At 31.5% G+C, this 72,089-nt stretch overlaps 6 protein-coding genes and 1 long non-coding RNA gene across 11 annotated transcripts in view; 5 read left to right on the forward strand and 2 right to left on the reverse strand.

The window, feature by feature from the left end:
* The window catches only part of LOC114737590 (isoliquiritigenin 2'-O-methyltransferase-like), a 968-nt gene extending 509 nt beyond the window's left edge, over positions 1 to 459 (reverse strand). The window contains exon 1 of the mRNA XM_028925536.1: positions 71 to 459. Coding sequence (XP_028781369.1) covers positions 71 to 459 — 389 coding nt within the window. The remainder of the gene's footprint in view (positions 1 to 70) is intronic.
* Positions 460 to 24,335: 23,876 nt separating this feature from the next.
* On the reverse strand, positions 24,336 to 24,957 carry LOC114737591 (isoliquiritigenin 2'-O-methyltransferase-like). The gene is made up of 2 exons (XM_028925537.1): positions 24,740 to 24,957; positions 24,336 to 24,501 (listed from the first exon to the last, which is right to left on the reverse strand). The coding sequence occupies exons 1-2, from the start codon at positions 24,955 to 24,957 to the stop codon at positions 24,336 to 24,338; spliced, it is 384 nt and encodes a 127-aa protein (XP_028781370.1).
* A 12,704-nt stretch (positions 24,958 to 37,661) lies between these two features.
* LOC114737593 (isoliquiritigenin 2'-O-methyltransferase-like) lies at positions 37,662 to 39,725 on the forward strand. The gene is made up of 4 exons (XM_028925538.1): positions 37,662 to 38,068; positions 38,188 to 38,501; positions 39,254 to 39,318; positions 39,426 to 39,725. Exons 1-4 carry the CDS (start codon positions 37,662 to 37,664, stop codon positions 39,723 to 39,725), a joined length of 1,086 nt encoding a protein of 361 aa, XP_028781371.1.
* Positions 39,726 to 49,455: 9,730 nt separating this feature from the next.
* On the forward strand, positions 49,456 to 50,412 carry LOC114737589 (uncharacterized). The gene is made up of 3 exons (XR_003739448.1): positions 49,456 to 49,574; positions 49,981 to 50,015; positions 50,229 to 50,412. It is a non-coding gene; the product is annotated as an uncharacterized LOC114737589 (long non-coding RNA).
* An 827-nt stretch (positions 50,413 to 51,239) lies between these two features.
* Positions 51,240 to 52,299, forward strand: LOC114737594 (pentatricopeptide repeat-containing protein At1g43980, mitochondrial-like). The gene is made up of 2 exons (XM_028925539.1): positions 51,240 to 51,477; positions 51,575 to 52,299. Exons 1-2 carry the CDS (start codon positions 51,240 to 51,242, stop codon positions 52,297 to 52,299), a joined length of 963 nt encoding a protein of 320 aa, XP_028781372.1.
* Positions 52,300 to 65,317: 13,018 nt separating this feature from the next.
* Positions 65,318 to 66,426, forward strand: LOC114737597 (calmodulin-like protein 7). The gene has a single exon (XM_028925545.1). It carries the CDS (start codon positions 65,432 to 65,434, stop codon positions 66,101 to 66,103), a length of 672 nt encoding a protein of 223 aa, XP_028781378.1. The 5' UTR covers positions 65,318 to 65,431; the 3' UTR covers positions 66,104 to 66,426.
* A 2,649-nt stretch (positions 66,427 to 69,075) lies between these two features.
* LOC114737595 (pentatricopeptide repeat-containing protein At1g22830-like) overlaps positions 69,076 to 72,089 on the forward strand; it is a 4,890-nt gene continuing 1,876 nt past the window's right edge. For 2 of the 5 annotated variants that reach the window (XR_003739449.1, XM_028925542.1), the window contains exons 1-2: positions 70,186 to 70,737; positions 72,012 to 72,089. The exon at positions 72,012 to 72,089 is cut by the window's right edge. Coding sequence is in view for 3 of the 5 variants with exons in the window: in XM_028925542.1 (XP_028781375.1) it covers positions 70,230 to 70,737; positions 72,012 to 72,022 (519 nt within the window). In the remaining 2 variants the exon portion in view is untranslated. Of the gene's footprint in view, positions 69,384 to 70,185; positions 71,221 to 71,317; positions 71,570 to 72,011 lie in introns of those variants that run through there. The other 3 variants (XM_028925543.1, XM_028925540.1, XR_003739450.1) reach the window with 3 other exon arrangements.

Below are 72,089 nucleotides of genomic sequence, written 5' to 3' on the forward strand. Positions count from 1 at the left end.
ATCATATATACAAAACATGAAACGGATAAACACAAATTGGTGATTATGAATCAAAACATGAAATGCTTACCAAATTTTTACGTAGGCGGGATGATTACATAATTTGAAGAATACAATGCTGGAGGTTTCATCTTCATCGGGGATTAAGTATTTACCGCTAGGAGATAGAGCATAAAACCTCTCATTAAGTTTGTTGGAAGAACAAGTCAAGAGAGAATAATTAGAAAGCAAAAACAACATTCGGTCAAGCCGACGAGCCATGCCCGCATATGGATTTTCGAGCTTGGAAGCAATTTCAGAGGGGGACATGCCTTTGGGGTTTCCCTTACCAATTATCTCAAACAAGTTCAACTCAATAGCAGCATTTAACACTGCAAGGTAAATGGGATCAGATGCCAACAACAAAGAATTTAAAGAGGAACTAGAATCATATTCATGATTCTCAATCTTGGTACTCATAATTGCTATAGCTTCTTTTTGTTGTAGATAGTCTCTCCAGTAGCAACTATGGAGGATGAAAGGGCAAACTTTTAATCTAAAAGTTCCCACTGCCTGATTTTCTAGGTCTAGTTAAGGTGGTATTTATATGGCGTAATTAAATGGTGAGACCCTGCATTATTGCATTGAATCCTAATACAAGCTATACTCATGTGATGTCAACGGTACAACTTCTTATAAATTTTTTAAAAATATAGTATAAATCTGACCGTTGACCATTGACATATTTTGTGATATTAAATATAAGCAACGGATTTATCGTTGAAATTTATATTTAGAACAAAAAACAAGCTGCTAAACGTGGGGTTTGAAAAATTGTACAATTTATGATTCTCTTACAAGCAAAGTTTTATGAGTTCAATAAAATTGTATAATTTATAATTCTTCTATTGGGCATGAAGCAGATAATTTAATTGGCAGAAGTATCAACCTATATGTCGATCATTCTTGATAATTGATTAGTGGTAAGTCAAACTTCAAATTTTATAAAAGATTAATTTTAAGGATAGACACACATTCATGCTCAGGACGAAAAAATATTAACATATTTTTGCATGCATATTTTGTGACTTTCATTTTTTTTTTTTGATGTAGTTTGCCAGTTAATTGGAAGAGATTCTTTTTTGTTTTTTTTTGTTTTGGTGTGGATAAAGTGGAAGCTATTCTAATTTATAATTTTTTTTACTAGTGTTCAATTCAATTACTAAGAACTTTACTGAGTGTGTATAACTATTTACACTCTTAACACTTTTGAAACATCATCAATTCATCATCATACAAAACACACACTCACACAGACATGACATGAAAATCTTTTTTATTATTTTATTTTTTTTAAAGTGAAATATTCTTTATTTGCTAAAAAGCTTAAGCGATAATATCAAAATCTTCAACTATTATATAAAAAAAATCTAAATATTTAGTAAGGATAGAAATAAAAAATATGATGAGAATAATATCCACCAATATTATTAAATTGTCTTTTATCTTTTTTCAGCTCATATATACATATATATATATATATATGCACACACACACACAATTATTATTACTACTACTTAAGTAATAGTATTTGGGTGGGAAGAAATGGAAAATAGTATTACCTTCGATCTTTAATATAAAAGTTATATAACTAATTTAAGGATATCAAGAAGATTAATTAAATCTGTTATTTGTAACAAATATATATGGACTTTCCTAAGCTATTATATTTAATCATGCGTATTAAAATTATCATAGCACAATTTGGGGGTGGAGGAATTATAAATTTAAGAGACAAATTAGATTAAGATCTTATATTTAAGACTAAATCAAACTCCTAGCTAATTTTTACATCAAAAACTTGAGGTAGTAATAAGCTAGATCTTACAAAACGAGAGGGAATATTTGCCACTTTATCAATCTGCTGGCGATTTCAAAAGGGATTGCTAGATCTGTTTTTGGCTTTCATGATATATATCATGGGTAGTTATGTTATTTACACAAGAGTTAATACAATTTTTGGTTCCTTAGTTTTCATAAGTTTGGTCACTCAAATTTCTTTTGGTTTGAAATATTGATCCCTATAATTTAATAAATATCTGAATCATTTTGCTCTTTGAAGGACCAAAACCAAAATGAGGGTTAATTTGAAGGATCAAATATTATATTAATCCTTTACACAAACTAGAAGTTCTTCAGGCATGGAAATATTTTAATTTTTTGAAACACATATAATTCGGAGAAAGATATTCAAAATTTATCAATCTGAAAAGTCAGTTAATTATTAATAACTAATAAAAATAATTCATTTATTGACCAACAAAATAATTTATTTTATGCGGCGTCATATCATAGATAAATAGATAATCAATGAATCGTAATGGATTATTTTAATTTTAAAACATACATTATTGAGTCTATATTTAATAAATATTATGTCATTACAGGGTTATATTCCAAATATGTCCCATATTTTATTAAAACATGATATTCTCGTGTTCTTTGTTTCGGAGTTCATTGGTATTCTCGTGTTCGTAGTCACACCATTATTGGTAATTTTTTTGACTAAGTATTCAAAGAGAAATAAAATATAATATAGTGGTGGGAAGAGAGAGAATGAGTGGAAGAAAATTAAATTTAAAATAATTCAAAATTCTCTATCAAATGAACGCTTGTCATCTGGAATTTAATCATGCATGAAACATAATTTAAAATATCAAGCCACATGAAAATTAGAAAATTTAAAATATTCATTAGTTGGCCCAAAAATTTCTAATATTTATACCTTTTTTCAAAAATAACCAATAATCCAATAATATCTAATAAACCCAATTAATTCAAAGTATACAACTAAAGATATGAGGTTTTGAAGTTAAGGAAAAAAAAGTTGTATTTAGAGATCACAATGTTAGTCAGAAGATATCATAATATCATGTTATAGTGAAAAGCTAGGAAAAAAATCAGACCAAACCGGTTCATTCAACCAAAAAAATCAGTGAATCAGCCAATGGCCCAATTTAGTTTGGCTGTTGAATCAGATAGGAGTCGAACTCGTAGTGAACTAGTCAAACCGGAGTGAACAGGTAAAAACCAATGTGAATCGGTGATGAACCGGTTCCATTGGTCTTATTTTGTTCATTCAATTCTTAATATCTTAGTCACTGTAAATTTGAGTGAATTTTAATGATAATTTTGGTATTAATAATTATTAATTTTAGTTAGTGATGAATTATAAAGATCAAAATTCTCAATGTTATTCTACTTTGTTATTTTGATATTTAAACTATTATTATATTTTCTTATATTTTGTCATTACTTATTAGTGATTATTAACGTTCTTAAATTTTGTTATTTTCAGTTAAATTGTATTATTCTAATATGGCCGGTTTGATCTCGAGTTGATTCTGTTCTGATCAATTAATCCTTGAACGACTATCTCAACCAATTTAATTTCCTGTCCTTTTTTTTTTTTTGGTTCCTTAGTGAAAAAAAGCACTTTTTTCGCTAAAAATATTTCTGTGGGGATTTTTTTTTTACCCTGCCATAATATCACGTTAGCAAGCAATGTGCCGGTAAGTTTATTATCAATTCGAAAAATACGTTGTGATCCAAAAATTTAAAACAGACTAGCTCTACCCAGATAAAGGTATTAATATTTTCCCATCATAACATAAATAATTTAGCTGAGGGTCTATTGATTTGTTTCTAAACATAGGTATGCTCCTATTGGAAGTAATTCTATTTAAAATATTATTGGGTACTAAATATAAACACCTCTTCCAATTAAAATTTGAACTTTAATTCGTCTTATCATGAGAGACTAACCTTTTTAACTAAACCCAAGGCATTTTTGTTGAGGTTTTATTGATGACCATGTTGGAAGTCAGATTTCTTTCGGCTTGGCGATATAACTGAGAACTGGAACCGGCCCACTTTGGGCCTAGGGAAAAATGGGGCAAGTTGAGTTAATTAAGATTTTATCAACTGTGGTGGGTCATGGCAGCTAGCTCACTTTCTTTAGTAACTGATACTACCTCTAATTTCGGAAAACTGATAGTACCTCTAATTTCGGAAAACTTCAAAAGGATTAGATTTGAAAAATAAATACGTTTATGAACAAGTTCAGTTTCATTTTCAATATAATTTTATTTTCAGATTTTACAAAAAGTATTAAAAAAATTATCTTTACACATCAATCTTTTTGGGGGTAGCAATACATGATGGAACTGCAATATGACATATAAAAATACCAGCAATGCTATTTTTTTTTTAACAGTCAGTGAGCAAATAAGTTTCATATTTATAATTTTATACCTACCCATTCCATACAAAAAGGCTTCCCTTAGGCTGAGAATAAATACACACACACACACATCCTCAGGAATCGGGGTATGTAATTTATCATTGTACTGATAAACTACATTAAAAATCAATTTTTTGTTTTGATATTATTTTTGCATCAAATATGAAATAGAATATCCGTAAGACTAAGACAATTACTCAAGCACGAATTAAAAAATAATAATTGTTAAGAAATAAAAACCATTTAAAAATGTGTTGAGAAGATGACTCACTTTTTCTTGCAGCATGCATCATCCGCTTTGTTGGCACTTGATGTGTTTGTAGTTAGTCAAGTTACGTTTGGATGCAAAATTTGTGCATTGGTCACACATGACGTCATAATTAAGTTCATCAGGCACTGTTCTGATCATGCATGCTTGCCTTTACATATCGTACGTAACCCGCTGTGGTAAGTTGTTTGATTTTATAGACACCAGGATTGTAGAAATGTCAATGATAGACTTTTTTTAGTAAGACTTGATGGATAGATGTACATTATATGCCCACACGCTTTTTCTAGAAGGGAAGTCGTTGACGCCTTCCATGGTGAATACGTTACTTTGGAAGGGGATGGGTCAGTTCTAAATGGCGGGGAGTAATCAGGAGTACCAGTGATTGTAAACTCACCTCAATTCCTTCAGCTATCCCAGAATTGAATGGATTTTTTCAAGGGCTCCATCCGTGCTCATCCAAAGGATACAAGAACGTAATCCTTCATACAAAAACCATCCCTTTAGGGATATTGTTGAGTATGTTAGATTACCTGTTCATAGAAATTGGAAAGCATTATTTATATAGGCACAAACATGTGGCTATGGGGGTTACGTTGTAATGCTTATTCTTTAGTGAAATTCTCCTATTCTATGCTATGGAGAATCCATTTTCTATCCTTAATCAATCACCATATTCTTTAGCAAAAGGTGGAGGCTGATGAGGGAATATTGGCTTGTATTCTTTTGTTATGACTTAATGTGATTCAGTTCCGACTCATTGTAGCAATTTCTGTGAAATTTACTCCTCAACACGAACATATGCTTTTCTGGTCCTTTTTATAAAGCAAATAGAAAAACTTTTTTGATCCTATTTATATGTCATCTCATAAATTTTTTAACATGAATGTACTATTTTACCCTTTATTGATTATTCTACAAATTGTTATTTTCACGAAAAGTATATATATTAAGTAGGAGTAAAGCTAAAAAGTTGTTAAATCTTAAGGCAAAGTTAATGTGGTTTATTATTTTTCTTGACTCCGACGAAACATGTAAAACATTTGTTATGTATTCAACAAGGAAAAAAATCAGACAAGATTGACTGGTTTACCTGAAAAACCGGTGGGAGAGATATAATTGTTAGGGGGATTAAAGAGAAGCTAAAATATAGAAAGGAAAACTCACTATTTTGATACTTCTCCATGCTAAGTAATTATCTTAGCTAAATAAATTCCTTTTTTGGTTGCAAATTATCTCTTTCATGCATGTTGCTAACTTCTTAATTAAATATATAATTATAGTCTCTCTGTTGTTAACTTGTTATCATTCTCACGTTGTCTGAATTTTTGTTTGTTCTTTAGTAGCCATGATGGATATTCTAAATAACCAAAGTTCTACAAATGACAATGTCATTCCTAATACCAAATCTTTCACTCCCAATATTGAAACCTTCACTTTCGTATTGACTTCTTCATTATGTGCCAAAATTGATCCTGCATAGGCACATGTTGCCTACAAAAAAAAAGGGACACAAAATATATATGCATGCCTTTTTGTGGTAATAGTTATAGAGTAGGTGGGATAAATAGGATGAAGCAACATCTTCTGGTGTCACTAGTCAACTGTCTTCTTATTAAACCAACTAGTTGAGTGATTGGAGAAAAGAATGTCAATTACTCATTGATAGCTATCGAGGTAAATGGAAAAACAATGGTTCTACACTCATGGCTGATGGATGGACTGATGTTAGATAACATACTTTGATAAACTTTTTAGTGTATTTTACACACGGTATGGTATTTGTGAAGTCTGTTTATGCATCAAATCTAGTCAAAGATACCAAAACTCTATTCACACTATTCTATGAAATCATTAAGTGGATTGGTCCTAAGAATATTGTTCATGTGGTGACTAACAATACAGCCAACTATGTGGCATGTGGTAAGTTGATTAAGGAGAAGTATAAAAATATTTATTGGTCACCGTGACCTTGTGCTACTACTTATTGTTTGAATCTTGTATTAAAAGACTTTTCAAGCATGCCTCATGTATTAGACCTTAAATCAAAGGCATAGAAGATAACCATCCTTGCATACAATATATGGTTTTCTTATCATGTGGTTGAGGAGAAGACTGAGTTGGAAAGAAGTTGTGCATCTTAGTGCAATAAGGTTCGCTGCTACATTTATTACATTGTACAACATAAATATGCACAAAAATGACTTGCAAACTCTAGTTGTTGATAAGCACTTTGTGGACCATAAATTATCAATGAGCGAAGCAGGAAAAAATTCTATTGCAATCATATTATATAATCCATTTTGGAATGACTGTTATCAAGTTCTGAAAATTGTATCTCCTCTATAAAATTGTTAAGAATTGTGGACTCAAATGAGAAGTCTTCATTGCCTTATGTTTATGAAGGCATGCGAAGGGGAAAATGAGATGTTTAAGAAGAATAAGGACCTATATAAGGCCTATACAAGAATCATTCAAGCTCGATGGGACATGCATTTAGAGACCAATCTTCATCTAGTACCATATTTGTTGAACCCTACAATCACATCTAGTCCAGACTGCCTTAGCAAGTCAATAATTAATGATTTTAATTGATGTGCTAGAGTCCTACTCAAATGAAGATATTGATGGCTTCCTGATAATGAAACAAGCAACTACTTATCATGAAGGCAATAAATCTTTTGGTGGGCACTCTTGTCAAAAAGTAGCAAAAAATCTATATTTAATAGTATATTCATGGTCGTTCACCAATTCTATATAATATTGTATACTAAATGCATTTTATTATGTAGATGAATGGTAGGCATGTTATAGTTGTTCAATTCCAAATTTCCAATGTGCTATAATGCATATGTAAGGAATTGAAAGACACGCAGCGGAAATTAACTTTAAAATTTTTCAATTCCTTGCCCGGATCTACCGATTGTGTTTAAGTCAAGTGGTAAGAGGTGTTGCCTACGGTATTCGAATCGATGGTGGCTCGTGGATTCCGACGTTGGGGATGCCTATGCTCTTCTTTTGATCGTGAGAAGTCGACGACTCAGATCGGCTTCCTCTACCGGTATCCACACGAACAGCGTTCTAATCACAAACGACGTGCTAGCGCCTCTTGTCCTTTTAGGGTTTTTGATAATCCGTCCTCACCGTCTCTCTATTGGCCGTTTCTTATCTGCAAATGTTTTGCACTCTCACACGCCCAAAACCCTAGCTCCTAATATCAAATATATATAGGATGCTAAGGATATTGAATTTCAAAATTAATCCTAAATTAATACAATATCACATATTGCGTAATCTGATAAAAAATTAATTAAATAAATACGGTTTTTTTATATTAAATCCGTCCCACAGATTTAATTCACCTATTCATTTAATTCAAAATAAAGATATGACGGAATTATATTTGATTTATTCTAATAAATCAAATTTGAGATATTATAAGATATCATATCAATCTAAATTTCAAATTTAAAAGTGATAGAGATTTAATTTATCCTTATAAATCAAATCTTATAAATATCTCTTATATCATATTATATATATACGTGAATTTATATATATATATATATACACACATTCATTGAATCAAGACATATCTTATATTCACTGAATCTGGACATCATAACTCGTGTTGGGCTATTTTGTGTGCGACCCTGTAGGCCCATATGAAGTTGGCAGTGGGCCATTTACTATAATGACTCACAAGTCGTAAGCGGTTTCTAGCAAGACATCACGACTACCCGAATCATATGAGGATCGATGAATGATGTAACCTTTCATACAACCATATCACGTCCCTTTTGTCACACGACATTTTGGTCATGGATGAGGCATGGAGAACATCATCCTCCTATTCCTGACCGTTACTTTCTCGATCCCTGAGTAGTTTGAGTATAGAAATGGAACTGCCTTTCCATTACAGTGTGACCATACATTTCTCAGACTCACTCATCGAGGGGCCTAGTAATATCTCTCTACGAATGTGAGGGACAAATTCCATCTTGACCATTCACATTTCTCTATATGAAAAACCACTAAGCTTGAACATAGTCTTTATGATCTCTCTGTCAAAAGTGACTTTTGACTAGGTCAAAGCTGAGCGTTTCTCATGTAGGAATCCATGATGATCTCAGGTCAAAGGGCATAGTGACATGGTTTGTATATGAGAGAAGCTTATGACTTAACCCATGCAGCTCTCTCATAGCGGGTCGGTCCAACACCTTGTACTCTTACATGTGCCTATGACTTTGATTATATCTCTATACATCTTCAAAGTCATACTGGTCTTATTTCATCTCTGCTCCCACATAGATGACCGACCAGGGACATTTAGGATAAAATCATGAGTTATCCAAAGATAGTCATCACAGTAAACATGCAAATAACATGATAACATAATTAAGAAATTCATAAATCAACAATGTTCATTACACAATGATTGGTCCCTAGGGCACAATTTCCAACAGCATATTCTTATTCAAATTTTATTTGTCATTAAAGGAGTATATTGAAGAAGAAGAAAAGTTGTGATCTAATTGACTGCGAAAACATTGACATGGCAGACCCTTCGATGGCCGAAGAAGATTCTATTCCAAAGTTTGATAATAGAGATGTGACAACACTTGAAAGTGTCCTTAACAATGAAGGTGTTGCAAATTCAACTCCTGAGAGGGATAATCAAGATTTATATATATAACTAAGACTCTATTCATTTTTTTTTGGATAAAATTAAGACTCTATTCTTGTACAAATATATAATTATTTGCATAATCATTACTATTGATTATTGTCTTATGTAGGTGATGAAGATATAGATATTGTTGAAGCTCCACTTTTGCACAGTGGTGTTGCTACTCTTTATACTTTTCATCTTCTAACTGTTGATACCTCTGTCTGTATTAATGAACTTAATGATAATTTTGATTTTGCATAGTGGAGAAATGTATTTTATTAATGTTAGTCTGGTACAATTAAACATTTAAACTACTTTGTAGTTTCTTATATTTTGTTGAGTGATTATTACTTATAAATGTTGTTGTATTTTAATATTGTAAATTAAATTGTACTATTTTAATATAGGCAGTCCGAACTCGGCTAACCAGTGACAATTGACCCACTATCTTGACTAGTTCAATTTCTAGTCTATTTTTTTGGTCTTAGGTATTGAAATGAGTATCTAACGTGTCTTGCGATGACGGACAAAAATTTAAAAATAGTTCCAAAAAACTCTTTTAAGAATATGGAAATTTTTTATAAGGTGTTGTTGGCTATACAAACTGCTAAATGGTGCTTAATGATGGAGAGGTCATTTGCGGATTTCCCATAAATTTGCTTAGTTGCCCACAAATGTTAGGTCTAGTTAATAAGAAGTTAATCCATAGTTAATTATGACTTAAAATCTCATTAATATCACAATTGTGTTGGTGCCAACAAGAGTGTCGGCTCTTGATCTACAAAATCCCATTGCCAATGTGAAAATCTTATTAGTGGATGATCTGTAAATACCTCTAAAGTATTCTCCAAATCTAAAAGTATGCTCTGGCCTTGGTGAGTCATCAGACCTTCTCTGCATGAAAAAAGAAATCACGATTGGTGGATAATATATGTTAATATTTGAACGAGCTCTTTGAGTTGTGAGACTCGTTTGAATTAAAATTATCTCAACTTACTGCAACTTTTGATGAGTCCATTTTCTCCAAAATATTTAATTAAAACTTGTAATCCCTGTCACTTTCTTTGTTTTCTTGGCCTTGTAAAGCGTAGGGGAGAATTGAATTGCAATCGTCTAGCCAGCTTTTCATCGAGGCGTCCTCCTAAAGATAGTTCCTTTTTTTATTTTATAAATAATTGTTTAAAAGCTGATATTTTTATATGATTATATTATTGACAAACTCAATTATTTTTATATATTTTGATATCTTTTATATGGGTTTTGTCAACTTTATTAGTCTTTTTGGCTTTAATTGATTTAATATATTTTATTTTGAATTATTATTTTATAGGGGCAAAATTGACATATTTTGGTTTAATTGTGACTAATTGATTTTGAGGACAATTAATGCTACCTTATTCTTGAATTTTGTTTGCAGATTTTTGGAAGATTTAAAAATTAAAATTAAAATTAAAAAAAGAAAAAAAATATAATAAAAGAATAATTATAAAAAAAAAAAAAAGGAGCAAAACGCCACCCACCTAATAACCTATTATCCATTATCATCATTTGGGATTTGGGGGGACGCTAGAGGCGAGAGAGAGCAGCGTGAACAGGGAGTGACGGCGGGAAGAAAGAAGGGGAGGTCCAGTGTGCGCGAGAGGGACTTTTGAATCATTCTTCGCTCCATATTCTTGAGTTTCGGCCAATTCTACCATCTTCCATCAATCCAATTCCACACCATCGCCACCGTCCTCCTCAATTACTTCCATCCTCAGTGCCACGCCGCGAGACAGGAAGCCCATTCATCATCATCATCGTCTCTTTTATCTTCGTTTGTGCTGTCTATTATGGCTTTAATCGCTGAAGCATACAGTGGAGCTTCAGTGATGCAGGGGCTTGACTAAATCCTTCTATTCTCTAGAGCAATGGTTATGGCTTGAACTTAGAGCTTCAAAGGGAAGTTTCAACTCTTCTAATCTTTACTTCTTCATTATAATTGTGATTTCTAGGTCTTAGAATGAATTTTACAATGTTTGAATGTGCTGTGATGATTTATATTTGTATTAAGATTGGTTGTAGTTGCTGAAATCTTTGATTAGCATTTAACATTATGCTATGATTAGCTTTAATTTCTTTACATTGTATTGGGTCAGACTATGTTTTGAAATTATTGTGAATATTCAGTGGTAATTCAAGGTGACTTGGTTATTGGACTAAAAATATTAATTACTTTTCTTTGATTTTCTTTTTGGCTAATTGTGCTGAAACAGTTTAATTGTGAATAATTAATATGCAAGATGGATTGGTGTTGATTATTCTAATTAAACCGAGTCTAAGGAGTGGCCCTTAGAGTCTTTTGAATTTAGCTAATTCCTAAATTAATTGAAGTAATTATAGCCTTAATCATTGTGCTAGAGGATTGCTTTTTCATTTGCTATCACTTGTTAGTTCACTTTGCTTATTTCATTCATATCCATTTTATAAACTAAAAATCTAAAAAATTATTTACCCATTTTGCATCCTTTTAAATTTTGCCAATTAGTTAGATAAAAAGAAGATCAATTCCTTTTCAAGTCAATTCTTTATTTTTGATACTTAGTTTGCTTAGGATTTCAAATAAAGGCTCCTCAAAGTGAAACGACCTAAGTTTTGCACTATATTGTATTGCTTGGATTTATTTTTGATTGGGAACCCCAAGGTGAACAACAAAGGCTCTCATCAATTATTCACGCTGTTTTTACTCTCTTTGGGATTCCTAATATAAGAGCTAGTTTGAGATCAAATTTGATCCTAAATATAAGATTTTAATCTATTTTTTCTTTCATATTTATCTTTTTTTCCCCAAATAATTTTACCTAACTTATAAACTGATATATAATTTGATTTTATACATGTGTATTTTAAGAAAATCATATTATATTTCTTATAATTAATTATTTTATTTTATTTTCTTAATTTATCCAAATTAATTAAATAGCTAGTTCTCCTGTTAAAGACTAGAGGGAGTATCATTTGAAGAGAAACAATCTTCTCTCGTAGTTAAGAAAGAAATTATTCACCTTCCCTTTCCTGCTCTCTTGGCTAGCAACTAATGCAACCGAACTTATCTTTTAATGGTATGAAAAAATCGAACCTATAGGGAAAATATTTGCTCCTAAATATTGTTGTGAATATTATAAATATTGTGTGTGGGTGTTTCAAATTAAAGAGTAAGCCATTTTAATATTGTTAAAATATTTTTAATGTGAAGAAATGTGTTTCTCGAGAAGTCATGTCCTTATAAATTAAGAAATTTATGTTGGTTTATGAATCAATATATGGGGATGATAATGCATCTATCGTTAAAGCACTCAATTAAACCGGTCCTAATTAATTTGTGGTTTGGGATCGACCTAGGTCATTATTTCCAAAGAGCAAGTTGTGGGTTTCTTTAGACAAAAGTTTAGGTGATAAAAAAAATACAATAAATTGGACCTAAACTAAAATGTAAAATTCTAATTCTAAATGCAAGATGCAAATGTCCTAAAATCTATATGAAAATTAAATTAAACTAAATAATGCAATGCAGTTTTTGGGGGGATTCTTTTTTAAAAAATTAAAATAATAAATAAGGAAAATTGACTAAAGAGCAAAGAAAATTAACAAATAAAAATTGAGAAGTTTCTCTTCAGTAAGGTAGAGGGGGCAACTCAAGATTTGCATAGATTTAACCTTCATAACCTTAATTAGTTAATTAAACTAAAAGAAAGTGATGAAAGAGTGGAATTAATAAATTTAATCACCTACTTGAAGCAAAAAGAACCCTCAATTTCAAAAACCCTTAAACCATTAGAGAACTCATAACAGTATAAGGTTGGTTAATTAAACTTATTAAAACTAATGACAATAACTCAAATTAATTCTGGAAATTATGTTTGAAATTATTCAATTAAACAATTAGACAATTAACCAACTTAATCAAACAATTAAGAGGCAAAAGAACCTTAATTTTGCAATTCAAACCACATTGATAATTAAATTCATAATGAAAACTCAATTATAAATTCAATTAATAATGCAAAGATTCATAAATATAAATTCCAGCAAGTGTTTCAACACAAATAAAATCTAAATATCAATCAAATCTAAGAATATAAATGACAATCTAGAACTAAATTGTCTTACAAAATTACAACTTAAGATTATTTACAACTAAATAATCTCAAGTCCTTGAATTAAAAAGATAAATGGAATATCACTTCCTTATGGTCTTCAAGTGTTAGCCCAAGGCTCAAGCCTCTTCCATGCTCCTCCCAAATTGCCTCCCTAACAAGCTTAAGCTTCCATCAACATGTCTCCTCCTCCAAAATTGTTAGATGCGATAGCCATGAATAATGAGGTGTAGATGGGAATTTGGCCAGGGAAAAGACGTGAATTGATGATAATGAGAGGTGATGTTTTTGTATACGTGGAGTGAAGTGATAACGGTGAGGGATAGTATATGGTGAATATGGGATGAGGGAAGATATGGTGCAAGGCGTAGGCTCGAGGCATTATTTTAATGGGAGAAAAAGAAATTTTCTTGGATCCAAAACTTAAGCCTATTGGTAATTAATTGATCCATTTGATATTAGCTATTGGATTGTGCTTAAATTCCAAGAAACAATCTTGCACCATTAGATTCCCTATATGCTCTTTCTTAACCTACAAGAATTCAAGTGCACCCATTAATGTAGATTATATTAAATATAATAAAATTTATATCAAAATTAAATATTAGATATGCACAAAAATTAGGCAAGAAATTGTAAAACTTTCTAAAAATAATCTTTCTAAAAATATGAGACTTGTTTCCAAAGAAATAAAAAAAAATTAATTCCAAGTCAAAAATAGGAAATCACAAAATATTTATATTTTAGTACAAAATCTCAATTTAATTTTATGAAAAATCCAAAAATCAATTAGTTAATCCAATAATGCATAAAAATCCATTTCAACTCAAAATTATCATTTAATTCTTGAATTAATGTGGGATAAAATATATAAAAATTGAGTTTTATCAAGGGGTCATGAATCTAACATATGGTTATGACTTTTAGTTGAAAAGTTGCATCCTTTCAAGAGACACCACTTGAAGGCATCACTTCCATGTCTATAAATATATACCCTCACCATCTCTCCGTTTGGAGGAGGAAAAGAAACTTTTTTTCTCTTGCTGAGTTTTTTTTTCATCTTTCATTGTTTTGTCATCTTGTAATTATATAGGAAGGGTTCATTTGATTTTGGAGAGTACTGCTTCCTAAATCATTGAAGGGTTATAGAATATCTTTTAAGGACAGTGTCTTTGCGACGCGACTCAAACCAAATATTTTGTTGTTTTGCAAATTTTCCCAACAAATATAAATCACTTGTAGGATATTTAATAATTGTTTTTCAATCTTACACTTGTTTAATTGATGTTGGAATGATAGAAAGATGAGAGAAATGTGAGAATGATTTGTAAATACATAAAAAGAGGAAAAACTTTAATAAAAATACATTTGAAAAAATTATCAATTTAATATTATTTTTGGGTATGTGAGAATAAGGACCGGACTAGTATTGTTTAACATCATATATCAACACTTGACACTACAAAAAGAAGCCATGCGTTTTTCATAAACCACTTCATATGTATTACACACGTATTTCATTCCTTAGTCATACATTATTATATTGAGGTATTCCATAAGATTTAACATTTGTACTCTGGTCACATACTTTATTCATAAACCATGTCTATAGTGTGACTCGCTTTAGACTCCATACAGAGCAAAGTGCATGAAGATAATCTAGCTTATTTATAAAACTCAATGACTCCAAAAGCAGCGGAGACAACATGAGCTGCAATACGGTAGCTAGAAAAGAGCTTCGAATTCTTTCTCTGTTCTTTCCTTGCCGCCAGATTACATGAACATGAGATTTTCAAGAACTGATGCATACTTTTGCTCGTCGCTTCCATTTGGTATTTCTGGCATTAGGAGGTCAATGATAATAAGCTTGCCTTCGATTTTGAGGGATCTATGGCAGTTTCTTAAAATCTGTATGCAGTTTTCATCTCGCCCGTTATGAGTTATAAACTGCAAGAAATTAAACACATGGCTTGTCATTAGCAATAAAACCTAGGAATAATGATTAATTACTATGTGAAATTAATTATATAGTGTTAACCTGACCTTCATCATTATAGCATCGCCTGGTGGAACGCTTTTGAACATGTCTTCTCCTGCATGCTCCATTCCTTTAATTACCCAAATAAGATCTTATAATGATCTCAAAGAAAAAAAGTCGCAAGCATGAGTTTTGAAAATTGTAAAATTTAATTAATTAATTAGTAGCATCAAAGCTTTAAAGGTAAAAATTCGAATTCAACATTGTATAGCAAAAACTATATGAAATTATTAAAATTCTTAGTTCTATAAGATTATACACTACCAGTACAAAAAGACGTTTTTACAGTGGTTTAAAAAAAGAATTTTTTTGGCGGCTCTGTGACTGATGTAGATATTGCCAACGTATGCAGTTGTAGAAAATGACTTTTTTCCACCGAAGTAATTTAGAAAAGACTAACTAGGGGTGTTTGGACTAATAAAAAAGTGTTTTTCAAAAATATTTTTTCACAAATCGAGATAAATTTCTCTACATATTTACTTCGTATACTGTAAAAGCATCTTTAAGACTATGGGTTTTTTTTTTAATCCAAACAGCCCTAAAAAACAAAAGAAAAAGTCCTTTTCACTTTCTTCAAAGGTTGTGATGTATAGAAATTAGAAAGTGTGTCTATATCAACCATGTGAGCGCTTAGGTCAAAGTTAATGCCGGATTTTCTGAAATTGTTTTTGCTTGATTTTCCTAAAATTTGAAAATAGTAAATCTTTAGTAGATGACAGAAAATTACAATACAGTCCTTGATCATTAACATAACAGTGTAGATCACTAATAGATTTTAATTTCAAACGGGTTTAATTTCTACTCAATTTTAATACTGATCCATCATCCATATACTTACACACACACAACTTTTTTTTTATTAAACATGTACTCCTTCGGTCTTTATTATAAGACCCAATTTGACTTTTTATTTGGTCCTAATTATAAGACCCAATCCATTTTGTCTCTTATATTTATGCATTTTTTTTCCAAGATAATCCTTCTAATAATGATAGTTTTAGCCAATATACTTAATTAGCAAGGATATTTTAGGAATGACAACACTTATTTATTATAAATAACCAACTTAACTTACTTCCTTAATTTCCTCAAATAAGTCAATTGGGTCTTATAATTAGGACCGGAGGAGTACATTTTTTTAATAGAATACACGTACATTTTAAGAGTGAAAAACTTATTCAAACAACAAATTTTTTTACAAATTTTGAATTGAGGACAGTATTATAATTTATTATTTTCATATTTCAGGAAAAACATTTGCAAGGGGGAAAAATATAAAAGTATCCGCTTATATTTTAATTATAGAAGGTATTTTGGTCTGTTAACAATATATATAGATCTCTAATTAAGTCTCTTGTCGCAATTAGGAATTTATTCAAAATGAAGGGCTAACTCTAAATTTCAGTTTAAATACGATTTTTTATGATTTCATATGAATATTTCTGTATATTTTAATTAAATTTTATCATTAATAATAACTGGTTTGATTCCGAACTAATCTGATTTAAATGACTAACTTTTTACCTACTATCTTTTCCGGTTCGGTGACCAGCTTTTTGTTATTTGCAAAAAAAAAAAAATTGCACTGAATTAGCCAGTTCAGACTATTGGGAAAATGCCCCTTATCTAACCCCGAGAGAATCGTTCCGTACAGCTGCAACTAGATGACAACCCAGTTAACCTACCGAGTTGGATGGGTTAGCTGAGTTAGGGTTTATTTGGATTAGTGATGGTAGAAGTAATTTTTTTCAATCTGATTTTTACAGAAGTCAGATAGTATAATGTGATTTGTGTTTGGATTATGTTTTGTAAAAAAATCAGTTTGAAAATTTTGAGAAGTTGAAACTTGTTTGGATAATTAATTGAAAAGTAAGTTTAGATGCAAAATGACTTAAAAGGACAAAAATTTTATTAAGTAATACATATCTAATATTATATATATAATGTGACTATTTTAAAAGAAGTATTAAAAATAAAGAAATTTAATTTATTGTTAGGAAGAAATCAAAAAAATACTAAAATACTTAATTACATATATTTAATGGATAAATATATATATACACAAAATAGTGGCAAACGCTGCGCCTCTTCTTCTCATTTTTTGACTTCCCAACCAAAAAAAAAAAAAACCATACAGACATTTAAGATGAATATACTCTAAAAGATTTTCTTAGACTTACCAATAAAAGCAACAACAACAACAAAAGGAGCTTCTCCCAAAAAATTCATTTGCACAAATAAGTTAAATTGTAAAAATGTGATTCCAAACACATCCTAAATCATAAAAGCTCTTTTTGGCGGCAGAGAAGTCAGTTTGGGGCTCCAAATGTGATCTCAAAAACACCCTTAGTTTTTTGAAACATTGAAATGTGCAACCAGAGATGTAGTTCTAGAAGGAGGATGAAGAAAAAAAGTAGGGAATAAATAAAAAGGGGACTGGTAGTGAAAGGGTAAGGAAACCTGTGACCCAGATAAGAATAAAGAAAGCTTTTCTGGCCATGGAGAGAAGAATGAAGACTCACGATTTAGGAGGAGCTACTCTGGAAATGGAGACGCCAAAATAAGAGGGAGCTCTTAAGAACGCCGAAACCGTAGAATGTGATCTAAACCGTAGAATGTGACCTAAGTTAGACAATCTCAGCGTTCTCTTTCCTCAGCGTCCCTCAGCGTCTAAATCACAGCCATTAAATTTTTTTTTTTGGACCAAGAATCACAGCCATTAAAATAAATCTGACACAGATGATACTGTGCCACGTCATGGTGCTATTAAAAATTAAAAATTAGAAATAAATCTCAATTATAGTGTAAAATTTTTTACTAGATTTCAACTAGGATATTTTTAGCATGGAATATCCAATTTTTTCACCAGGCTTATTTTAGTTAAAGACTTTATGAAATGTTTAGACTCTAGATTTATCCAGATAATCATAAAGAATAGAAAAACTTGACCATGAAATATTTATATATAATTTTTTGGATTTATCCATCTTAAACTAGAAGATTTATCTAAATTCAATCTCATGTAGATTGAGTCAGACAAAATCACAAAGAGTAGCAAAACTCTATCAAGTATTTTATTTTTTAAAATTTTTAATTAAAATACTTGATGGCAGAACTGTACTTTTTTTTGTGGTCATATCTAACTCAATTTATATTAATTTAGACTCTTAATAAACTCTTCTATTAAAACAAATAGATCCAAGAAATTAGGCGATGCACTCAAATTTTTTTCTTCAAAAAAAAAGTTCATTTTTTTTTTAAAAAGTAATTTTATAGAGTTAATTAGATTTATTTTTAAGCTTGATGACGTGGCACATTGTGAGCTCTTAAATTAGTCTGATGGTAGATATTGGGACACGGAGAGATGCTGAGTGACACGGCAACTGAGAGAATCCAGACCCTGAGAAGATAGAGAAAACAAAATGTTAGAGACTTAGGTTTAAATATTACTCATCCGGTCCTTAATATAAAACTTATTTAACTAATTTAATTAGATTAAAGAAGTTAGGTAAGTTAATTAATTATAAGAATTATGGCATATTTTTCCTAAAACACCATAATCATCTTCTTTAATATCCTCTCTCCCTCTTCTACTTGATTGTGGTTGAGAAAGTATCCATAGGGATAATTTAAGAAAAATTGATAAATATGATAAATAGGTCTTATATTTAGAAGCAAAATCAATTTAACAATTAGGTCCTATATTAAGAATTAGATGAGTATATTTTTATTTTTCAAATGGCCTCCTTTTTAGTTTCGATTTTCTAGGCATGAGAAACGCCCATCTCCCATCATCCATTGAAACAATCAATTATTAATAGCTTTTAATTTTACTTTTTTAAGGCCACAAAAAAAAAGCCAGTAAAATATCCTAAAAATTGTTAAATAACAAATCAGTAAAGGTAGATTTTAAAACCCTAAATTAGACTCTTTGTACTATTTTAAAATTTTAAAATTTTGAAAATGACACAAATGACCCAAACTCCGGTGTCCAATCACAGGAGTTCCAATGACTACTTTTTCTTATGTATTGACTACTTTTTTTTAGCTATTAATTAGATTTATTTTTAGAATTCAAATTACTACTTTTATTTATCTATTGACTACTCTATTATCATGAGTGACTATTTTTGTTTTTAAAAATTTAGTGATTATTCTTATTCAGCTATTGACTACTCTAGCATCGCTATCTGGTGACTACTTTTGTTTAATTATTTACTACTGTTGTTTAGTTAACAGCTATACAAAAATAGTTATTGAAACTTTGAAAACAAAAGTAGTCAATAGTAAAATTAGAGTAATCAATAGCTATACAAAAATAGTCTCTGAGGATAAAAACAATATTGTCATTTCACAATATTTTAAAATTTCAAAATATTATGATGAGTCTAATTTAAGATTTTGAAATTCACTCACCCCTAATTTGCCTTCTAGTTTTTTGTTTCAAAATATCCCGTGATCCTGATCACTTTTCTCTCCGCTTGTCAGAGTAACCTGTTTTTTTTTTTCTGGTTGGTGATGTGTAAATTTATAAACAATCGTTTAAAACTAATATTCTTTTTGTCATTATATATACATATACATGTATATAATATTTTTTATCATTTGAAGGGGGAAAAAAAACTTTTACTTGCCTTGAGTAACTGGCGGTACTTAATTGAGCGAAAGATTTATGCAATTGAATCTCAATGTGATTTTAATACAACTTTCCTTTTCTTTTCTTTAGAGAGTTAAGACTGAATCTAATTTCTTTTTATGATGTATAAATCAATAAACAATCGTTTAAAATTAATAATCTTGTGTGTGTGTTTATATATATATATGTATATGTATATGTATATGTATATGTATTGGTTTTATCATTTAAAGAAAAATAATTTTTCCTTACATCTTTGGCTAAGAGAAAAGTTACTTGCAATGTGTAACCGGCAACACTTCGGCGAAGGATTCATGCAACTAAACTCCCTCTTTTGATGGTATATAGAAAGGAAATTAAATGTTAGTATTGATGATTTTAAATTCTTAATTAAGAAGTTTTACAAACTTAGGTTGGCGTGAATAATAGACTCTCAATCCTCAAACAAGTGGATAGAAGTTTGGTTTAATAATTTTCAATCTTCATATATGGGGCAAGTTTAGCAAAAGAAAAAAAAAAGAAAAAAATCTGCCTTATCTTTTGTACCCCATGAGATTTGTCTCTGGCGTTGGCAAATGGCAAATGACTCTTCAACATCACTAAAAAGATAGTTACAAGTTTTAAATTTTTATTAAAATGTTTATCACAATGAGATATTAATGAGGATGTTAAAACTAGTAATCGAAATTAATTAAAACCACTAAATGCAATCTACGGTCTTGTTATGTTACAGCCCATCCTCTAGGTTATCAACAAGGGCATGTAGTGTCCATTATAATCAATAAAATGCTGGTTGTTTTTATTTATAATATTATGGCTAAAATATACAAAATTCCCATGAGTTTCGGCTCAATTGAGCATAATCTCCCTAACATCTAAAAGTTTAAATTAAAAACCCTAATATTTCATGTTCTGATTAACCCCTGCCATTAATATTTTAGCCTTATATTATTTATGATAATATCAAGTTTGGGTTAAGCATTGTTAGACTTAAAGGTAACTCTCTCAATATGATTTTTTTTCCCATACACAAAAAGTTAAATTCCTCGACCTTAAAAGAAATTGGGTCTCTTCTATCATATCTAAACATTTACTATATTACAAGAATATTTCCACCCTTTATCCATAATTGTAATATCACATGACATTTTAGTTGATATTATATATATATATATAATAAAGTACAACTTATAGATAGCTGCAATATTTGTAAAACACTATGAGTAATATGACAATTCAATGACAGCCAAAGCTGTTGAGGCAACACGAGCAGCAATAGAAAAACTAGGAAACCCAGAAACTTTGTATAATGTTTCAAATTCTTTCTCCGTTCTTTCCTTCCCACCAAACAAAAACATGATGTTGTCAGGCATCGAAGCAAATTTATGGCCATCACTTTCATTTGGCACTTTCGGAATTATCAAGTCAATTATTATGAGCTTACCATGTTTTATTAGAGATTTATGACAGTTCTTTGAAATCTGTATGCATTCTTCGTCACCCCAGTAATGAGTTGTATTCTGTGATCCAGAAGAAAGAAAACATATAGGAATATATATATATATATATATATATATATGTTTAAGATAATTTTAATGTTAAACTAACCTTGATCATTATAGCATGGCCTTGTGGGACACTTTTGAACATATCTCCTCCAACATGCGTCATTCCTATAATTATATATGTGAGAATTTGGCGTACCTGGAATGTAGATCAATATTTCCAGTATTCACACGCAATTCAATCACGTAGACGAAGTCAGATTTTTGTTATATAACAAGTACACTTGTGAAGAGAGAATGAGAGAATAGGAAGAGAGGAGAGTTGCAGAGGGAAAAAACTCCCAAGTCTGTGAAGTGTGTTTTACTCCCACGTATACGTCATGCTTTATTCAATCTTCCTCTTGAAAACTGAGTATAAATTTGTTCCCTTCAAAAGGCAAAAGGGTTTTTTAACAAGTAGTAACCCTTAATCTTTAGTTTATTACATTTTATACCCCAAACCTTATGGGCTTGTGCATCATCCACCAAGAGTGGATCAGGCTAAGTCCAACACCTTTTACTTACACTTGGTGAATTAGTCGTTATAGATCAGTCTCTCTCTTTCTGTTTTTTTTTTTACACACTAAGTACTTGTCGTAACCACATGGGCAAGACATCAATGTTTTTTATTTTAGGTGATCATACTAGAAATCTCACTTTATGAGACTAGCACGAGACAACTTTCTTTGTGTAGATTGTTTTCAATCATGCTCCATCTCTACCATTCAATCATGCCTCGGGTGTTCTAGAATTACTTATATATACTTTCTTACAGCTGATCTAATCTCTCTGAAGTCAGTATAAGACTCAGATTGCCTTCTTTGTATGCATATTATCCACACTTGTGAAATATATAGAAATCACAAGAGACATGTCTCAGACACTAGCATAGGTGTGTATATTTCAAGAAATCATTCCTTTGCCCATATATCATTTCAGTATACACCAGTTGCTTTCCTAGCATAATACATTAGATTACATCTACCATGATTATGGATTGTATGCTAAAGTAGCAGATACTGAAATATATTTTCATGATAATGTCAAAGTCAAAATACATCAGTGGAAGTATTGCACCTTCTAAGGACTCACACAGTAATGAAGCAGACATCTTTTCATTTGATTCCCATTTGTGGATTTGTTAAGCACATGAAGTATGAATCACATGCTACAGTGTTACTCTTATGCCATAAGAGCATATCTCAATTTGAAATTTGTTATGAACACTGTACAGGCTTAAGTCTAGATACTCCTACCATCCAAATTGAAAATTTTCATTTCACTTATCACATGTAACATTAATTTGTGAAGAATTTAATATTTAGTTACAGGAATCATGAATAACATGGGCATTTATGATTTGATCCACATTTATGTTCATTTATTGGATCTCATCTCGACCAGTTACATTGACTTTTTAGTCGAGGCGATTATAGTTTATGTTTCTTCTGTACCAAATCAGCATTTGTGATTATTTTACTGGTGAACACATAAGTCTCATCCTTGCACACTTTCCTTAAATGTCAAAAGCAATTGGTTGTGTGTGAGAGTCAACCTTGTCAACCTCTACACGATATACTAGACATTGTGTACTTTTATATAAACACATAATGATGATAAAATAATAATTTCTTTTAAAAAAATATAATCACATAAGTTTTGTAATTTTACAACCTTCACATGCCAAGTGCTTTTACATGATTTGCATACAATTCTCTCGATATTGGCTTGGTCAAGGGATTAGCAACCATACACTTTGTTAATATATATTATATAGTGATAACTTTTTGTGCTACATAATCTCTCCGAAAGTTGTATTTAATATCAATATGCTTTGTCTTGCCATGATACTCAGGGCCTTTTATGTAGGCTATGGCTACAGTATTATCACAATACACTAAAACTGAATTTGTACTTTTGTTTCCAAATACAAGGTGTTCTATAAACTGTTTCAGTCATATTGCCTCTTGAACTGCTGCAATACATGCCACGAACTAAGCTTCCATTAGATGTAGGGTAATGCACATCTGCTTCTTACTACTCCAACATATGGTGCCATTGTTCAGCAAGAAAGTGTAACCAGAAGTTGATCTTCGCTCATCACCATCTCCACCAAAATCAGCATCAGAGTGTCTAACTAGGCGTAGATTGCTTCCCTGGTAGCTGTTCGCCATTTAGCTTAACTGCAAGCGCAAGGGTCACAAGTGGTATAAAAGTTATCATTCCCTCAAAGACTAAGGCCAAACGAGTTAAAAATCATAATTATGCTCATGACTAGGTTAAGTAAAATTAATGTATAAATGAAGTTCTTTAATGTACTTTGAAAATAAAGATAAAAATTGAAACAAAATAAACTTGACTTTGAGACATATAAGGATCTATAATTATTTCTCACTATTGTACTTCATAAAACTTGATCAACAACTTCTCATTTAGTGTTTAATGATAAATTAAGTTAGCCCAATGTTCATAAATATTGATTAAGCTTTCTCAAGTTAAAACTAAGTTTTGTAATCTTACTAAAACTTCACAATCTCTTGTTTTTATTTAAAAAGATTACACTTTGAAAACCAAAACCCTTTTTGGACAATGCTAGGTCAATAGATATATCTCTATTCTATCAACAAACTATCCATAGCTAGTTAGGTTAAACATATAAAACTGGCTACATATAGGTATTTTCTTATTAGAAGCAATCTTATTTGACGCATAATCAATGCCTCTCATGAAATAGTTCAAAAGCAAAAGTGCTTTTTAAAACGTTATATCACAAAATCGTCCATTTGCATATTTGATATTTTAGCCATTGCCTTGTGGAAAATAGTTTTGAATGTTTGATCTATTTCCATATATTCAAACATAGACATCCCATGAATTTTCTTGAACACCTCCCCTTTCTCATCAAGAATCACTTGCTTGAAGTTCTGCCTAGCATCATTAATAAAAAGTCATTATTGTAAAATAAAGAGTATATATATACACACACTATGAAATTTTTAAATAAGTGAGATGGCCTGTTAATTTCAAGATCGAAACACAAGAGACTCCATCTTCTAATAACAAGTATATGAGAAGAGGAGATAGACCATAAAGTCTTTCAATCCTCCCATGTTGATCAAGTTTTATGGAAGAACAGGTTAACAAGGAGTGATTAGCAAGCAAAAACAGCATCCGATCAAGGTGATGATCGGCACCGGTGTATTTATTTGGAAGCTTGGAAGCGATTTCAAAGGGTGACATGCCCTTTGATGAACTTCCATTATTACCAGTGATCTCAAATAGGTTGAGCTCAATGGCAGCTTTTAATACTGCAAGGTAGATGTGACCACATGGTAGCATCATAGCATTTAAATAAGAATCAATATCATATTCATGATTCTCCATGGTGGTGCTCATAATTGATTATTGCTAGCTTAACTATCACTCAATTAATGGTGGGAGAGGAAAAATTTGAACCTAAAGAGTTTTTCACCCAACGCCTTGTTCTAGTTGTGGGGGCATTTATGGTGTACTTTGATCGTTAGGAACTTCCCAAATGAGTTATTTTAATTGAAGCTACACACACACACATATGTATATATTAAATAAAACATGAAGAGAAAATATGGGAATTCTCGTGAGAGTTATTAAAAGAAGCACAAGTATTTTTGTACCCAAAAAATGGTATAATTATTTTACGGCGCACATGAATTGAGTAATCGATAAAAACATCAATCAACAAGTTGTCAAATTTACGAAAAGTCATACTAGAACTTATGAATAGCTTATTATATATAAAATTGCACCCAAAAAAATAATATCATAGGTAAAATTGTACTATTAAAAAAAAATAGGATGCTGGGCATACCTAAAAAATAAGACCAGAGGTAAATTTGCATCATTACCTCTATATATATATATATATATATATATAGCATGTAAGGTACATGTCCAAATGTCTTAAATTTTTCATCGAAGAGATTGCAGAAAAATAAATATGTCATAAAGGTGAAAAAGTCTAACCTTTTTTGTTTTTAATTTCACTCCCAATTAAAAAGCTCCCTGTTGTCATTGGGTTTTTCCAATTGTCATCCCCGCGCATTTTTTAATTAAAATATATAGCATTATTACTAGGTACTCAAATAATTCGATAAATCTGAACTAATCGCCAATTAACATTACCGTCATAAGTTATATACGTATTTTAACATTATTACAACATGTGTTTATATTCTTAACAAATTATATAGGTATTTCAGTTTAAAAAAAAGTTTGATGGTCACATAGCTAGCTAAACATATACAAGTTGCTACGCATATATATCTTTCTATTGAAGGCAATTTTATTTAAAACATAACCAATGCCTCTCACAAAATAGTTCAAAAATGCTTTTTGAAACGCTATATCATGACTTATTTTACAATTTTTTATATTTTATGTTATGAAAATATTTTCTTTAGCTAACTTGACATAAAAGTTCATCTTTATAATTGAAAGGCTCCACATTTTTTTTTGGCCTTTAATATACTTCATATATTGTGGAAATAAACATCCAGATAAGAAACACGAAGGAAGTTAAACAATATTATTTCTGTACACATCTAAAGTATATATTTGTATTATAGCCATTCGGTTATTGCCTCTAGAATAATCTGTATAGGACAGGTGTTGCAATGCAATTGCACCCCTTGGTTTATAAATAGAAAAGGATAGGCTCGGACAATATTCAATTGAGAGCCTTGGTTAATTCATTCATCTTGACTTGGTACTAGAGCAGGAAAAACCGTCAGCAATGGCATCACATTTTGAAAATACCACCAACCCCACCCTAGCCGCCGCCTCTAAAAACCCTAACCTCCAAAATATCCCAAGCCAAACGACCCCACATGTCTCCTCTACAGTGATGCCTTCCATCTCCGTTACTCCTTCGTTAGCCTCACCGTCCATCTCCGTTTCATCCTCACTTTCTTTTCCCTATTTCACCTTCGCACCAACAAATCCTAACCTTCTTGCTTACCCGTCATCTTCGACTCTCATTCCTCACACTTTCCCGAACTCATCTCCTCAAATCCCAGAGATTCCAACCCAGCCACCCTCAATCTCTGTTACACCGTCAGTTTTGACCCCAAACCTCACCAGCTTCACTCCATCGAACTTCTACCCAAACCAATATCTCTCTGCTCCTTTTCAGTATCCGTACCCGTCGCCAAACATCCAAGCACGACCGATTCCTCTACTGAGCTCTTTGAATCAGGCCAGCTCCGTCAAGCTGGATGGAGACAACTTTATCACATGGGAATCCATGATATTGCCAATAGTTCGAGGTCACAGACTCAACGGTTTTCTCTACGGCACTACGGCCATACCATCGGAGTATATTCTAGATGCTACAGAACAAGTCCACCCTAACCCAGCCTTTGAAGATTGGCAAGCAATAGATCAAATATTGCTGGGATGGCTTCTGAGCACAATGACAGTAGAGATCGCCTCCCAAATGACCCATTGCAAATCGGCAGCATAGCTTTGGACAGCAATCAATGAATTTGTTGGGGCAAATACCAGGTCCCAAGTGACTTTCCTTAAATGAGAGTTTTAGCGTATGAAAAAGGGATCGTTAAAGATGAAAGAATATCTGGCGAAGATGAAATCCATCTCCGATAATCTAACACTAGCTGGAGCAGCTATTCCAATTTAGGATCTGGTCACCCAAACACTAGCTGGCTTAGATGCTGAATACACCCCCATTGTGGTGTTGCTATCAGAAAAGGAGAATATGACATGGACTGAACTTCAGTCAAAGCTGCTAACATATGAGGCAAGGGTGGAGCACTTCCAATCATCATCTGGCACCAGCCTCTCAAATGCCTTTGCCAATCTCTCTATTCAGACAAACTATCAGCATGACAGGGGAGGACGCAACAACAATTGGCGAAGCAGGGGAGGAAGAAGAGGACATGGACAAGTAAACATAGGAGGCTCACGTTACAATAACAACAAATCTAGGAAGCCATACTGCCATCTCTATGAAAAACCAGGCCATGAGGTTGCAAACTGTTTCCATCGATATGACAGGAACTATAAAGGTCCTAACAAGAGTGAAAATGCCTCTGCCTATATTGCCACTCCTGAAGTGACCCAGCATGGTACCTGGATATAGGAGCCACCCATCACGTAACTCATGATCCGGAAAATGTGAGCTCCAATAGAAACAATACAGGTATAGACTCTCTTATGGTTAGTGATGGTACTTCTTTAAAGGTTCTGAAAACTGGATCATCTAAACTATTGTGTGAAAACTCTGACAAGCATCTTCAGATGAATAATGTACTGGTTGTGCCTAAAATCGCTAAGAACCTGATCAGTGGATATAAATTGACCAATGATAACTCTGATATTTTTGTTGAGATACACTCACACAATTGCTTTGTGAAGGACAAGAAGCAACATAAGACATTATTGCAAGGAGCTACTACATAAGGGATAAATGAAGGATTGTATCGCATCAACAGCAAAGTGGTTCCTGCTAAAGAATTTGCCAAAGTTTATTTTGTGTCTGCTAGTGGCAAAAAGAGTCAGTCAATATTGTTAAGCCCTATTATAGAGTCATGGCATAGATGCCTCAGTCATTCTAGTAGTAGAGTCCTGAAAGAAGTTTTAAAGATTTGTAATGTTCCTATGAGTTCTAATGAAGAGTTTAAATTCTGTGAATCTTGCCAACTTGGAAAATCACATCGGTTGCCCTTTCCTGACTCTCAATCTCATGCTTCACATCATCTGGACTTAATTCATACTGACCTATGGGGACCCTCACCAATTAAATCCGCTGCTGGTTATAAATTTTATATAAGTTTCTTAGATGATTACAGCAGATTCCTTTGGGTCTATCCCTTGAAGGCTAAATCAGATGCCTTATCAGCATTTAAACACTTCAAGAACATGGCAGAAACTTAGCTAGACCGAAAAATCAAAGTCCTTCAAAGTGATTGGGGTGGTGAATTTAGATCTTTTCACACTGTTTTGGATGATTCTGGCATTATATTTCGTCATTCATGCCCTCATACATCTGAACAAAATGGACGAGTTGAAAGAAAACACAGACACTTAGTTGAAATGGGGCTCACACTACTTGCTCAAGCTAAAATGCCACTGTATTACTAGTGGGAAGCCTTCTCTACTGCTGTACATCTCATTAATAGATTGCCTACTCCTATCTTACAGAATAAATCCCCATTTGAAGTTCTACATCAAAGGCTGCCAAGCTATGCATCATTCAAGACATTTGGATGTGCATGCTATCCATGCCTACGTCCATATAATCAAAATAAGTTCAGATTCCACAGTACAAAATGTGTTTTCATTGGCTATAGTGGATCACATAAGGGATACAAATGTCTCAGCTCCACTGGTAGAGTATATATCTCTAGACATGTGATGTTTGATGAAAATGAGTTTCCATTTGAGAAAGGTTTCATTAATCTGAAGCAACCTCAACAAGATGAACTGATGAACTGTCCAACACCTACCTCTGTTGAATTACTTGAAGTGCATAATATAAATGACTATCAAAGACATTCTTCTCTGTAAAACACACAACAGAAGAGCAACATAGAATGTGAACCACCTTCTCAGCCATATGCCCCTGTCTTGTACACTTCAAGAGATGCAAATCAGAATGATATAGCAGCAAGCACATCAAGAAGCTTGAATTTAGACAGCTCTACATCCTCTGAAAGTAGCTCAGAACTAAATGCAGCAAGTCATTCACATGCATCAGATACTCAATCTATATCTGAACAGCAAGAGCAAGCCACCCAAACTACTCAAAATGCTTTGTCACTACCAATTAATACGCATACAATGTAGACAAGGAGTAAAAGTGGGATCTATAAGCCAAAACTGCCATATATTGGGCTGACACAGATTCAAGAAAGTACTCCCAGTTCAGTCAAGGAGGCGCTGAAATCACCCTATTGGAAACAAGCTATGATTGATGAGTTCTCTGCACTTCAAAAGGACGAGATGTGGACTCTGGTTCCTAGAGATCACAAGCAAAATGTAGTTGAGAACAAGTGGCTATTCAAATTAAAGTCTCATGCAGATGGATCATTATCCAAAAGAAAGGCAAGACTTGTGGCAAAGGGGTTCCAACAAACTGAAGGTATTGATTTCTATGACACCTTCAGTCCAGTTATTAAAACTTCCACTATTCGAATAGTTCTTGCAATTGCTATTTATTTTCATTGGGATATCAAACAACTAGATATCAATAATGCTTTCCTAAATGGATATTTGTCTGAGCCTGTATATATGGAACAACCAGAAGGATTCATAGATCCATCCAGACCAACACATGTGTGTAAACTGTCTAAAGCATTATATGGCTTGAAACAAGCCCCGCGGGCTTGGTTTGATCGACTTAGAAACGTGCTGCTGAATTGGGGATTCTCAAACTCCAAAAGTGATGTCTCCTTATTTGTGTATGCTGACAAGACACAGATCTTGATTATTTTAATATATGTTGATGATATCCTGGTGACTGGGAGTAACTCATATAGCCTCAAATGCTTCACTACAAAATTGCACAGCATATTCTCACTCAAGGACTTGGGCTCACTGCACTATTTCCTGGGGATTGAAGCTAACAGAGATAAATCTAGATTATATCTAACCCAAGGCAAATATATTGTAGACCTTCTTGACAGATTTGGAATGAGCAATACAACTCCATGCTCGACTCCCATGGCAACCCACAATTCACTGTCTATTCATTCAGGTGAAGACTTGTCAAACCCATCTTTATACTGAAGTGCAGTAGGAGCTCTTCAATACCTATGCAACACTCGGCCAGATATAAGTTTTGTGTAGGCAAATTAAGTCAATTTCTCTATAAACCTACAACAGCCCACTGGAAAGCAGTTAAAAGAGTGTTAAGATATCTCAAAGGCACCATACACCATGGTATCCATATCAAACCATCCTCCTTGCTTGATATTGTGGCCTACTCAGATGCAGACTGGGCCTCTTGTCCTGATGATCGACGATCAGTTGGAGGATACTGTGTGTTCCTTGGAGATTCACTTGTTACTTGGTCTTCCAAGAAACAAAAAGTAGTTGCCCGTTCCAGCACTGAATCAGAATATCGATCACTAGCAAACACAGCTGCTGAATTATGCTGGATAAAGTCTCTACTTTCAGAACTAAAGTTCAAAATCCAAAGAGCTCCTACCATATGGTGTGATAATACAAGTGCTGCAGCTATAGCATTAAACCCCATACATCATGCCAGGACAAAACACATTGAAATTGACACTCATTTCATTAGAGATCAAGTCATGTCCAAGGCCTTGACCGTGAAATATGTTCCCACTGAATATCAAGTAGCTGATTGCTTCACTAAGCCACTAAATCAAGCACGATTATGCTATCTAAGGGCCAAACTAGGTGTTACAGTATCACCTACCAAGACCATACAAGAAATTCCAAAGACCACCAAGGAAAGAGGAAGACCAAGGAGGTCCGAAGTAAAGGAGGGAGTTAAACAATATTATTTCTGTACACATCTAAAGTATATATTTGTATTATAGCCATTCGGTTATTGCCTCTAGAATAATCTGTACAGGACAGGTGTCGCAATGCAATTGCACCCCTTGGTTTATAAATAGAAAAGGATAGGCTTGGACAATATTCAATTGAGAGCCTTGGTTAATTCATTCATCTTGACTAAGGAAAAGCTAAGGACCAAACAACTTTTTCTTTTTTGTCTAACCCTTTCGCTTAATCCATTTTGTTCAAAATATTAAAACCTAATAATCCTCTTCACTTTTCTTTTCCTTCTCCTAGAGTACAATTAAGACCGAACCTAATAATATTTCATTTTGTGAGTATGTTTAAATTTATAAGTAATCGTTATAAATAATTTTTTTTTTCATTACACATGCACTACTAGAAAAAAAACATTTAACGTCACAAAATAACAGCAACTATGAAGAAAAAGGCCATGAAAAAAAAAAAGCGATGGTATTTTTATAAATAAGTTGCTTGGCTGTTGATTTTTCACGGCGATTATTAAGAAAACCGCCGTAAAAAGTTTTAAAATAACTTACAATAGGGTTCAATTTTACTTATTTTCACAGTTTCATATCAGTGTGTCGTGGTCTCCCTCTATCCCGCCACCAACGAACTTCCAATACCGGTCATTCCCCCACCTTTCCTACCATTTAAACTCCTTCATTTAGCTTGTGGTGTCTTGCCGCCGTCCACTGCCGTTTAAACTTATAAATAGGTGACTTATAAATAGGACCAAGAAAAACCTTTTTTTTCTGCCATATAAATAGGGTCAGAGAAGTAATTACAAACATAGATTACCATAGTATGCACTGGTTTTGTAGAAATGTCTATTTTTCATTACTGTTTACATCATTTGAAGAAAAACAAGGTTAAAATGAATTTTAATTTGAGTAATAGTGCAAATATATCCATTAGTTTTTTTCCACAAAAAGGACTGCTAGCACCATAATCGTTAAAAAATGTACATGAACTTATTTAAACATTTTAATATTTCGCTTCATGACAAGCCACTCTTAAGTTGGCTTTTGCTCACAATTGCTGCAATTTATTCAAGCTTTATTTTACTTCATCAAGTACATGCTTCATTTTAATGGTGCCAATTACCCTTGCATAAATATTATTGGAATAAGGTACTTAAATACTCTGAAAATATCTATGAAGGAGTACCCAACATGTAAACTTTTTTTAGCTTTTATATGCCTTGAACCTTTATTTTTGTAGTAAAAGTACTCTGACTATTATCCGTCATTAAGTTTGACCATTAAATTATACGGTTTAACTAATGTTTTTAATAGTCAAACTTAATGACGAATAATAGTTTAAGGTAAAAATACTACAAAATAAAACTTCAAAACATATAAAAGCCAAAAAAAACTTTCAGATGTTGGGTGCTCCTTCGTAGACAATTTCAGGATATGTAAACACCTTATCCCAATATTATTTAAGAGGAAAGATGCTTTTTAACTCAAAATTAATATGAATTTAATTGTCAACTATAATGTTCGTCAGGTTAGGGTGATATTGTAAGGATTTTGACACTTGAAAAATGACATTGTTATAATAAAAAGCTCAAAATAGCAAAAACTCCCCCACGAAATATTTTAAGAAGAAAAACTCCCCCGCAATATCAAACCTCATATCTTGAGTTGTAGATCTCAACAAATAACAAGTAATGACTCTTTAAACAGCTTAAGATATCTATTTTTTTTTTTTTAAAAAAAAAAGGATTCCATGAAAAAATATCATCAATTTCTGTCTAAAATTCACAAATTTTCTAAACTGCTCTGATAAGCCCAAGACATGTAAAAGAAAGAGGGCGCAAATGTTCACGCACTGAATTTAAGCAACACACTTAGGCTGTGTTTGGCATCGCATTTCATGGCCTAAACGTACGTCTCCACCGGTAAAAGCTACTTTTGGGATTTTGAAGTTGTTTGGATTGACTTCTTTTTGTGATGGGCTTATGGGGTCTAATGAGCTGTTGGGCAGAAACTACTTTTTTTGGCTTTTAGAGTGATGAGCGGTTGGGGGTGAGGGACGGTGGGGTGTGCAGGAGACAAAAAAAAAAAAAAGAAAGAGAAGAGATGATGATACTGGACATGAACAGTTTTTTTTTTTTTTTTGACATTCACATGTTGTAAAAGTGGAACAATAAATTAAGGATAATATTTTTTTAGTAAATACTAAATATAAATTATCGCAAAAGTAAATACTAACGTAAAATTGGAAAAAAAAAATGAACCATGCTATTTTTTCATTTATTTACTTAATGTTTTTTTTTTGTAAAAAAAGATATCTTTTTGTTGTGGGCTTTTGGGAGAAGTAAACTTTCGGTGCCTTTTGGGGTGCTGTGGGCGGTGAAAGAAACCGTTAGAAAATTTATGGCTGTGTTAAAAATTTTTACCCACCTGACCCTCACCCCTGCATGAATATTCTCTCACCTCAATAATAAAACAAAATCACAAGTTCACAACACACACACACTCCTCCGTTGGAAAATTGTCACATTATATATATAATTCCTTTATAACAATAAATTAAATTTTCTTATTTTTAATAATTTTATTTTCAGTACTTTTTTAACAATGGCCACATTATACATATAATTTTTTTCTAATAATAAATTAAATTTATTTACTTTTAATAATTTTATTTTCCTTCTTAAAAAATAGTCACATTATATATATATATATCTAATATTAGATATATACTATTTAATAAAATTCATGTCCTTTTAAGTCATTTTACATCCAAACTTACTTTTATATTTATCATCCAAACAAGTTTCAGCTTCTCAAACTGACTTTTTTTCAAAATCCAATCCAAACATAAATCACATTACCCTATCTGACTTTTATCCAATCTGACTTCTGTAAAAGTCAGATTGAAAAAAAAGTTACTTCTCCACCGCTAATCCAAACACACCCTTAGCCATCCACAGATATTCTAAAGTAACCCTAATTTTAGTCATATGGCATGTTACAGATATTTTCTTCACTATAATACTTGATAATTTTCAAAAATTGGATTCTTAAGTCATGTTACTTTAATTTCCATCCTCTTCCCTTCTCTTATTTCTCTAACCATAACATTAACATTTGAGTAGTTTAAATTTTATTTTTAAATGATAATAGCATAAGAATCCTCTTACTCAAAGTTATCTTGCTTGACGCATTGTTGAGCGCCTAATATAGATACTTCTTCTTGTGAAAATTCAAATTTTAATTCGTCACACTATAAGGGACTAACTCTTTCTATTGAACACAATCCCAATTGATTATTAGTATCAAGCGCATATGCTTGTGATATATGAACTACTTTCCTATCCTCTAAACTAACATTTATTCTTGAAAGAATTGCAATAAGGTTCCAAAGAAATAACATATTCACACCAAAAAAAAAGTTTCATAACAACTAAGCAACTTATAATGACAAGTTTGAAACAAAAAATAGTTTTAACTGCTCACTTGTCATTTAAGACATGTTATTAATTATTTTTCTTTTTTAGAACTTCAAAGCAATTCACTCTTTATTATTTTTATGTTGTAAACTAACATTTAGCGTGTGTTTGGATTGGTATTTCCATAATAAAAAAAAGGCCTTGGAACGTGTTAAACGCTGGTTTGAGGTTGGTTTGGAGATTATGGGTTGTTTGAGTGGGCTTTTAGCCCATTCAACTTTTGAGCAAAAAGTAAGATGCATTGAGAAGATAAAATTTTTGCCTTTTGCCATTGATAAGGTGGGCGGGGTAATGTGGAGAGAGAAAATAATAAAGATGAGGAGAAAAATAAAGATATTTAAGTAGGTCCTATATTGATCTAATAATTTATTTTTTTCCTGAGAGGAAAAAACTCACTAACACAATTTAATTAATTTAATTTATTATTTTTCTAAAATTTATCAAATTATATACATATGATATATTACATTCGCTCCTTAATATAAGACCTCAATAAACTAATGTGAACGGACTATAAAAGCTAAATAAATTATTTAATTATATTATATGTTATATAATTTCACTAAAATATTTATGTATATCTTTAATTTTTTTCAAATTAGTTAACCGAGTCTTATAAAAAAAACTCATACCTTTTTTATTTATTTTATATCTAAATTTACTTTTTCATTATCTATCCAAACAAGTTTCAATGGTTCAAACTAACTTTTTATAAACAATAATCTAAACATAAATTATATTATATTAATGGACTGTTATTCCAACTCATATTTATCAAAGTCAAATAGAACAAAATTTAGTTTTATTATCGCTATTCCACGTACATCTTTATTCGTACATATGGACTTAAAATGCGTTAAAGAATCCAATCAAAGGCCGGTGGGTTGTGAAAGAGGACTTTTCTGCCCAATAGAATATTGATTGGGCTTCCAGGACCCAGATTTCGGCTCAATGTTAATTTTTATATATTGAGATTAATGTAATTTTTACTTTCTCAAGTTTGTCCTCATTTTAATTTTGACCTCTTAAATTTTAAACCATAAGTTTTAGTCTTTTAAGAAGTGAAACGATCCAAATTTTTATTGAATAATAGGACCAATATTTTAAATGAAAAAAAAATTAAAAGACCAAATCCTATGGCATCTTCCTTAAATTCTCTCCCTCACTCTTTTATTTGATTATTGTTGGGAGAATATCTATAAAGTTACTTTGAAAAAAATTGATAAATATGTATCAAACCATAGTTTCAGAAGTGATTTTACAGTCTACGAAGTAAATATATAGAGGAGTTTGTTTCGATTTGCGGAAAAGTGCTTTTCAAAAACACTTCTAGGTGTTTCCAAACACCCCCTAAGTCTTATATATAAAACCAACATCAATTCTCTAATTAAATCATAAATTAAGAACCAGAGAAACATTAACCCAGCAATCCATTTTGTTAAAGTTGCAAATTCTTAGCTCAGGATGTGGGACTCTTTCTTTAATTTCTTGTTTTGTAAGATATGGTGTACTACTACATTTGGTTCTTAATATAAGAGTTAGTTGATTAATTTAAATAGATTAAAAAAATTAGTTATGTTAGTTATTGGTAATAAATAAATATTGTTTTCTCTAAAATTTTTTTACTAATCATATGTATTAGCTAGAACTACTATTTGATGAAATGTTTAAAATTTGCAACTACTATAAGGATTATTTTGAAAAAAAATAGATAAATATGATAGACAAAATAAACTGGGGTATTATATTTATGACCAAATTAAAAGTCAAATTAACTCTTATATTAAGAATCATAGGTAGTATTATTTTCTTTTTAGGTGTAATATCATTTTTAGTTGATGAAATTCCATCTCATTTTAATTTTGGTCCATAAAACCAATAATTTTAATTTTTAAAATAATAAAATCTAACTTTATTTTGATCCGCCTAAAGAGTTTTTATCTCTAGAATAATGTTCTTGAAGGTTTTAAATTTCAAAAACCTGGTCAGAACTAAAGATGATATTAATCTTTTGTCCCAAAAAAAGACAATATTAACCTGCTAAAGTCTAGTTGCAGATTCCCGCACGAAAGGCTTTGCCTTCAGGTTTTAGACCATATTAAAATTATTTTTCCCGTTTTTGTTCGAGGGGATGTTGACCAACAACAACAAAATAATTATAATAATTGCAATCCAAATTGACGGATGTTTTCTTCATAAAGTTAACAGTAAATTAATCTTTGATCTGCACTATATTTTATAATGGTATATGGTATGATGACGTTTTATCAAGTCAGAAATATCAAGTTCTGTAATAATAACACCAAATATTTAATAAAAATCTTGTCTTTTGGCCGGCAAATAAAACTCTTCTTCTTTTTTTTGGCCATCCAGATAAAAGTCTTTTGTTGGGTTAATACATTAAGATTATAATTATACTGATTAATTAGAAATAAGGAGTCCATTTTTAATAAGATGGACAATATGGCTGTTTCATTATAAAGATTGAGTTATCAACAGAAATTAAATAAAGAAATTTATCTAGAATATATAAATATGAAACATAAAATCTGTAACAACCTCCAAAATTCATAAATTATAAATAATATATACATGTGACATCTTCAATATGAAATATAAAGCTTTAATTAATCGCACTATTTAGAAATTGTTATTAATTCAGCTCATTTCTTAATGCTGTAATTGCATTATTATTTACAACAACTAAGACGTTTTTGCCATTTTGGGGCATGGAAATATTTAATTTATTTTTTTTAAAAATATAACTAAAAAAGATATACATTTTAATAATGAATTTTAAAAACTCAATTGATAATAAATAGATAATATCAAATAATTTATTTTATATTGACGTCACGTTATGACATTATGAATATTAAATAGTATATATGAATAATGGAATAACTTGTAATATCAGGACACTAGCTATGCAATGCAGGGTCCCACCATTTAATTATGCTATAAATACCACCATAGCTAGACCTGTAAAAATCATGTAGTGAGAACTTTTAGACAGAAAAATTTGCTCTATCATTCGCCATAGGTAGTAGAGAGAGTCTACAACAAAAAGAAGCTAGCAATTATGAGTACCAACATTGAGAATCATGAATATGATTCTAATTCCTCTTCTTTTAATCCTATGATGTTGCCAACTGATCATATTTACCTTGCAGTGTTAAATGCTGCTATTGAGCTGAACTTGTTTGAGATCATTGGCAAGGGAAGCCCTAAGGGCATGTCCTCCTCTGAAATAGCTTCAAAGCTCGAAAATCCTCACGCTAGCATGGCTAACCGGCTAGATCGAATGTTGTTTTTGCTTTCCAATTACTCTCTCTTGATTTGTTCTTACAACAAACTTGATCAACCTGACAAGATTGAGAGGCTTTATAGCATATCACCTCATGGCAAATACTTAATTGTAGAAAAAGATGAAACCTCCTGCGTTAGATTCTTCAAATTATGCAATCATCCCACTTACATAAAAATTTGGTAAGTAGGTATTTCATGTTTTGATTCGTAATCACAATTTTTTTTGTTTATTTATTTGATTATATACAAAAGACACCATGACCTATTTTCATTTGTATGGCACATGTGATTTTAATTAGGCAAAACTTCAAGCAAGTGATTCTTGACGAGGAAGAGAACCTTTTCAAGAAAGTTCATGGGATGCCTATGTATAAATACATGGAAATGGATCCAACATTCAAAACTACTTTTCATAAGGCAATGGCTGACTTGTCAATTATGCAGATTAAGGATGTACTTGAGACATATGAAGGATTTGAGGGAATATCCACACTTGTTGATGTAGCTGGTGGCGTTGGCCAAAACCTTAAAATGATCATTTCGAAGTATCCTTCCATTCAAGGCATTAATTTTGACTTGCCACACGTGGTACAACATGGCCTATCTCATCCAGGTAACTATACGGATTTGTATTCTCTCCTCATCCCTTTCTCTTCTTTGCGATAAATGATCATGTACATGTTATTCTATTTTACCCTTTTTTGAGTTGAACTAATTTTTGACCTATTTGTTGCAAATAATATTAGCATAGTGCATGATTAAATTATAGAAGAGAAGTTTAAATAAAAATAACGAAAGAGGGTGGGGATTTAGAAGTTGAAATTTGAAGATGAAGACAACAAATATGGATAGAAGGCACTTAGCCTACAACTAAAGTGTGATCTTGCAGAAATTACAATTTAAGTAATTTTACATACTTTAGTTAGTAATGTATTATGTTTGATTCAACTTTCCCCTTTAAAACTTTGATGCTACTAATTAAACAATTAAACTGTGCTACCTCCAGTCTGTAATTATAAAAGCTGGTTGGGAGTTAAATTTGATACTAAATATAATATTAGAGTCTATTTTGTCTTTCAAATTTATAATTTATTCTCTAAAGTATCCTTATTGATTACACATATTAAGAAAGTTTACATCCAAGAGTATTTATGATTGAAAAAGAGTACTTTCGGGAAGTCGAATAATATTTGTTATAAATAACTAATTTAATTAATTTCTTAATCTACCTAAATTAATTAAGTAGTTCTTATATTAAAGGCTGAAGCCAGTATATTTTTCAAAATTCATCATGCATAAGCATATATATATATATATATATATATATATAGCTTATCATTAGATCTTCCTTGGATATAATTAAAGGAATGAAGCATCTTGGAGGAGATATGTTCAAAAGCGTTCCAGAAGGCGATGCTATGATGATGAAGGTCAGTTTAATAACGCTATAATAATTAATTTCACATAGTAACTAATTATTATTCCTAGGGCTTATATTGCTAATGATAATAAGCTATATATGTCTAATCTCTTGCAGTTTATAACTCATAACTGGGGAGATGAAAAATGCATACAGATTTTAAGAAACTGCCATAGATCTCTCAAAAACGAAGGCAAGCTTATTATTATTGACCCGATAATGCCAGAAATACCGAATGGAAGCGACGAGCATAAGTATGTATCAGTTCTTGACAACCTTATGTTCCTGCAATCGGGTGGGAAGGAAAGAACAGAGAAAGAATTTGAAGCTCTTTGCAAAGATAGTGGCTTTTCTAGCTACCGTATCGCAGCTCACGTTGCCTACGCTGCTTTAGGAGTCATTGAGTTTTATAAATAAATTAAATTGGATTGTGGTTACGTTGTATGGAGTCTAAAGTGAGCCACACTATATATCCACACACACAAACACACACATATACATCGTTTATGAATAAATTATGTGAGTAGAGTATAGATTTTATATTTTATGTAGTACTTGAATACAATAATGTTTTATGACTAAGGAATGAACTATACGTGTGTAATATATGCGAAGTGGTCTATGAATAATGCTTGTAGTGTTACGTGTTGATACTTGATATGGTGAACCTTACAACCAAACTCACCTGAACGTTTATTTCACCAGGGGAAAAAAAGATAGTGCGACATTTTCCTAGCATTTAAAATTGATGTTCTCACCGCACATGCATCTTTTTGGTACTCCTCTGATCCTTAATATAAGACCCGTTTAACCAATTTGATTAGATTAAGAAAGTTAGTTAAATTAGTTAATTATAAGAAAAGTGATACATTTTTCTTAAAACACCATAATCATCTTTCTTAATACCCCTCTACCTCTTCTATTTGATTATGGTTGAGAGAGTACCCATAGGAGTAATTTAGAGAAAATTGATAAATATAAAAAATGAATCTTATATTTAGGATCAAAATCAACTCAAGAATTAGGTCTTATATTAAGAATCGTAGGAGTATCCTTTTTACCAACTCTTGTGCTAGTTCTATCTTTTTCTGTCACTTGTAAAAATTATATACTTCCTCTAGCCCACAACATAAATCGCTTATAGAAAAAATATTAAAAAATATAATTCATTTAAAAAATAGTTAAGAATTATTTATTAATTTTATCCCTAAAATTAATGCTTAAATGTCTCTTTGTATTCTTCTCTTTTCTTCATAACCTCATCTAATATGGGTAAAGTTGAAATCAATTTTAATTGACGAGCTAACTACCACTATTTTTGGTTTTGATACTTTAGTTAATGTTCATTTTTTTCCTTTTCATTAACAAAAATAAAGAAGACAGAAGTTCGGTTGCTGAATTACTAGCCAGACAATTGCAACTCAATTTTCCTCTATGCTTTATAAGGTAAAAAAAAAAAACAGAGAAAGTGATATCAAGTGGGTTGAGATAATTTTAATTAAAGCGAGTCTTGAAAGAACACTTGTTTGAATATTTACATATTATCTACCAAAATAATTGTGATATTAGTCAGATTTTAACCCATACTTAATTATGGATTAACTTCTTATTAATTAGGCCTAATATTTGTAGGCAGGCTTGTTTAACTCTTTTTTTCTTTTTTCATTTTGTACATTCCTAAAACAATTATTAAAACTATTTGTAAAATTTTCTCCTTCTCCTCCACACACATTATATACTCAATTCAATGTAATCATCACATTTTTTTCACTCTTTCTCATCTAAAATTTATGTTCCTATGGATGACTGCATTCCATAAAAACCATTGTTAATGTTTATCAAATTCTAAAACTATTTATTACTCTCTTGGGTTTAAAGTATAAGATAAATTTTATCTATTTATGTTTATTAAGAAATTAGTTAAAATCAATTTACAATAAATATGCAAGGCACATATTTTTTTTCCAAATATACCTTTCTTAATGAAGAAAATAAGTAAAAGATGTAATAAATGAACAAAAAAGGAAAGAGAATATATATTGGGTAAAATTGAAAAAAAAAACTCATTAAATGCTTAAATAAAAGTGATTGTTATCTTATAAAAGAATTAAGCCCCTTCAATAAAGTTTATCTTATATTTTGAATGAGAGGGAGTATTAAGAAAGCTAAGTTCCATGGGAAACGTTTCCTAATTCCTGATGCCCTAAAATGCTGGAGTCTCTGTTTACTAATCGTTAATTAATACATTACTTCAAAAACCACGGCGTCATGCGTGACAAATATATTAAATTCACAAATTTTGCATAAAAACGTAATAACTTGACTAAACAACACATCAAGTATATACGTCAACAAAATGGATAGGATGATGCATGGCGTGCGCAGAAAAGTAATATTTGATGAGGTGCGTTATCTTCACATTACATCTTTAAAGATTTTTATTTCTTAACAAATGCGTTTTTTAATTCATATTTAACTATTTTGTTCCTATTTATAAATCACTTGTTGAGAAAAAGTTTATTCCTAAATATAAATCACTTGTAGGGTAATTAATGATCTTTTTCAATTTTATCCTTGTTGACTTAAATAAGTTAAGAGAATATGTAAACCATATTTTTTTTTTTTACTATGCTTCCTTTAATAAGGGCAAAAGGTAGAAAAATTACCAATTTAATGCATTTCTTAGTTTACAGGCTTAGGGTACAAGTAACTTATAAATAAGAAAAGAGTGAAAAATTAATTATTGTTTTATCATGCGTACATTCTATTTTATATATGCTATACTCCCCCTCCCTTCTTATAGAAACAATCAACACTTCTACTTTGTCTCTATTTATAAAAACATTTGTAATATGTCTCAAATTGTTTGAGCCAGTTTCCTATATTTTGCCCCCATTATTAATTAGTTATTTTAATACTTAATATATTTATTATCTCACTCCTCGAAGCATCATTCATTCGTTGCTTTCCATCACATATTATTTCCCTTCTTAATATATTTATTTTGGCTTATCTTATCATGCGTACGTTCTATTTTTAGGAATGTTTCAGCTGAGCTTAAAGAATTGTTTTGTTCTGTCTTGCTGCCATTGCTGCTATGTTGGTAATTAATTGAGATTTAGATTAATTGCAAATTTTGGTAACAATTAGTTCCTGAATGATCATATGGGCATTGCATATTTTAGCACTAGGAGTTGGGAACTTAAATCAAAATAAATTAATCAAAGGGATGGATGAGGAAGGCTAAGCATAAGGGGATTCATTCCTAGTTGTTTACTTCCATTTGTTCGCCAATTTACAGAAGCACCTTTCATCTCTTGATTCATAATAATAATAACAACAATAACCGAACAAATTAAACCATATTATTTTGCCTTCCTGCCTTCTTCCTTCATTGCCTTCTTCAGTGCTTAATACATAATAGTGAATCCGCAGAGCTTGCATAAAGTTCTTGATTTAATCCACAGATATTATGATCACACACACACATATTATTCTATATAGATTATCTGGATAATATGAATTAAATCACCTATTTAATTTATATTATATTTAATTGAGTGATTATCCTAATTAGTTGACTCAGTCAACCGAAATATAATCTTACTTGATTATTTTGTTTCGTTGGAATTTCTTTTTTTAATTTTCAATCAAATAGTCCAACCTATTAAAGACAGACTCGACCTGAAATCCAAACAGTTCCTGAATGCTGTGAGTAATATAGCCCCTGGCCTTTTCTTTGCAATATTTTGTTAGTTGAATTTGCTGGGTGAAAATACATGATAACTAGATATGGACAACCATATATTTGTGGCCTTTCAGTTGACAAATGTCCATGTGATATATACATGTTGAAAACTTCTGGAGCTAAATAAAATTACTTTTTTAAACAATAATTACTGATAAATCATGTTTTTATATATTTTTATCCCATTCGCTTAGCATTTTTAGTAATAAATTTTGACTAATTGAGAGCTTTTAAAATGGGATAAATTTTTCGAGATTTTAAATTTTAAAATATATGTTATTGGAATTTTCTTTTTAACTATCTTGGAACTCTTTTTTGAGTAAATTTGTGCAAATAAAATACACGGAGCTTTGAAAATTTAGGTTTTATAATGCTGACCAAGGAATCTGCAACTCACCCAATCCACTTGTGCCGGGTGAAAATTCATCCATTTTGGCCAGCCCAAAAAAGGCTCATGATGGGTTGAAATTAAACAGCCAGGATGAAAAAATAAACAGGCAGGATATGGGCATACCCTTAGGATATGTTTGGTATGAGGGATTTGAGAGGGAGGGGAGAGAATGGGAGGGATTTTAATTTTTTTTTTTGGTAACACACAAATTTCAGGAGGGGAGGGGAAAAATTTTTAAATTTTCCTTCTCCTCCCCTCCTCAACCTCCCCTCCAAAATTAGGAGGATTTGGAGGAGAAAGGACAATATTTTACTATGTTGTGACCATTATGCTCATATTTTGTCATGTTGTAACTATTATATCCATATTTTGTCATGTTGTGACTATTATACCCATATCTTAAATAAAATAAGAGCAAAATTGTCCATATTAAAATATTTTTCCCTCCCCTCTCCTCTTTTTTTATAAATCCAAACAAGATAATATTAAAATCCTTCCACTCCCCTCCCCTCCCCTTCCCTCCATTAAAATCTCTCCCCTCCTTTTCCTCTTATTGAACCAAACGAACCCTTAGATGCCCCTTACCTGCCCATTTAATAGTGTGTGTATATTTAAAAAATTTTAACTTAGTAATACTCTCTCTAGTCCATAATATAAGAAGTTGGTTAAAAAAAATTATGATATAAAATATAACATGTTATTAGGACAATTAATGTGACTTTTTCACCTTGCCCCTGTTAAAATAAGAGAGAGGAGAGATATGAGAGATAATAAAATTGTAACATTAAGAGCAATATTTTCATATTTAGAGGTAAAATAAGAAAATTTTATCATTTTAAAATACATTTAATGACTAAATTTTTATTTCTTGATATGCGAGAAAAATTAACTAATTTCTTATATTATGAACGGGAAGAAAATTAACTCTCTCACCCTCAATCTAGAAACTTCTTGTTCTCCTAATTTCTTTTTCTTTCTTTTTGTCCGTGATCGTGGAGTTCCAGGCTTCTAGTGTTTGACATCTGACTTTCACATTTCCACTCTTCCTCTTCCTTTCCTAACCTAGTAGTGTGTTTAGTTGGAGGGGAGAGTAGGGAGGAAAGGGAAAATAAACCCTCTCCTTGTTCCATTAGAAATTTTTGAGGAACGGATAGCTCCCTACTCTCATTTTGACTTTTCTTAAATTGGAATTTTTTGCACTACGTATTGGGTGCTCATCAAATTTATGAACACTCAGTGCTCATCGTTGTAGCACATGTAAAGGCACCACTGCCCAACAATCCATATTAGTAGCTAAGCATTCAGCACCATTCTCCCATCTACCATTTTCTCTTATTTTGGGTCTTTCAAACTTTTATTTTAAACATATTTATTGATCTTACGGACCTAAATATAAAACTCATTTTGTGCCCTAAATATTTACGTTACACAATGAGTTATTTAAGACCGAATGAATATTAAAAAAGGGTTAAGGTTCTTAATTGCCCCGGAAGTTTTCCCCAAGGAGCACTCAGCACCCAGAAGTTTTTGTTTGTTCTTAAATATCCCGGAAGTAATTTATCGTAGCAATTATGCCCCGAGTTAACGTTCAGGCAAACGGACGTCTGTAAATGACACGGTGTCGAGAAGATGGACGACACGTTGGTGAATGAGATGGTGACGTGGCACTGTTGTGTCGACAACATAAAAGTTGATGCTGAAGGTCAATGTTGTCATCGAAGGTCGCTCTTGTCGTCGACACTGAGAGCTAAGGTTAACAGGCGACGGGCTATTGAGAGTGAACAGTCACAAACCAACACTCAACAGTCTGATACGAACAGAAGACCACGTGGTGGAAGGGCTTTCTACAAGAGCCATGTTGATAGTGAAATGGGAGTCCAGATTGATGAGGAAATTGGATGAACTGTCTACAATGTATGTGATCGTTTAATCTGTTTTCATAATCCTTTTTCATTCCATGTTTTCAGAATCTAACTATATTGTTAATGTCATTATGCAGCGTGGCTTGAATTCACAAGTTGTCCTTGATGAGGGAGAAGAATACATGGAGCACCATGTAGACATAGAAACAAGGTTTCCCATCCCAAATGAACTTTCAATAAGGATCTCTCGGAGCATGTCTGATTCCAATGGTAGTGGCTCCCGTAGAATCCAATATCGAGGTGATGGAGCAATTACTTCCACTCCTTCTAACCTACCATTCACTCCTCCAGGACTAATGTGGTCAGGACAACCAGCCTCAACCACCTCACAACTCCTATCTCACAGGGACCACATAGTAATTGCCTCTTCTAGCCGAAGGAAGTTCGATGCAATGAGAGGAAGGGAATAGCTATATTATTTGTACTAGTCTGCTATTTAGGGGATTTAGATAGCACTGTTTAGTGTATTTGGCGTATTTAGATGGCACTTCTTAGGATTTAGGAAGGTGTATTTGTACTTGGCCTTGTTCTCTTTTGGTTCTAGTTGTACCAGTCTATTGTTTTTTTGATGTATGTTCTGTAAATGTTGGAGAGCCAAATAACACTGATGTAGCAAAGTTGACAAATGGTGGTCATTTATCGATAAGTTGTTTGATAAATGAACTTATCGATAAGCTACTCGATATAATTGAGCCAATTTCATAAACTTTTGTCCGATAAGGTTATCGATAAATGGTATTTATCGATAAGGATTTCGATAAATAAAAGAAACAATTCAAGTCCTCATTTATCAATTTGTTAATCGATAAATACACTTATCGACTAATCAATATTAATCAATATAAATAGCTTTGTGTCTTCTACTGTCGCACATCCCACGTATCCTTTGTGTCTTTTACTGTCGCACATCACACGCATCCTTTGGTAACACCATTCTAACTCAAAGCTTATTTTCAACTATATTCTTGAATATATTCTTGAATATATATTAGAGAAATGTTCTTCTCGAATACGTATTTGAGAATTGGTCTTCTTGAATACATATTCGAGAACTGATCTTTGGTCTTCTCTGCTCTGTCCTCTTCTCAGACTTCACATGCGCCCCACCTCGCTTTGCTTTGCCCTAGCTCTCAATGTTGACGAAAAAAGCGACCTTCGATGACAACATTGACCTTTGGCATCAACTTTTATTTTGTCGACACAACAGTGCCACGTCACCATCTCATTCACCAACGTGTTGTCCATCTTCTCGACACCGTGTCATTTACAAACATCCGTTTGCCTGAACGTTAACTCGGGGCATAATTGCTACGATAAATTACTTCCGGGATATTTAAGAACAAACAAAAACTTCTGGGTGCTGAGTGCTCCTCGGGAAAAACTTCTGGGGCAATTAAGAACCTTAACCCTTAAAAAAAAAACATCGGAATTATTATTTTTTGGTGCAAAAATCTTAGACAGGGTTTAAGGTCAACGCAAACCAAGAACAAGGCACTTGATTTAACTCCTCCAAAGTCATATCATCATGTTAGACAAGACAATATTGCAATTAATTTTTTACAAGAGAATACTTAGATTAACTTTTTTATATTTATTATATTAAGTTCTCTCGTTACATATAATAGGACAAAGTGAGTTCTATATTTAGGAGTATCTTTTTTAAAAATAATTTCAATGTTTAATTATTTTAATAATGAATGTGTGCAAAATAAACATTTAAAAGACCCAAAATAACAGAAAATGAGAGATGAGAGAATGTTGCTAAATGTTGAGGTGCTCATGTGGTTTGGAGAGAAAAATGGGAATTGCTGTTGGACAATGGCACCTCTCCCCATATGCTGCGGCGTGATTGGGAAGATGAGCATTGGGTGCTCATAGATTTGATGAGCAACAGACTCCATTTTTCAGAAAAGAATTAAAAGTTTAGATGATTTTGCTCTTATTTTTTGGTGATATTTTATTAATACCTATAAAATATATTATTATAAAATTTATTTTAAATAAAAATGTATTATTATAAGGAAAATATGTATTATTATAATTAAAAAATATATTATAATAAAAATTAATTTAAAATAAAAATATTATTATAATGAAAAATTATATTATTATAAATTAATTTTTACAAATATATTATTTTATTAATTAAAATATATTTTAAAGCTTAAAAATAGCAAGATTCATTTTTCTTTTAAGCCAAGTAAAATTTGTTAAGTTGATTATTTTGAAATGTATTATTAGAAAAAATTTTAAATAACAAATTTGTTTAAAATAAAAATTTAAAAGACCCAAAACAAGAGAAAATGACAAATGGGACTAGTGTTCTACTTCTTCCTCTCAGCCATGACGAGATTCTGGTCTCACAGTCAATTTGTTCATTTTTTCAATTTCTTCCTCTCAATTTCTTCTCTTGGCTATCACACTGCATCTATGTTTTGGGCATTTGATTTGTATGTGCTGGGTTGATATTGAAGAAAGATTATTATTGGGTAGTTGTTATTGTAATAGTTTTGAATAAAGCTTATAATTGGAAAGATTATATTTTTCATTTATGCTATATTGTATTATGCAAGCTCTGCCAGATTCATCGTTATGTATTAGGCACCAAGGAGGGCAATGAAGGAAAAGGTCAGCCCGACGGAAAAAAGAGGTAGACGGGCGAGTGAAACGGCGGACTAAGAAAAAGAGGAAGGGAAAGAACGAAGGGTCTCTGGAAGAGGAATGCAGCACCAGTTGCGTCTTCTTCTTCTTCCAAGTTCGACGGCTTCTTCTTCTTTCATCATCGACGGCGTCTTGTTCTTTCTCTTCATCGCGGGTTCTTCCTTTCTTTCTTTTATTTTCGTTTCTTCATTTTTCCCTTCCATGGCACATTGATTTTTGTTGTCATCAGCTATTATTATGAACTCTTTTGCTGAGCTTGAATCCATATATTGATCTACAAGAGGTTTTGTTTGGGTTTCTAATCTGATTTCATTCCTTTCCTCCTTTGTCTTCATGTTATTCTGCTACTGATTAGAGTTTGTTAAATGTCATGAATTTGGTGTTAATCGTTGAATCTATTGACTGTGATTGATGTACTCGATTGATACCTTAATTTAGGAATGTTGCAGCTGAGCTTAAACGATTGTTCTGTTCTGTCTTGGTGCCATTTGAAATTGGATTGCTGCTATGTTGGTACTTAATTGAGATTTGGATTAATTGCAAATTTCAGTAGCAATTAGTTCCTAAATGATCATTTGGGGCATTGCACTTTTTAGCACTAGGAGGTGGAACTTGATCAAAATAAATTAATCAAAGGTATGGATGAGCAAGGCTAAGCGTAAGGAGATTCATTCCTAGTTGTTTACTTCTATTTGTTTATAGAAGCACCTTGCATCTTGTGATTGATAATAATAATCAAACCGGACAAACCAAATTATTTTGGTTTGCTTTGTTTGATTTTTCTCTAAACTTCGACTTATACAAAAAGGCATAGTAAAAAATATAATTTTTCTGATTATAAGCTTTATTCAAAACTATTACAATGACAATTGCCCCAGTAATAATATTTCTTCAATATCAACCCATCACACACAAATCAAATGCCCAAAACATAGATGCAGTGCGACAGCCAAGAGAAGAAATGGAGAGGAAGAAATCGGGAAAATGAACAAATTGACTGAGAGACTAGAACCTAGTGATGGCTGAAAGGAAGTAGATAAATCTAGAAACATCTTACATCTTGATCTTGTTGAATCTTTGAAACCATCTCCATTTTCTCATCAATCTCTTTCTTCTCACTCTCATTGATTCATTGGCGTTCTTGTCCCCACTGTGTTTTTTACTTTGATCTCTGTCTTGCTTTCTTGCCGGGTTTGAGTGAGGAAGGTGGGAAGGTTGAAGACTTTGCTCCTTCGCCTTTGGAATCTTTAGCACATACAAAGAGTAGCTATAAAGATTTTTTTTGATACACTTGAACAGGAAAAACAGAGAACAAAACTAAACTGCACCCGACGACCCAAGCATCGTCCGCCCTGCCTTAGAGCTTAAAATCTGGAGACCCATTGCTTCATTCAGAGCATTTTTCGCAAGAGCATCTGCCATCTGGTTATCCTCACAGTGAATGACCTGTAACTCAACTGTCCAAGACTGTTCGAGCATGTTCTGAAGTTCCTGGATCACAACCCAGTTGTCGTGCAAGCTGCTGTCACCACCGGAGATGAGATGTATGGCTTCCGAAGAGTCACACCGAAGAACTATATCCCTTTCACCAATGTCCCAAGCCCTTTGGTCAAAGGGCTTGGGACATTGGACAAAGAGTAGCTATAAAGATGTTATGAAATTTTAGAATTTAGAGTTGCCACAATAAAAATTCGAATGCTTGGTATAATGTTTATAATTCAAACACTCAATAATAGTATGTTATCTGAGTATTGTAATTTTGAAAATTTGTACATTGAAGGGAGCTATGTTATTATGCGTTTTTTGATACAATCCTCCTATAATTTCTAATTTGTATTACTAAATGCATTTGTTATTACTTTCATGATGTTCTCTAAACTTTCGCATTCCTTCAACCCATGTTATTACTCTCATGATTGTAATTTTTGTTTCCGGCTATCCCTGTTTCAGATTGACGGTCTCGTGGATAACCACTATGGCGAGAGGTATTTATAGTTTTTTAGTTGTCCCCATTCCTTCAACCCATTTGTTATTAGTTTCCTGATTGTGAGCTAGTTTTATTTCCTATGCATGCTAGTCTTTACTGGATGCATTATGGGTTTACTTTATTTTTCTTATTTAAAAATATTTTTGTGAAAAATTTCAAATGAGCATCATAATGTTTTGTTTGATCTGTCTAATTTGTTCTTGATCTGAAGATGTGTGCGGACATCATATAAAGGATAAATCTATTGCAAGCTGAACAATTCACTAATCACAATGTGATTCCGGACACACTATGTAAATAAGGTATCTCACTTATATACAAATTAAAGTATTCGATTTCATTCATTGAGCTTATAAGATTTTTCTTGTCAATTTCTTTTAAAATCTTGTATCTCATTTCAAACAAAAATAGTTCACTTCAAATAAATATTGTTCGTATTGGGTAAATATATAAACATCGCCGCTTCCTTTTTTTTTTTGGGGGGGGGGGGGGCGCTAAATCATCACGCCACATTTAGATAGAAGGTATGATTTGTCTTCCGAGTATTCCAAGTGTATTTGCAAGAGAGGTTCAACAACAGAAATTTTAGGAAGGTCCCTTCGAGGATGCAATGCCGTGTGCTTTATCTCACTTTGGTGTTTAGTTGCCTTGTGACTCATATTTTATGTATATGCCCATATTTAAAGCTAGGACAAGGTCCTCAAAATTCACTCTCTTATTTTTCTGCTCTTTTAGACTACTACTTATCCAAAAAGCCTCTAAAATTGAACAAGGTTTTCCATGCCCAGTTGATAAAATTGGGTTTCAATGTCTACACCTATTTATAAAATTGGGTTTCAATGTCTACACCTATTTGGGTAATCGTTGTCTCGATCTATACTCCAAGTTTGGTGGGATAAGTGATGTCTTGAAAGCATTTGGTGATATGAGTAATAAGAACTCTACGTCCTGGAATATCTTCTTAAAAGGGTTGCTCAGAAGTGGTTATCTTGAGAAGGCCAAACATTTGTTTGATGAAATGCCTATGAAGGAGGTGGTCAGCTGGAATACAATGATTTCAGGCTACTCTTCTCATGGGTTTGGTAATCGAGCTTTTCAACTTTTCCTTGAGATGCAAAATATTGGCACAAAACCAAGTGAATTCACTTACACCATCATGATGTCACTTGTATCAAGTCCCTGTCAAGGTAAGCTAGTTCATGGAAGGTTGATCAGAAGTAGGATGGATTTCTCAAATTCAGTTCTCGGAAATTCTTTAATAAATATGTACGGGAATTTTGGTCTTCTTGATTATTCTTTTGGTGTGATTTTGACCATGAAGCAGTTGGATATTATCTCTTGGAATTCTTTGATCAGGGCCTGCCATAATGCAGGACATCAAGGATTGGCATTAGAGCAGTTCTATCGTATGAGAATCACAGAGTTGTTACCTGATCAGTTTACATCTTCAATATTGATCTGTGTGTTCTAAGCTGCAAGATTTGGAAAAGGGTAGGCAAATTTTTGCCTTTTGTTTTAAGGTGGGATTCGTTCATAATAGTATTCTATCAAGTGCAGCTATTGACCTCTTTTCCAAATGCAACAGATTGGAGGATTCTGTCCAGCTTTTTAGAGAAGAATATCAATTGGGCTCAGCTCTATGCAGTTCTATGATTTCAAGCTATGCTAGGCAAGGTTTAGGAGAAGAGGCATTAGGACTTTTTGTATTGACTTGGAGGAAGAATCTTAGGCCAACTGAATATATGGTTAGCTGTCTTCTGAGTTGTTTTTCCAGTGTGTTACAAGTAGAACTGGGTAATCAAATCCATTCATTGGTTCTGAAATTGGGTTTTGAGTCAGATGCAATAGTTGCCAATTCACTTGTTGGAATGTATGCAAAATTTGGATCCATTTATGATGCCTTAAATATCTTCAATGAAATAAGAAGAGATTTGATATCCTGGAACACCATATTAATGGGTCTAACTTACAATGGTGAAGTGTCTGCGGCTATGGACCTTTTCAGTGAATTAATTGGGAAAGGTATGCCACCAGACCGAATAACTCTTTATGCAGTTTTACAAGCATGCAACTACGGGAGCTTGGTTGATGAAGGAATTCAAATATTATCGTCTATGGAGAAGGAATTAGGGGTTAAACCAGAGAAGCAGCATTATGCTTTTGCTGTGGAGTTGTTTGGTCGTGCTGGTAGATTGAAGGAAGCTATTGACATTATTATGGAAACAATGCCACATAAAACTGCTCGTTTGGAAGTCAATTCTCTCTACATGCGCAATTTCTGAAAACTTATGATTTACTGAAAAGGTAGCAAAGAAAATAATGGAGATGGAACCACAGTCATCTTTACCTTACTTGATGTTGGCTCAGGCGTATCAAATGGGGGGCAAGTGGGAGAACATGGTTCGAGTGAGAAAGGCATTGAACCATAAAAGTGCCAAGGAGTCCGCAGGATGCAGCTGGATTGGGATAAGAAATGACGTGTATTTTTTTGAGGCAAATAAATTACTTCAGTGTGGAGGCAAAGATGTTTATTTCGTGTTAAAGTTATTGCACTGGGAGATGGAAAATGAAGGTTATGCTTGTAAAACATTTTGATAAAAGAATGTATAAGTTGTTGTAATTGGCAATGAATATTGATGGTGGGCCAGAAAAGAGTAATTACCTAAGATTGTTTGCTACTCAGTAATGGTTGAGAAAGAGAAGTTGTAATATGCCTGACTGGTACAGTTAGGTAAAATTCCTTGACGTTATGATATGAGGACGTCATTCGCTGGGATCTATACTGAAAAATCAAGCATTCAAGTTTTACGCTGTGTGCGATGCACAATTTAGTACTCAAGAATTCAGTAAAAGATTTTATAAATTAAGCCAACCTTTGATTAGTCTAGTCCCTGTGACTTTGCGAGTTTTGCAGCGGCCTCCTCGTTATTGGGAAGGTCGAGAACCTTAACAAAAATTGGCCTTCTCCGCCAAAAGCTCTTCATCCTTTACATGTGCTTTATTTATAGTGCCATTTGTTGAATGGGGCAATACATCTCAAGCATTACTGGGCTGCAAATCACCTACATTTTCTCCTCAGGTCATGAAACCATCGAAGCCTAGGCACAATTTGACATCAAATCAGCGTGCACAAAATTGAGAATAATCAGGTAACTATATTAACAACTTCATTAATTCGGTCTTTTACATCAATGGCTACACATTTTTAACTACGCTAATTCTCACGCATCCGATGCTGTTGAATTTTAGAGTATTTGTCATATAAGCTAAAGAGATGGACATAATTTTTGAATTTAAAAAGTTTAATTTGTTATTACTACTTTTTGCCTTGGCACTGGCACAGTCAAGTTCATCTTATGGTTTATGCTTAGCTCAGCTCTTCAGATACTGATAATTTCACAGGCTATTTTAATTTATTCTTTTTTAACTTTTTTCAATCATTGCTTGGGGTTGAAAATAACTAGCCAGACAATTCATTAGTAAGCTTTATGGGGCTTACACGTCATCAGTACTTGAAGATAAAAACGTACTTGAAGATCTACGTTATGGATTGGTGCTTATGGATCATGGCTAGCCAAACAGTTTCATCATTAAGCTCTATGGGCAAAATAAGTCAATGGATGAAGGAAAAAAGACCTTAAAACACATGTTATGGATGAACTGAAGTCATGCTAAAACTTTTTACTCAGATTCAAGCAACGAGTCCTAGTCCATTATAATTTGATCCCTAAACCCTAAATTGAGGGTAATATGGGTCGATGTACGGATAAGATGGTAGTTTCCGGTGTTTGCTTGATGGAACGGTTTAGATTTTCCCCCCTCATTAGAAGCACCTTAAAAAAAAACATATTGGGGCCAGCGCTTTGAACTCCTTAACTTTTCTCTAACTGATTTCCATCAACTTCAAAGGATGCCGAGTAAACTCAGGAAAAAATGCAAGACATGAAGTGACTTTGCAAGAACCAAATGCTGCTATTGTTTTCCTTTGTTTACTTCTTTGTCTTTATCCTAATCTCTTCCAATTATGTGTCATTTACTGATCTCATCAAATCAGAATGAAGAGAAGTATGACCGAGAAGTTAATGCAGTTTCTCCTGAAGGCAGGCTATTTCAGGTCGAATGCGCTATTGAGGCCATCAAGGCATGCTGCTCTTCACAGTGATCTCTCATTTCCTTTTTATTGTTTCTTTCTGTGGTTAGGACATGTTATTTCAATATGATTAATCTTTTTATTTTTCATATAAATCATATTCATATTTTGGAACTTTTTGGCTTATAATGGAGCCATGCGGAAGCTAGACTTATTTGATGCTTCCTTCCTATATCTGTCGTCTATTTGGTTGAACTGTTACAGCTATTTGCCAGTGAGCAATTCATTACTTTTTTTCCTGTCTTGTGCCTTCTGGTTTTTTTGCCGCAATAATAGCTTAGTATAGATTAGCTGTAAATTATAAGTTGGCTTTTGTTGGCTGCAGCTGGGATCAACTGCAGTTGGGTTGAAGACAAAAGAGGGTGTTGTCCTTGCTGGTGTAAAGCCCATCACTTCGCCACTGCTGGTGTGTTTGTTTACCAAGCTGCATCTTTGTGAAGTGTCATTGGCTGATAACATTTCTTAAGAAAGGCGATGATAGCTCCCATAGTGGAGTAGGTGATGAGAAGTATGCGTAAGAAAATTGTGTATTGAGATTTGAGGCAGATTTACTGATGAAAATTATACGTTGTACTTTGGGAGTTCCTTTGGTTTCCATCATAAATTATTTTACTAAAATATATTCTTTTGAAATTATTTTACTCCAGGCTCTATTGTTTTGTTAATAATCTGCATATGCCAAATTATGTTTGTACCATGACGTTGAATGCTTCTAACCTTGTTTTCTTCATCAAATTTTCATCTAATTATCAATTATGTGAAAGATGTTATTATTCTTTGGTATTAAAGCTTCAAAAGACAAATACAAGATTCTAATATGACTTATTTTAATCTTGGTTCCTCAAATTCCAAACTCATGGTTTTGGTTTTCAGAATGTAATTTGTTGTAAAATGTTAATTTCTAGAGGTGTAATGATGCTAAGCTTTGTTGTAAAATGGTGATGTAGACTCATCAAATAGCGTCTAATTAGATTTGGTGTGGATAACACAAAGAAAGAAAAAAGAATAGATTCTCAAAACATAACTGTTTAGCCTTTTTTGGTTTTCTCATTGTTTCTTTTTAAGGAATTACTCCTTTGGTTCTAAATAGAAGACTCTTATGCTCTGCTTGGATGGGAAGAAAAATTGGGAGGAAAAAAAATAGGAGAGAAAATAGAGAGAAGGAAAAACTAGAGGAAAAATGTTATCATCTCTCTTACTTGGATAGATGAGAGAAAATAGAGAGGAAAGAAAATTAATAAATATCCAAATGACTAAAATGTTCTTATCAAATATATCATATTTAAAATTAAATTAAATTAAATATTGTGATAGAAAGATTATACTAACATTGGCATTATCAAATAATTAAAATCAAGTTATTTGGTTGATATATATTTTCGGATTATTATATTTTAAAGCCAAATTATTTAATAAAAATATTGTTTTAAGATAAAAAATAAAAAATGAATAAATTTTTTAAATATAATAAAAGAAAATAAATATGAAAAGTAAGAGATAGTAAGGGTAGTTATGAAAATCTTGTTTTCCTTCCCAAATCTCTCCATATATGGAGAGAAAATTTGGAGAGAAAATGAGGTATGAGACCCATTTTATTTTCTCTTCCACTTTTCTTTCCTCCCACATTTTCTCTCCTACCCAAGCAAGAGAAAAGTTGATTCCCCTCATGTTTTTTCCTCTTGCTTTCTTTCCTCCCTAATTTTCCCTTAATCCAAGCAGGGGGTTATACTAGCATGAGTTTTATATTTAAGACTGGAGGAGTATTAACTATGCAATGTTGTGAGAACTCATTCCCCTCCATTTAATTATTCTCACATAAGATCTAGTTAGGTGTCATGTGATGAATACACAATCACTTTATCATTATTTATGATACTTTAACAGATTTTAACATTGTAAGCTTTCTAGGGATTAACATTATTATAGGTTTGAAATTTGAAAAACCAAAAATAACTTGAGCATACATTTCAAGAACCAAAAATTACACTAGTCTCTACTAATAATGCTGAACGTAGCATCTATTTCATATTCTAACTTAACCTATAATTATTTGGTGCTCTATTTGGGGCAATAAATATGATTATTGTCAAAGATTAAGTTATTAGGGTAGGGCCGGACCTTGAAATATTATTGTCATATATTTAATGCAATGATACCGACGCATTGAACCCCGAATAATTTAATTATTTGTATTAACTCATGGACAAAATGTGACGATGTGACAATATTATTTTTCAAAATTTATGCGATGTTTATATATTTACCTAATAAGAACAGTATTTATGTGAAGCGAAATATTTTTGTTTTAAATGAGATATAAGATTTTAAAAGAAGAAATTGACAAGAGAAATCTTATAAACTTAACGAATGAAATAGGATACTTTACTCTGTGCATAAGTGAAGTGTCTTATTTACTCTTCTTTTCTTTTTTTGCGAATAAATATCTTATTTACATAGTGAGTTCGAAATCACATTGTGATTAGGGAATTGTTCAGCTTGCAATGTACTTATCTTTTTTTTTATTGTTATTGGTGGTGAATGGAGGATGATACTGATATTAATGAAAGCCCAGCTCGAAATTCATTCATCTAAAAATCAATGGGATTGCTATTTTAAAAAAACAAATCAATGAGAACTAATGACAAATTCTCATTAGAAGAAGTGTTCACGTTTAGTACCTGATAATGTTGACAAATATTTGCGCTAACTAGATAACATGATTACTACCGTGCATTAGCAAAATACTTGTCATATTCATTCAACCCTAAATGCTACTCTCAATTCCCTAATTATTGCATAGTTCTTGGTTAATGATGAAATTTCCAAACCAAATAATCTGCTAAACTACGCTACAATATCTTTCACGACAAAAAGGAAGACATCTTCCCTACTGGTCATAGTATTACAGTGATTTATTCAACAATAAAAGAAAAATAAATTTACCGTGACGAAGCAAAAAATATTTACGTCTCTCACATCCTCCCTCACACGAATACTAAAATGCCCATTAATGAGTGGTGGGGGCAGGAAGTGGACTTTAGTCAGCAATGGAAGGAAAGAGAGAAGATCTAGGGAAGGGCACTTTAGTCATTACATCGTGATGGAATAATCTTTTATATATATATATATCAATCTAATGAAGCTTTCATTTAAAACCAAAGTTGTTTATAACATAAACATTGCAACCAAATGTGATTAGTATAATAATAATAAAAAAAACCTTCTACATAAAATTGCAATCAAATGGTTCCCACCAACATGTATTTAAATGAGATAGTATAATCAAACCTACCTTTTCAAAATATTGCTTGCCACTGTTAAAAATTTATTTTCATTTCATACAATTGAAGTATTTATGTCTTAAAATGAAGCCTTCATGACCGCTGGGGCTATGGTCGCTGGTAATGAAAGGGAGTTTTTAACCAATATATAAGGTTAACCTTGTCATTTGACAAAAAAAAAATTAATTTAAAATAAATCCTTAAAAACTGCTGTGAAAATAAGGCATTTTGAGTCAGATTTGTCGTATGTTGATTTGTCATGTCTTTTCTGCCAAGAGGGTCGTTTGCCTTAATTTCCTTGTGTAAAAGGCAGCAATTGAGCAAAAGATTCATCTTTGCAGTAACTAATAGAATTGAGAACTCCTCTTTTGATATAGTAATAAATAGAGTTGATAATATGAGTTGGACTTATGAGTTCAGCCTGCCACTCTAATAACTGAATTTTTTATATAAAATCCCAAAATTTTAATGGGATATCCCGCCTATTCATAGCATTTTGAATAGATAGAGCATAGTCTTATTTTGCCAGGAATGTCACCTCCCAACAAAGTTCATCTTTGCCATTAAAAAGTGAAAAAGGAATTTTCTACGCCAGAAGAACGGTTTTAACTAGGAGCACATTCCAGGAGGGTGAAAGCCAATTGTTAGGATCATGGATAAAAAGATCAAAAGCACTTTGAAGATTTACAGCTAAGAAATGATTAGACCTACATTATTTACCAAAAAATGGCATCACCAACTGACTTTAGCAACAGAATTTAGCGATGACATTTTTATTTAGCCAGAAACAAGGATTTCGTCTCTATGCGTGCGGTTTTACCAATTGAGTTCAAATAAACCTACTAACTTATTGTGCAAAATTATAGATATATATAATATTTTTTTATACAAAAAATTATATATACATATATATTATTAAAAACTAAAAATAAACTGTATGATAATTTTAAAAATAATTATTTTTATGACAAAATAATTTTTAAATATTTGTTTTACTATTTATTTTATAATGTTTATTTTTTAAAAAAATATTTTAAATATAATATTAATTTTCAATTACACTAATTTTGAATTTTAAATAGTAAATATTTTTTCATAAATATAGTTTTAAATTTAATTTTTTTAACTGACATTGATGAGATATATAATTTATTATATATGTATTATAATACATTATATTATATTATCTATATTTGTTTTTATATATTTGATAAAAATCACTTATAATTAGTAAAAAAATCTTGTTATTCAAAAAATAACATCTATAATAAAATCTTATAAATTATTCTATATAAAAAATTAAATAATTTAAATAAATTATGACCATTTGTATATATGTATCCTACATAATTTATTTTCTTAAAATTCTTTGTATATACCATTTGTTTTTGCATTGAAGACCAAAATCAATCCATATCATGGGTATTAATTATAGGGACAATCCTAATTAAATCTGTTTGAAATATCAAAATTTAAATTAAGTCCTGTACTTTTAGTAAATTCCTAATTAGGCCAAGAGGCCTTGTTAAGGATTTTTTAATATTATTAAAATACTAAAATACCCTTTTATAATTTAAAACAATATTATTTTGAAAATAAAAATTAAACTATGAAAACTTGACATTATATAGTATTTATTTATAAAAAATGTCTTACATAAGCAAATTTGGAAATACTAAGATCAAAAAATTGACAATGCATAATATAATATTTTATACTAACTCTAATATATATTTCAATAAGAAATTTATATGAATATGTTTTTGGGTAATCGAAACAGTGACCTTTTAATTACTTGATTCTAACACTATTATAGTTAAAAAAAAATTCTTATAGTTAAAAAATCAGAACCTTACTGTATTAGTAGATTTTAGCATCAAATTTGTCATTTCTTTCTTAAATGCTTTGCTGTATTTGCCATATAAATGTTCTCATTAGGTTATATCTTATCATCATATTATTAGAATTCATACTAATAATTAATATGAATTTGTATGAGAAATCTAAGTAATTTTTTCATTAGTCTTTTAGTCTTCTAACAATATATGGAGCAAGAACATATGAAGCTAATAGATCATCTGGCAGCATGTCAAGAAAAAAGAAGCTAAATCATAAATTGATAGGAGCAATAATTACCAATTTTGCTAACTCAAAGGGCTGTTATAATCTTTTAACAACATTCAAAAATTCCTAAGAAGGCCTCTCAATCTAATTAAGAATTTGTTAAAATTGCAGGTTTTAATTTGGATTTTGATATTTCAATGGGATTTAATTGAGATTCTCCCTTAATTATATCATGATTAAATTTTATTGTTTAATAATTAAAATTTAAAATTCACTTCAATATTAGTTTGATTTATAATAATAAATTGAGGTATTCATATAAATTTATTTTTTGGTTTTGAATTTTTATCATATATTACATTTTTCAATATATTGTAATATAATTAGAATTATTCTTTCTTATGTCAATTTGTATAAGAAAGTTATTAATACTCTTATCACATTTGTTTAAGTATTATTGATAATCAAGAGGAATTGATTTTAATAAAATATAAACAAGTTTTTTAAGAAATTTGTCTTCCTATTCTTAGTATGTATCTAATAATGAGATGAAAGATGATGATACCTTTATTAACACCAATTTTACAAATATATCAATTTATTTTACAATTAAAAATATATTTAAATCATTATATTCTTAATTATATTATTATATAAACTGTTGTAAGATTATAATTTAAAATAATAAAATTTAAAATTAGTAACAGATTAACGACTGAATAGACTTAGCGATGGAATTAGTGACCAAAATTTTCATGACAAACAATTTAGCAATGAAAATTTTCCATTGTTAAAAATTTTTTCGTCACCAATCCAATCGCTAAAAATTTTTCCATCGCTAATTCCATCACTAAAAATTAGCGATAGAAATTTTTGATGAAAAAAATTCTGTCACTAACTATTTCCTAACAGATTTTTTTGATGGATTATCAACAAAATTTAGTAATGAAATAAAATTCTGTTGCTAATCCCTCATTAATATTAGGATAAAATTTCATGCTAATTCGTTGCTAAATTTTTATAAAAAATTAGTAACAGAATGATTTTTTGTCGTTAATTTTATCAGTAATAAACTGGTTTTTTTTTTTAGTACTATGCCGAAAACTATTAATTTACAAAGTCTGAAAACTTGCTATACAAGTCATGCGATTATAAAATTTGCCAACTTTATTCCAAGTCTCGACCTTTGGGAGAGTCATGCGGTGAATCAGTTCCTCGAGTCATTTCAGAGTAAAGAAAGGCTATATATAATTTTAGAACATAATAGAGGAAGGTTTTGATGCCCCAAAGATTATTTTCTTTAAGAAAGTTGTTGCCTGTTCATCACAAGAGATTGATCATACAACTTTAAACAATCACATTTAAAAATTGTTTTCCTTTCGGGCCAAACATTTGAAAGTTGTCAATAACAGAAATTTTAAATTCATTTTGAATAACTTTTTATTTTCAAATTAATAGACATTAATGTTTCTAATTTATTATAAAATTATTGTTTTAATTATACGCCAATGGAAATATCCATTAATATCAATAATACAATGTCTATTTAAAAGGTTAAAGTATGTCTTTTGTACTCTAAGTTTACATGAAACTTTAGTTTAATCTCTTAAATTTATAAATTATATAATTTTTTTAATTTTAATACCATTAGTTTCATTGAATGGAAAATGATGACTTGGTAAGTTTAAATGGTGATTTTATAATTAAATACTAATAAAACTTAGTCTAAATTTTAATTCTTTAATATAATTATTTTTAAAATTTAAACATGTTTTATTAATATTTAATTGCAGGATCATCATTTAAAATTGTTCAGCAGCATTTTCCATTAGATGAGACTAACGGTATTAAGACTAAGGCACTAAAAATATATTTTATAAATTTAAGAAATTAAATTAAAACTTGATGTGAAATTAAAATATTAAATGTATATTTTAGTCCTATTTAAAATTAGCAAACATGTTTATTTAAATTTTAACATATGGTCCTTGATATAATATTAAGTTTGTAGTTTATTACTTTATTAAGGACCAGAAAGTATTTAACTTCACAGAGATCAAAATCTCACATAGAAGTTGCCAGTTATGCAAAAATATAACATGTAATACATACATTACAATCAATACCTCCATTCGCTTTTAAATAAAAGAACTCCATAACTTCTTAAAACAGGTTAAATTTAAGTGTTTTATATTTTTCTAAAATACCCCTCCTTTTAAATATTTATATATTGAAAACTATGCCTATTGATAATATATACCACCTCTTATCTTTAATATAAGAGTTCGTTTGACTTTTATTTTGGTTCTAAATATAAGACCCAATCCACTTTGTCTATTATATTTATCTATTTTTTTCAAAGTAGTATTTGTAATAATAGTAGTTCTAGCCAATAAAATTGATTAATAAGGACATTTTAGAAAAGATAATACTCCTCCGGTCCTAATTATAAGACCCAATTGACTTATTTGAGGATATTAAGGAAGTAAGTTAAGTTGGTTATTTATAATAAATAAGTGTTGTTATTCCTAAAATATCCTTGCTAATTAAGTATATTGGCTAAAACTATCATTATTAGAAGGATTATCTTGGAAAAAAATGCATAAATATAAGAGAGAAAATGGATTGGGTCTTATAATTAGGACCAAATAAAAAGTCAAATTGGGTCTTATAATAAGGACCGGAGGAGTATATATTTATTACAAATAAATAATTTAACTAATTTTTTTAATCTAATCAAATTAGTTAACTAACTTTTATATTAAGAAATGGAAGTAGTATTAATGTATGCAGTCAATAATAGTAATTTAAAAAAAAATAAAAATCAAAGATAAAACAGGAGGGAGCGTACAAAAGGGTACAAATTTCATCCATGCCATATCAGTTAAGAATTTGTTCAAAGAAATTACAATTTCAAAGGAAATGTATATGTAACAGCTGATTTAACTGATTTGGCACATTTGGAATATTTCAAGCATTGATGTTAACTTTTTGTTATGAAGAGCATCAAACTTTTCTTACCTTGAATGGACATTTATTTTAAAAAAACGTAAATGTATGTTTATTATTTTCTTTTTTAAAAAAAATTATTCCTTTTTGACTGCTGGAATAATTTTATAAAAAGAAAAATTCAAAGAATATTTCATTCTATACAATTCGATTAAGTAACCGAAATTCCTTTCAAATTTTCAGTCCATTTGTCTAAGACTTATGGATTAAGCTATTACTTATGTGCTCGATTCTGTCTGCTAGTACAATTTACTTTTAAAAAATTTTATAAACAAAAAAGAAAGTTCTTTGAATTTTTAACCATCAATATTACTGTGAGTAATATTAATATAGAATGTGCGTGTGTTATAATAAGTGGCATTATTTGTAAGTTACATTAGTCTTTTTAAAAAAAAAAAAAAAAGAGTAGATCTATTTCTCTTTTCAAGGAAAATTTTAGTATATATTGAAAATAGAGAAAATAAATCTATACAATGTCAACAAGTTTAATGAGAAATATAGTCTTGTATAATTTATGTTTTTGTTTAAGAGAATATTGTTGTAGGATTTATCAATAATAATATAAATATTTTATAATTTTAAGAAAATTCAAAGTAGACATCAACTAATTTTAACAAAAAAAAAGGGTCTAGCTTTTTTCCAACAAAAAATAAAATACCAGCTGAAAGTAGATGCACATGATTCGTTGATATCAGAAATCATTTGGATATGAACAATAATGTCACCAACGCGTTCTCAACTTTACTTTTCCTTTTTTAAGTACGTAGATTTCAAATATTTAAGGCACTATAAATGTAAAATACTAAATTCCCAATACTTTTCAACATAATTCAAAGTGAATTAAAATGACATTTAACAACCCATATAAATTATTCATAACATTTAAGGATTTCATAAATTAGTTTTTTAAAAAGTTGAAATTATACTCTGTGTTTTTTCTTTTTCCTTGTTTTTCTTTTGACCTTGAAGTTGAAATTATACTCTCATGCTTCCAAAATTATTACAGTTACTTCGATGCTTTCTAACATTAGCCCTCATTCTTCCCCCACAAAAAAAGAAAATAAAAAAGAAATCGGAATGATTTTATTTTGGCCACATTGTAAACGATTTTTTAACTTAATTTCCGTACATCCATGCATCTCTTTCAAGGCTGTTATAGAAAAGTTTAATTGCAGATGGAGTTTTTATTATTATACTTATAGTTATAGTATAATCGCCCTTCTCTCTACCAATATATATATATATCATGGATTCACTTTTCTCAATAGACAGAAGGTTGGAATCAAATTGATCAAGATACAGAAAACGGGATGAGTTATTAAATTAGTCAAGTCTATGGTAATTCGTCAACTGAAATTAATCCAATCACAATTAAAATAATATAACTTAATTAAAATATATAAAAATATTCCTATAAAACCTTGAAAAGTGTAATATTCAAATAAAAAAGCATTAACGTAACTCACAAGTAAATGAAACACTAATATATAACACCCCCATAATTCACGCAAAACAAAGTTATTAAAACACAAATCTCATGATCTGCTATTTTTTTAAAACTTAAAATGCCACTTTTTAAGCTTAGCAAGAGGAGTTAAAAAAAAAAAAAAAACCTAACTCGATCGCGTAGTTCAAAACTCTTGATCAGGGGTGGTTAGGGAATTGGATAGGGACATAGGGTTGGCAACTTGAATGGCTTGAAATATGAGTTCCATTTTAATACCATGATAATAGTGCCATGTTGTAATTCTAAAGAGAGGGAGAATTTCAAAAAAATATTTTTAAATTTCAAAATTCTAAATCAGTCTTATTTACTACTCCCTCCGTTCCTTATTATAAGAGACATTTGATGCTTATAGCATGTTCCTATATATAAGAGACACTTACAAGTTGTCTCTACTTTTTTGTGTTGATTTACTATTTTATCCATATTTATTATTTCCAACTCACACTCTCCCTCCCTCCCACTTCTCTTTCTTTTAATAATTTAATTGTTCTCTCTCATACTCTCTCTCCTTATTAATGAGGGCATTTTTGGAAAAAAAATTATACTTTTTACACATTAATTGTTTTTAACTAATTTTAACTATTTTTTTTATCAACGTACTTCGATTATTTGTCTCTTATAATAAGAAACGGAGGGAGTACTATTTACTACAATTTAATAACAGTTGACAACATTTAAAAAGCAAATAACAACATTTTTTTATAGTCATTTTTTATTTGAGATTTTGAAATTTTAGAGTTTTTTTTTTTTTGGATTTTCCCTTTAAAAGAGATACTCCCTCCTATCTATAAGCTTCAAATTTTAAGAGAAGTGTGGTCCGTTTTATAAGCTTTAATTTAGGTCTGTCTTAACATTTAATACATTTCTTTCAATTTTACCATTAATTATTTATTCTTTCTTATTTGTCATACTCTTCTTATCACACTTCCACACACATTCTCTTTCATCCGTTTTTTCATTTATTATAAGGACGCATTTGGAAACAAAAATATATTTTTAACCTATTTATTGTTTTTAACTAATTTTAACTAATTATTCACTACCCATGAATTATTTATTTGAAGTTTATAATAAAAACAAAGGGAGTATAATGTAATTTAAAATTTTTTTAGTGATAACTTAAACGCTTCCCCAGACTTCTAATCGTTATTAATTGTATTACTAGGGTGTTTAAATATGACTGGTGTCGTCACCTTCAATACATTGAAAGAAAGCAAAGTTTCACGCGTTATTGTGGGATCATAAAGAGCCTCTCCACCAAACTCCGCGTTACTTTTTCAGTTTTTCTCTCCCATTTATTATTACCTTTAACTTCCCTTAATTCTCCTTCACTCCTAAATCTATCGTCTTCGTCTTCTTCCTCCTCCTCTTCTTGTCTGTATCCCTTTGACCTTACCCACAACATGTTGCTCGCCATGCTCTTCCTCGCACTCTTGTTCGTCGCCGGCCTGCTCGCCACACTATTTTACCCATCTCTTGTTCACTATTTCTCCCCCAGAAAACCCATTGAAGCTAGTCCAGCTGCTTCTTCTTCTGCTTCTGAAACTCGAAAGAAGAAGAGGATGACAAGTAAAGACGATGTGAACAAGGAGGAACTCCGAAGGGTGTTCGCGACGTTCGACAAGAACGGGGATGGGTTCATAACGAGGCAAGAACTGAGAGAATCTCTGAGGAACATGAGGATTGTGATGTCGGAGAAAGAGATCAATGAAATTGTGGTGAAGTTTGATTCTAATGGAGATGGCTTGATTGATTTCGACGAGTTCTGTCTGTTGATTGAAGAGTGCATGGGAAGTGATGGTGAGGCTGATGGAGAAGATCAGAAAGAAGGAGCTGAAGAACAAGACGAAGAGAATCTGAAGGAGGCTTTTGGAGTGTTTGATAGTAACAAAGACGGCCTGATATCAGTGGAAGAACTGGCTCTGGTTCTGACATCTCTAGGGCTAAGGGAAGGGAAGAAGATGGAAGATTGCAAAGAGATGATAAAGAAGGTGGATATGGATGGAGATGGAATGGTAGATTTCCAAGAGTTCAAGACAATGATGAAATCAAGAAAGCTTGTCTTAGCTTCTTAATTAGTTACAACTTTCTGCTCTTCTTCTTCTTCTTCTGCAGATCTGGGATGATCACCAACGAAATTGTGTAAATTTATGTATGATGTTGTACGGTACATATAAGTGTTTGAATTTCCAACTTTGGATTAGATTAGATATATTGTCTTCTTTCCATTCGTCTCCTTTATTTTCTTGCTTTCAGTGTTATTCTTACGTTTCTGTTTTTCCCTTTTCTTTTGCTTTCCTTTCTTTTTTTGGGTTGGCTTGGGTAGTGTCTTGTAAGAAGATGCTTTTGTTATAGTTACTCCTCAGTGAAGGAATTAATTCAGGGGTTTAGTTTGGTTCAGTAAGATCTTAATTTATTTTACTTTATCCTAATTTTTTTTATCTGATACAATATTAAATACACACATGCACACGAACATGTCAACACAGGGCTCGGATAACATTAAGTGATATTAACTCAGATTATCATATTAAGTGATTTTTTTTTGCTTTAATTTCTTCTTCTTTTTTTTGGTTGGGTCGGATAAAATTCGTTAAGTAGATGCTTTTATAGTTTTATTGAGAAATTAAGTTAGTCAGGGGTATAATTCAGTTCTAAATGTAAAGTTTAAATTTACTTTATTTCTTAAATTTATAATTTTTTCCCACTTCTTTACTCAATAGGATAAATGTTAAAAAATGGGGAAGAGTTTAGAAGGATGGGCAGGAATTTCTTATAACTACCTTTTATTTGTTTGTTGTTGTAATGATTGCAAGTTCAACTAAGATATACTATAAGTGTATGTTTAAAGGCAAAGTTCCTCAGTTCTGTTTTAAAATTTTTAATTGAATTAAATTTGATGTCAGATTTTTATTTTTTCCACTCTTTAGTCTTTAGTCAACCCAACAGAAATTATTTAATTTTATCTACTAATTTTTGTTGTTGTTGGTGGGCCCATGTTTTACCTAGCGAATTAACTGATTTTGTTTAGGTTTGTGAATTGAAAGGGTCGAGTGAATTCTGTCTAAAAAGTGGTTGGTCAAATAATTTAGGAAAAAACATAGATCTGTACGGTTACGCGCTTTCTTTATAAATATAAATATAAATATAAAATATAAAACGCATTTTGTATTATACTACCTCCTCTTTTTAATTTAAGAGCTGGTTGATTAATTTAAATAAATTTAAAAAATTTATTAAATTAGTTATTTATAATAAATACTATGTGTTATCTTTATTAAAATATTTTTACTAATCATGTCTATTAGTTAGAACTATTTGATGAATTTTTTAATATATGAAACTACTATAAGGACTACTTTAAAAAGAATAGATAAATATAATAGATAAAATAAATTGAGTTTTATATTGAGATCCGAAACTACAAAATATGTTTTATGTTTAGGACAAGAAAAATACTTTATTTACATTTCAGGATAAATAACTAAATATGCTAATGGTATGAAAATTTTTGATCTTTCAAGAGATTACTTTCGGCCCTTAAATAAACTTAAAAATTATTCATTTAAATTAAATTAGCTCCAACAAAATTTTTATATCCTACCCTATCACACAATTTGTGAATGAAAAGGGTAATCACAACTATATTTATATAAGTATGGTTTAAATTTAAATCCCAGCCATTAATTGTAGGCCAAAAAAAAAATCCCAACCATTAATTAAGCTCCAGCTAAGCTCTTCGAAGTACTAAACAGATATCAGTATAATAAAAACTGACTGCAAAAAAGTCTAATAAAAAATTGAACTCCCCCCCGTTTTCTTCTCCAAGAAATTGGGAAGATAAACTAATAGAATATTTTATTCATGATGTGAACTTTATATTAATGTCGATTGATTGTTGTTTGTTGATAAGGAGAATGATACTTAGGTCATAAGAGAATGGCTTAATTACAGTTAGGTACTGCCAATATTTTTCAGAAAATAAATTATAAATATCAATTTAAACAAAAGGAAATTCTCAAGTCTCCATAATAAATGGGTATTTAAATTTTAAATATAAGTCTCAACTTGCTGGCAAAAAAATATAAGTCTCAATTTGAAATTGAAATTCTTTTGGCCAAAAAAATTCCAGTTTATAAATTTTTGATTAAATTAATATTTGCGTCTTATTTTTTAAAAGATTTTTGTTTCTGAAACTCTATCTATCATTAATTCAAGGGTTGAATTTCATTCAACTCTTTAACCAACTCTTTCAATCTTTAATATAAAATCTATTTAATTAATTTGATTATATTAAAAAAATTAGGTAAGTTAGTTAATTATAATAAATATAACATGTTTTTTTTCTAAAATATCCTAATAATCTTTTTCAATATATTATTTTCTTTTCTTACTTGACTATGGTTAAGATAGTATCAATAAGAGTAGTTCGAAAAAATTTTATTAATATTAAAAATAAATCTTATATTTAGAATTAAGATCAATTCCATAACTAGATCCTATTAAGATCCGGAGGAGTGTGCTTTTTTTTTTTTCTGCCTTCAACAACTTAGATTATTGCATGGTCCATTTTGCACCTTTATTAGATATATCCAACATCTAAAGTACTTTGTGATTCATATCATTTATATAAATAAGCCATAATTCTCTGGGTAACGAAAACAAAAAAAAAGCCATAACTTTTACAACCTCTGCAGTTTGGAGTTTCATAAACAATAATAGTAGTATTTGAGTCTAACTTCCCAGCAACACCGTACTGTAACGTACGGAAAAAAACAAATGTAGGATTATTATGAAGTCTTAAAAAGGAAATTTAATTCTTAAGAAGTCCCAATAACAAATGATTATCATTAATACGTTGTTATTTCATATTCTAAAATTTGTTATTGTGTGCTCTTCATTGGTTGATTAACTTTAAGATAATTAAATTCTTTTGAGGATCTAAATGTAATTCTCCCAAAAACAAAATAAGATTGATATTTCCTTTTTAGTTCATATTCATTTGTGATAGATAACCATTAAAGGCGAATCGGTGGATGAGTAGAAATTGAGCGTGTTGCTGTGGATCCCTCAATCTTACTTTCTCGTTCATCTGCCATTTTGCGCGATCAATCCCTTCTTCCTCCTCTGCTTCGCGATGCAGCTTTGTGTGGATGTGGGTTCAGAGCTCCAAATTATGTTGCTTTCATTCCGTTTCTCAGACGCTTTCAGTCCCTTCGCCGTTGGTGTGGCTGTGAGCTTGCTCTCCCGTGACCACTGAAGTCGTCTCCTTGCTCTACTGCGTTTTTGGCTGACAATTCGTTGCTGTTCGCGCGCTTCATTTTTCTTGGGCCATTCTCGTCTTTTCTAAAATGGGTAAGCTCAATTTATTTATTTATTTATTCTTCATTGTCGTTGGTGATGTAGAATACTTGAATCGTAGGAATGAGTGGAATTGGGGGTTCGAAGAAGGGAAGAAAAATTTATCTAGTTAGTGAAGAAGATGATTTAAAGCCGTGTAGAACTTGAGTAGTGTTTTTAGTTTTGTATTGAAAAGAAACTTGCTCGTTTTGAAGCTTACCTTATAGTTGGGTTAGCCAGTGCACAATAACTGCTTGTTAAAATGCCTCTAGAAGAAAATATATATGCATATGAAGTTTTCAAAATGACGAAAAATGCTGTTAAGACAATTCAACCATGAAAATGGTGCAAAAATACATATAAAGTTTCTAAAATAGTACAAAAATGCATATGGAGTTTTTAACAGTTATGGCATTTTTGCATCATTTTGAAAACTCCATGTATACCATTTTTTTAGCCTACGTGTTTGGTAAACAGTCAATGTTGACTCAATGGTCATGACATTTTTGCATTGTTTTAAAAACTTCATGTATATTTTTACATTCAAAAAATGTTTATGGTGTTAGATGCTCATACCAAAATATTTCGTAAGTAGATTTACAACTTAACCCATTAACCAAACTGTTCTTCACTATTTACATTCTTAATGAAGCCATGCGGTCGGTTCTTATTTTATGCCGCCTTCAACGTTGTTTTCAGTGTCAAGAAATCAATTCTTGTCTCAAGTTTAAATGTTCATACCAAAATCATGGAAGCCACTCACTTGCCAAGTTGATACACAAACCGTTCCTGGTGATGGATCTATGATTGGGCTCTCTTCATGCATCTCTCAGAGAGTTTGTAAGATAGAATAGTTATCAAATGCATCTGGAGTATTTTCTCAAATCCAGAGCCATGCGTCTTCTTTTGGTTCTTTTGACCTTATATTACATCCCATTAGCACTCTTCTTTTATCTTGCATCAACCTTAAATCACTGCCACAGAGTAAGCAAGTTCATGTCCAGATTATTTCACTTGGTTTTGATTAACACCCCATTATGGTTCCTAGGCTCATCACTTTTTAATGCAAGTGTCGATCTTCTCGCTGATGCTCAAGTTGCTATCGAAGCCACTAATTTTTTGGACCCTTTACCTTGGAATTTGCTCATGTCGTCCAATGTTAGAAATGGACTTTTTCCAGAGGCTACTTCTGTCAGTAAGAAAATGATGAATAAGCAGGTTAAACCAGGCAATTTCACTTATCCATCTGTTCTCAAGGCTCGTGGTGAAGCGTTGGATTGTGTTGCTGGCGTGGAGATTCACAAGTCTATTGAAACGAGCTCTCTGGTGTGGAGTTTGGTAGTGCACAATGCATTGGTCTCCATGGATGGTAGGTTTGGGAAAGTGGAGGCTGCCCGTGATTTGTTTAATCATATGCCTGCGGATAGAGATTCTGTTTCATGAAAACACTATGATAGATACTTATGCCTTTAGGAATATGTAGGAGGAAGCATTTCAGCTCTTTAAAAGCATGTGCAAGGAGGGTGTTGAATGGCTATAATCACACGGAGCACCATTGCTGGGGCGTGCTTGTGAACAACCAATTTCAGGAGTTCACTTCTTTTGATTTCTAAAACGAGAATATCTATTCATCATTTAGTGTGTGTTTGGATCCACGATTGGATCTCGAATAAGTGGCTTTTAGAGTGTTAAGCACGTTTGGGCTCTGGTTGTTGTTAAGGGCCAAAAGTTGTTTGAATTTGGCTTTTTCAGAAGCTGCTCCCTTGCTTATGCTTGTAGCTAATGGTGCTTATGATGTTGGTAGGACTGTTATAACAATTATTGGTGGCTTAGAAAATATTATTCTCTCTCCTCTTCCTCATATTTGTCTCGTGCTTCACGCACCTCCTCTGTCTTCGAGCTTGTCTTGTCGCCTTGTTAGATCAATCGCCAGTCGTGGTCGCCATTAGCGGTTCATGCTTTCCATGGCCAGCTTGTGCTCGCCGTGGGAAAGTCGAGGTCAATCTGTGCTCGCTGTTCTTCTACCCTTCTGGCTTCGTCAGCTCTGTTCTTAGCGTGTGGAAGTCGCAGTCGCTGTCTCCAACAAGTCTTTGGCATCGCTAGTTCATGCTCGTCGTTGTGTGTGGGTAGGTTGGCCTGAAATCATCTTTTCTTGTCAAATCTCCTCCTCTTAGGTCGCATGGGTCCCGGATTTGGTGCAGGTGAGCTCTTTTGCGGGACCTTTGACTACATTCACCAGATTTTTTATGCTTTTTTTTTTTTTTTAACATTTGAAGCTATTCTGATGGGGAAACATATGAATAGGCATGTGGGGAAACAATTTGAATAACTACGTTTTTTTTTCCCCCGGATACGAAGACAAGTTAACAAACTTGAGAAAGAGTTAAACAGACAAGATAACAGTTTTCAATTGATGTTAATAATTCAATAATCCATCGCATATAATCGAAGTTGCTTGCTGATGATTTTTGGTGGAGCACTGGCCTTTCTGATGGTCGGATTTTGTCCTTTATAGTACTTATATGCTTAATTTATTTAATATATATTTGAACTGTCATTAATAACCTCTCTTGTTTAATTTAAATGTATATCGGTAAAAGTTGGTCTGTTTCCTTGAACATTTAAATCTTGTTGTTGCTGCAGGTATTAACTGAATACATTCTTGTCTCTGTAAGTAGTGCAGTCACAGTCACAGTAGCAGGGGTGGTCGAGGAGGCTGTC

The sequence above is a fragment of the Neltuma alba genome, unplaced genomic scaffold (assembly GCF_004799145.2).
Source record: "Neltuma alba isolate B1F8T4 unplaced genomic scaffold, ASM479914v2 tig00013468_pilon, whole genome shotgun sequence".
Classification (NCBI taxonomy): domain Eukaryota; kingdom Viridiplantae; phylum Streptophyta; class Magnoliopsida; order Fabales; family Fabaceae; genus Neltuma; species Neltuma alba.

Coding starts and splice junctions, on each gene's coding strand:
- LOC114737591 (XM_028925537.1), bottom strand. CDS start 24,957: ATGGAGAATCATGAATATGATATTGATTCTTATTTAAATGCTATGATG. Junction 24,502..24,739: donor CATCACCTTGATCGGATGCT/GTTTTTGCTTGC, acceptor TAATGATGCTAG/GCAGAACTTCAAGCAAGTGA.
- LOC114737597 (XM_028925545.1), top strand. CDS start 65,432: ATGTTGCTCGCCATGCTCTTCCTCGCACTCTTGTTCGTCGCCGGCCTG.
- LOC114737594 (XM_028925539.1), top strand. CDS start 51,240: ATGGATTTCTCAAATTCAGTTCTCGGAAATTCTTTAATAAATATGTAC. Junction 51,478..51,574: donor TACATCTTCAATATTGATCT/GTGTGTTCTAAG, acceptor TATCAAGTGCAG/CTATTGACCTCTTTTCCAAA.
- LOC114737593 (XM_028925538.1), top strand. CDS start 37,662: ATGAGTACCAACATTGAGAATCATGAATATGATTCTAATTCCTCTTCT. Junction 38,069..38,187: donor CCCACTTACATAAAAATTTG/GTAAGTAGGTAT, acceptor GATTTTAATTAG/GCAAAACTTCAAGCAAGTGA. Junction 38,502..39,253: donor ACATGGCCTATCTCATCCAG/GTAACTATACGG, acceptor ATATAATTAAAG/GAATGAAGCATCTTGGAGGA.